The sequence below is a fragment of the Mus musculus genome, chromosome 7, assembly GCF_000001635.26.
Source record: "Mus musculus strain C57BL/6J chromosome 7, GRCm38.p6 C57BL/6J".
Classification (NCBI taxonomy): domain Eukaryota; kingdom Metazoa; phylum Chordata; class Mammalia; order Rodentia; family Muridae; genus Mus; species Mus musculus.
Genome location: NC_000073.6, coordinates 127,977,000 through 128,047,675, shown reverse-complemented (window position 1 = coordinate 128,047,675; position 70,676 = coordinate 127,977,000). Strand labels below are relative to the sequence as shown.

General features: G+C 45.0%; 3 protein-coding genes and 3 pseudogenes across 8 annotated transcripts in view; 4 read left to right on the top strand and 2 right to left on the bottom strand.

Annotated features, from left to right (window-relative positions):
- Positions 1-5,085: 5,085 nt before the first annotated feature.
- Gm9299 (predicted gene 9299) lies at positions 5,086-6,622 on the top strand (annotated as a pseudogene).
- Positions 6,623-30,402: 23,780 nt separating this feature from the next.
- Gm5738 (predicted gene 5738) lies at positions 30,403-32,021 on the top strand (annotated as a pseudogene).
- On the top strand, positions 34,435-34,793 carry Gm19366 (predicted gene, 19366; annotated as a pseudogene).
- Trim72 (tripartite motif-containing 72) lies at positions 36,283-44,214 on the bottom strand. Of its 3 annotated transcripts, XM_006508002.4 has the most exons (7): positions 43,607-44,214; positions 42,803-43,199; positions 39,975-40,070; positions 39,659-39,889; positions 39,202-39,224; positions 38,486-38,604; positions 36,283-37,789 (listed from the first exon to the last, which is right to left on the bottom strand). In XM_006508002.4, the coding sequence occupies exons 2-7, from the start codon at positions 43,190-43,192 to the stop codon at positions 37,215-37,217; spliced, it is 1,434 nt and encodes a 477-aa protein (XP_006508065.1). In that variant the 5' UTR covers positions 43,193-43,199; positions 43,607-44,214; the 3' UTR covers positions 36,283-37,214. The 3 variants fall into 3 exon arrangements, with proteins under 3 accessions (XP_006508065.1, NP_001073401.1, XP_006508066.1); NM_001079932.3 differs by lacking the exon at positions 43,607-44,214 and having other exon boundaries at positions 42,803-43,298; XM_006508003.4 differs by lacking the exon at positions 39,202-39,224 and having other exon boundaries at positions 36,625-37,789; positions 43,607-44,207.
- Positions 44,215-53,808: 9,594 nt separating this feature from the next.
- Pycard (PYD and CARD domain containing) lies at positions 53,809-56,303 on the top strand. The gene is made up of 3 exons (NM_023258.4): positions 53,809-54,293; positions 54,505-54,561; positions 54,711-56,303. Exons 1-3 carry the CDS (start codon positions 54,023-54,025, stop codon positions 54,962-54,964), a joined length of 582 nt encoding a protein of 193 aa, NP_075747.3. The 5' UTR covers positions 53,809-54,022; the 3' UTR covers positions 54,965-56,303.
- A 9,340-nt stretch (positions 56,304-65,643) lies between these two features.
- Fus (fused in sarcoma) overlaps positions 65,644-70,676 on the bottom strand; it is a 15,244-nt gene continuing 10,211 nt past the window's right edge. For all 4 annotated transcript variants that reach the window (XM_006507760.2, XM_017322218.2, NM_139149.2 and 1 more), the window contains 7 exons: positions 70,355-70,458; positions 69,406-69,535; positions 67,683-67,784; positions 67,430-67,553; positions 66,385-66,485; positions 66,121-66,265; positions 65,644-65,885 (listed from right to left, as the gene is read on the bottom strand). In XM_006507760.2, coding sequence (XP_006507823.1) covers positions 65,846-65,885; positions 66,121-66,265; positions 66,385-66,485; positions 67,430-67,553; positions 67,683-67,784; positions 69,406-69,535; positions 70,355-70,458 — 746 coding nt within the window. In that variant the 3' untranslated portion in view covers positions 65,644-65,845. The remainder of the gene's footprint in view (positions 65,886-66,120; positions 66,266-66,384; positions 66,486-67,429; positions 67,554-67,682; positions 67,785-69,405; positions 69,536-70,354; positions 70,459-70,676) is intronic.

The window sequence follows — 70,676 nt, the reverse complement described above, 5'->3', positions numbered from 1 at the left end:
AACTGAATCCCACTCCTCTGGAAGAGTAGCCAGTGCTCTTAACTGCTAAGATACGTCTTCGGCCCTGTCAGTACAGGCCTTGGTAACATTGCTCTCTGGACCTCCTAGTTCTTATGTCAAAAACAGGGAAATTTTGTTATTAATATAATGTGGTGATTGTGATAATTCAGGGAGATGGCGTGTTAGGGAGCACACCACGAATGCTACATGTGAAGTCCCTGTCTTAAGAAACAAGACAAGAAGGTACACACAAATCTATTATAAGAAGTTGAAAGTGTCAGTACAGTGGTGCACACATTTTTTTGGTTTTTCGAGACAGGGTTTCTCTGTGTAGCCCTGGCTGTCCTGGAACTCACTCTGTAGACAAGGCTGGCCTCGAACTCAGAAATCCTCCTGCCTCTGCCTCCCGAGTGCTGTGATTAAAGGCATGTGCCACCATGCCCGGCTGACTCAGAATTTTAAAAGGAAGCCTAAATGCCCAGATCTCATTGCAAAAACTACCAACAATATGAAAGATCAAGCCAGTATCTTTGCTCCAAAACCCACCAGAACTGTAAAAGTGTTTGCCATTGAGTTTCCTAGATGAACCTCAGAATACAGAATTTAAGAGAACAAGCATAGACTTCATCAACGAATTCAAGGAGTTTAAAGGAGACACAAAGGAACAGCTCAATGAAAGTAAGAGGAGAGGACTTGAGGGAAATGAGCCTGAGTGGTACCCAGGATAGTGCAATCAGAAGGACAACAGAAAGCACACAGCCCAGGACTTGAGAGTGGAACTCAGTAAGGAGGTAGAAGAACTGAAGAGGAACTTGAGCTGAAATGAAGATGATATTGAAAAATCCAGTGGCCCAACTGGAAAACCCGAAGGGGAGCCTTATAAGTCGGATGAGCCAAGCAGAGGACAGAACATCAAGACTCAAAGCCAGTAAGCAAGATGTGACGAAAAATTAAACACAGGAAAGGAACACACAGGAATGTGGGACACCGTGAAAACCAAACCGTCCAACTACAGGTATCTATGAGGGAGAAGAATCCCAAGTCACTTGTACAGACAACACAAAATCATAGGAAAAAAAAAAAAAAAAAAAAAAAAAAAAAAAACCTTCCCCAAGCTATATAAGAAACACACAGATACTTGCTCAACTGTGTTCATCACTGCTCCATTCATGGTAACTAGGAAACAGAAATAACCTAAATGTTAATTAAGCAATGAACAGATCATTAAAATGGAGTACATATATGTTATGTGCCAAAGCCAGGATACCCACCTGAGGTGCCTATCTAACATATCGAAGCAGACCTGGCCGACAGAGTCTCCCAGCATCCCTCAGTCTCTACCTGTTACAGGGTATGGCTGGCACACCCGCCCTTAACCTTTAACTTTCTAGCTCAGGGTCTAGGCTGCCCCTTCCCCAGAGTCTCTTCCCTATATAATCCATACATTTTGGTTATGCATCTCTCTTTGCTCCTTTTGTACCTTGGCCTCTTTGATGCTGTACTCAGTTCCCCTCTCTCCCTTCCCTTCCTCCTCTCCCCTCATGGTTCAGGGTCATGGTTACTCTGGACTCTCCCAGATGTCCCTGCCTCTGGCTATACTCTCCCACATATCTATAATAAACTTTCTCCACCACCATACCTAGGAGCAGTCATGTCCTTCCTTTCCTTTTTATTTCTTTTTTCATTTAATATACACTATGGAAAACTATTCAGCTATAAAGAAAAATGAAATTATGAACCTTGAAGATACATGGATGGCACTAGAAAAGATCCTATTTAATGAGGTAACCCAGACCCAGAGTGATAAATGTCATGTGTTCTCTCTTATCAGAGGCTCCTGGCTCCAAATCCCCAAATGCACATACGTATCTCAGAATAAGAAGATAAAAAGGGACTATTTCAGGAACATGTCATAAGGGGGCAAGACAGAAGGGAATAGCAAGGTACAAGGAATCCAGTCAGGAAAACGGAATGGAGGGCTCTTTAGGGAGGGGAGATGAAGGTAAATATAAAAGGAAGAGGTAAAAGGAGAAAATAACAATAAGGAACCTGAAAATTATTAGTTATGAAAATGTCATAGTATGAAAAGAGCAATAGTATAATTCATACTATTAACTTATAATATATGTAATTCTGTGTATAAATATACATCTGTACTTAAAACAAGCTTTTCCCAATTGGGCAGACAATGTTCCCCTCAAGAGCCAAAGACTACCTAACAAAAATTCCAATGCCAGAAATGAGAAGCCTTCTTTTGAGTTCTTGGTCAGGGCTGTCCAAGCCTATTGCTGTTGCCTTTCATTGCCCCTCCAGAGGTAGAAGGTAAGCCCCTATTACTGAAGACATCATGTATTTTAGAAACATGGCTGAGGTCTCTGAGCTGGAACTTATTTGAACACCCCTCCCTGAGGAATAGCTTTCATGGTACTTGAGGGCACCACATAAACTTACAAAGGAGGGAGGCAGCCAATAGTCCTACCCAGCCTATGAACTACAACAATGACCAACATGGCAAGATAACACTAAGGTGCAGTCTAGTAGTGGCACACATACCTTGGAGTTAGCCAACCACTCTGCAGCTGGACTTAAGACCCTCTCAATGAAAGGGAGACCATACCTGGTACTGGAAACCTAGCCAGCTACTCAGTGCGAGTGACGTCATGGGCCTTGGAGAACCTGCAATATCTTTACTAAACCAGCATAATCACCAACTACAATCTAAACATTTGTCCTTATACTCACAGATAATTGTAGTCTTATCGCCTCATCAAGGAAACTTGTACTTACAACATATGGAGAGCACTACAGAGAACCACAACCAATCAAAATGCAGAGTTATGGACCCCAGTCCAATAGAGGGAGGTGTTGATTTCCTAATAGGTCCTTAATTGTGACAATAAAGGAGGTAGAAGCCAACTGCTGGGCAAAGGGGAAAAGGTTGGACTTCCAGGTCCCGGGAGGAAGAGAAGGGATGCAGAGGGAGAGGATCCAGACCAGGCACTGGAGTGTGGTGGAAGCTACAGTCATGTAGGTCTTGGGGCACCTAGAGTTTGTAGTCTCTGCCACGAGAGGGGGCCAAGGAGGATAGAGGGAGCTAGTTGATAAAATTGTTGAGAAATTCTTTACCCAGCCATTGAGTTATCTGGCTAGTTTTAAAATAATAAAACTGTCTAGTGTTTTCCATCCACGAGGCTAAGGTGGGCAGGAGGAGAAAGAGGGTAGCTGGGGCAGTTGTTGGAGGCTTGGTGAAGCTAGCCATGAGGGACTGGGGGAGCAATTGAAGCTCCCAGGGGAAAAAACTGCCAGCTGGCTGTTGGCAGAGTGGCAGCAGCTGATCTCAAAGCTCAGCTGGGAGCACCAGCAGAGCTCCTAAAAAGGCAGGTGTGTGTGTGTGTGTGTGTGTGTGTGTGTGTGTGTGTGTGTGTGTGTGTGTGCGTGCTTTAAATTACACACAACACAGTCCCAAAGATACATCTACAAAACAACTCCCACATCTCTCTTTGATGAAGAGGAGACAGAAAGATTGTAAGAGCCAGAGGATCTGAGAGTTTGCTGTGAGATTATATCTCTAATGAAAGTCAGAAGCTACACCCATAACGGTCTCACTAAATGACTACCTACTCATGGGCTGAACAAGGACAACAGTGTGCAAGACATGAGGCCTCAACACTACACAAAGATCTACAGGCAACTAAGGAATGCTAAAATCAGAGACATAGTCTTCCCCAAATGGTTATCCAATACCAAATGGCCAGCTCTGAAAACATACACACAAGCAACGGCATACAAACTGAGCAGGTTATACTACAGAATATATACATATACATGTAACAACAATTAGTAATTATTTTAAAGGCCATGAAATTGACAGAGAAACAGGAAAGTTATATGGGAGGGTTTGGAGGCTAGGGAAGGGAGAAATGATATTATTATCTCAAAAATAGAAGAAAAAGTGATACACAGTTATTACGTACAGAGGCTGGAAGATACTGGGAAAATTGACATTCGTTTATATAGAGGACTGATAGGTAATTTATTTTATAGTTTTCAACAGTGATCACAGATTATTTAACTAATAAAAATGAGTTGTAAGGAGAAAGAAAGAAAGAAAGAAAGAAAGAAAGAAGAGAGGGAGGGAGGAAGGAGAGAGAGAAAGAAAGAAAGAAAGAAAGAAAGAAAGAAAGAAAGAAAGAAAGAAAGAAAGAAAGAAAGAAGAGAGGGAGGGAGGGAGGGAGGAAGGAGAGAGAGAGAGAGAGAGAGAGAGAGAGAGAGAGAGAGAGAGAGAGAGAGAGAGAGAAAGAAAGAAAGAAAGAAAGAAAGAAAGAAAGAGGGAGCTGGAGAGATGGCTCAGCGGTTAAGAGCACTGACTGCTCTTCCGAAGGTCCTGAGTTCAATTCCCAGCAACCACATGGTGGCTCACAACCATCTGTAACGAGATCTGGTGCCCTCTTCTGGTGTGTCTGAAGACAGCTACAGTATACTTACATATAATAAATAAATCTTTTAAAAAAAGAAAGAAAGAAAGAAAGAAAGAAGGAAAGAAAACATACAATATCATATCAGCTCTTCTACATCAACTTGCCAATGGGATACATGAAAGTTGCCCATTGTTTGTTCTAGACTGTTCCACTTGCTTCCTCAGTTTTCTAAGCAGGGAGGCAAATGTCAGGAAGGCCCAGAAACAGTCCTGCTGTAGGCTTCAAGGGAGCCTCAAGGCTTCCTAAAATCATAATACAAACACACTCGGCTAGAGGTTAGTCTGGAAAGGGAACAACCATTTTTCCATTTCTAAAATACTTCCGGCAGAAGTCCTTCTTGTCCTGGTCGTTGTTCCCGTCTGAGTACCAGCTCCCTATTACCCTGAGGGCGGGCGAGTGCAGCCGAGAAAAGAAGGAGGCGGAAAAGAAATTGTCCCAGATCCCTGCAGTCTTTCCGTAGGTTGCGGTACAACGCCAGGCAAGAGAAGAGGAAGGAAATTAACCAGATCGGTGAAGGTCGAGTTGAGGGTCTGCTGTAGCAGGTGGCACTGCTTGAACCAAGGGAGGAACTTTCCCCCGGATCAGTAGAGATCAGAAAGACTGTTGGGCGTGGCATAACCCACAGGAAAGGAAGAAGGGGCAAGCTGCTGTTTTAAGGAGGTTTACCTCTGTAAGCAATTACTGTGGCCTTGAAGTGACTTGAAGAAGATCACTCTCCACAGGACTGCACTCAGGCCCGAAGGCCTCTTCCCTTATCTTGAGTGACTACTCTATTTCTTGGTCCCTGCCATTGCCAGGGACGATTGCATGGGCTACGCCAGGAAAGTAGGCTGGGTGACTGCAGGTCTGGTGATTGGGGCTGGAGCCTGCTATTGCATTTACAGATTGACCTGAGGAAGAAAGCAGAACAAGGAGAAAATGGCTGAGGGTGGCTCTGGTGATGTGGATGATGCTGGGGACTGTTCTGGGGCCAGGTATAATGACTGGTCTGATGATGATGATGACAGTAACGAGAGCAAGAGTATAGTTTGGTACCCACCTTGGGCCCGGATTGGCACTGAAGCAGGGACCAGAGCCAGAACCAGGGCAAGAGCCAGGGCTACCAGGGCTCGAAGAGCTGTACAGAAAAGGGCTTCTCCTAATTCAGACGATACTGTTTTGTCACCTCAAGAGTTACAGAAAGTACTTTGTTTGGTTGAGATGTCTGAAAAGCCTTATATTCTTGAAGCAGCTTTAATTGCTCTGGGTAATAATGCTGCTTATGCATTTAATAGAGATATTATTCGAGATTTGGGTGGTCTCCCAATTGTTGCAAAGATTCTCAATACACGAGATCCCATTGTTAAGGAAAAGGCTTTAATTGTCCTAAATAACTTGAGCGTGAATGCCGAAAATCAGCGCAGGCTTAAGGTATACATGAATCAAGTGTGTGATGACACAGTCACTTCCCGATTGAATTCCTCTGTGCAGCTGGCTGGACTCAGATTGCTTACCAATATGACTGTTACTAACGAGTATCAGCATATCCTTGCTAATTCCATTTCAGACTTCTTTCGTTTATTTTCAGCGGGGAATGAAGAAACCAAACTTCAGGTTCTGAAGCTCCTTTTGAATCTGGCTGAAAATCCAGCCATGACTAGAGAACTGCTCAGGGCTCAGGTGCCATCTTCACTGGGCTCCCTCTTTAATAAGAAGGAGTACAAAGAGGTTATTCTTAAACTTCTGATCATTTTTGAGAATATCAATGACAATTTCAAATGGGAAGAGAACGAGCCTGCTCAGAATCACTTTAGTGAGGGCTCCCTTTTTTTCTTCTTAAAAGAATTTCAAGTGTGTGCTGATAAAGTTCTAGGAATCGAGAGCCGTCATGATTTCCAGGTGCGAGTCAAGGTTGGAAAGTTTGTGGCCAAACTGACTGAAAGGATGTTCCCAAAGAGTCAGGAATAACTTGGTGGCTTTGTAGTGTAGCAGCAGCAGCACACCTTGTAAACTATTCTTTTTCTCCACGTTGTTTATATGGCAAAGGAACCCTTTCAGCTGCCAATTTTGAATGATGAATATCATACTGTATCACCGATGTTGATATTTAACCAAGTTTGTCTTCAGGTATAAGTTTAATGAATGTACATCACTACTTGTCCTGAAACATGTCGCATTTTATTTTGCTGCCCACATTGAAACATTTTTCTGTTCCCTCCCTATAAGTGACAGCAAATCAATTCATCCTAAGTAGGCCCCTGTATTGGCTAGTTTTGTGTCAACTTGACACAGCTGGAGTTATCACAGAGAAAGGAGCTTCAGTTGAGGAAATGCCTCCATGAGATCCAACTGTAAGGCATTTTCTCAATTAGTGATCAAGGGGGCAAGGCCCCTTGTGGGTGGGACCATCCCTGGCTGGTAGTCTTGGGTTTTATAAGAGAGCAGGCTGAGCAAGCCAGGGGATGCAAGCCAGTAAAGAACATCCCTCCATGGCCTCTGCATCAGCTCCTGCTTTCTGACCTGCTTGAGTTCCAGTCCTGCATCCTTTGGTGATCAACAGCAGTATGGAAATGTAAGCCGAATAAACCCTTTCCTCCCCAACTTGCTTCTTGGTCATGATGTTTGTGCAGGAATAGAAACCCTGACTAAGACAAATTGGTACCAGCAGAGTGGGGTATTCCTGTGACAATCTGACCATGTTTTGGGGAGGACTGTGGAAGGACTTTGGAACTTTGGGCTTGAAGATCCATCCATTGTTAAGAGCTCTGTCAGATGTCGTGTAGGAGCTTGGAAGATAATGTTGAGAACACCACAGAAGATGGAGCTCTGGTTTGTGAAATTTCAGAGGGAAAATTAAAGACTCTTTTCAGGGCCATTGCTGTTTTGATTGTGAAGATTCTGTAGTTCTGGTTAGCTGGGGCTGAAGAATCAGCTGTGATTAACAAGATACCAGAACTACTAAAGCAAAAAGTTTGCATTACTGGGACTATTGATGCTGGTTAGCTGGAGCTAAGAAATTAGCGGTGATTAAGAAGAGACCAGCATCATTGAGGTGACATCTTCTGGGAAGTGTTTTCTGAGAGCACAGTTGCTGCGTTCCAGATATAGCCAAAGTTGTACCTTGTGCTCTGGCTGGACTTGGTAACGTGTAAGGGTCACCCAGGTGGTACTGGTTTTGAAGGCATGAAGGAATTGAGCAGAGCAGCTGAGGCTTGGCACTGTGAGAGGCCATGGAAGGCCATTGGTGAAAGTGCAGCCTCAGTTGCAATTGATGGCCCAGGACTGAAGGGGTCATGCAGTGTTTTGGAGATGCCAGTACCATGAGATGACCACCAAGAGCAGCAGCAGCAGTGGAGTAGAGGCATCTGGAGCCTAGAGGATGACGCGTGTGCTACAAAGGGCATGGCTGGAGAAGTGACCCAAGCCCTTGGAGGAGCCCAGAAGATCGTGAGTTGGATCCCAGACATTGGACGGTTGGAGATTGATTTTTGCTTTTGATTGTGACTGTGCCCTGATATTTTCCCTCTTGAAGGAAGAAACTGTTTTAGTGATGCCCACAGTTAAGAGACTTTTAATTTAAAAAGACTTTGGATTTTTAAAAGAGATGGATATTTTAAAGAGATTGAAATTTTAAGAATATGTAAAGACTGTGGGACATTTAAAGTTATTTAGACCTTGGGGATGAATAAGAATGTAAGGGTTGAGGCTTACTAGTGATGTGTTTGTGTGTCAAGTTGACAAGGGGTCAGTTGTATTGGCTAGTTTTGTGTCAACTTGACACAGCTGGAGTTATCACAGAGAAAGGAGCTTCAGTTGAGGAAATGCCTCCATGAGATCCAACTGTAAGGCATTTTCTCAATTAGTGATCAAGGGGGCAAGGCCCCTTGTGGGTGGGACCATCTCTGGGCTGGTTGTCTTGGGTTCTATAAGAAAGCAGGCTAAGCAAGCCAGTAAAGAACATCCCTCCATGGCCTCTGCATCAGCTCCTGCTTTCTGACCTGCTTGAGTTCCAGTCCTGCATCCTTTGGTGATCAACAGCAGTATGGAAATGTAAGCCGAATAAACCCTTTCCTCCCCAACTTGCTTCTTGGTCATGATGTTTGTGCAGGAATAGAAACCCTGACTAAGACAGCCCCTTTCTGTCATTATCATTGATTTTATTTGTGCATCTTCAATAAAGTTTTATGTTAATGCTGGAAAGAAACAACAGAAGAAGAAAGGAACTAGTCTGTCTTTTGGTTTATAATCTAGTTGTAGAGACAAGAAACATACAAATAAAAAAAAACCACCCAAAACACCCCCACAAAACTCAAGATTATTTAGAGCATACATTCTGATAGATGTGTGCCTTCAGGACAAAGAGGGGGCAAAGGATTTGGTGGCTGACTCCATAAGTCAGGTTAAAGCTTCAGGGAGGACAGAGCCATCGAAAGGGAACCCTGAATGGGGTAGAGAAGTTAGTTGCATTCCATGAGACCAGAGTCAAGGGGAAATGATGTGAGAAAGACATTAAGTTAGGGGACTTTATGGTAGTCAAAACAGCAGCCTTCGAGTGTGGGGACTAGCACTAAATAAATGTTTATTAAATCTAGAAAACCATGGGAAACGCATTGCAGGAGGCTTCTTGAATGTATTTTTAACTAGAAAAGAACTGGGCTCAGTATAAATGTCCTCCCCACACAATGTGTTATCAAGGAGAGTGTAGCAAAATGGATACTTTCCAACTCTGGTGGTGGGCATTTGGCAATACAGATCGGTAAGCCTTAAAAGAGGTAAACCTTTTATCCTAAGGGGAGAACTGCATAATTGGCCAGAGAGCATTATGTGCAAGGCCGCTCTTGTCAGCACTGTCTTACAGTAGTAACATGGGGAACACCTTCAGTGTCCGACATTCTGAATTGACTAAATAAAGAATGTCGACGCTGTGTGAGAAATGTGCTGATGGAGCTCAGTATTGCTAGAAAAAAAGATAATCATCGCACATTGTTAAGTGAGCAAGGTAAGTTAGATATTTAGAATATGATTACATATTGTGTGTGTGAGTGTGTGTGGTTAAATCATGTTTAAAATGACACTAAAATCTATGGAATTATATATACCCAATAAGTACTAAGAGTTATATTTGGATGAAAGATAATGAGTGGTACTTACTTTTTGTACTTATATTCATCTATGTTTCCTTGTTTATCAAAGAATGTTGGTTCTCTCAGGAAAGGTTTGGAAAAGGGCAAGTACTGGAGGGCAGCAGCTGATTCATTTGAATGTGTACTGAGTAGAAAACCTTTAGGCCCAAACTCAGGTGGTTTGAAGTTTCCTCTTCAGAATGATAGAGGATGGTGCTGATAAGGCTGTTTGGGAGGTTTATATGAGAGAATTTAGGCAAAGTCTCTACATTATTCTGGCATATAGCAGCAGTTACTTAAGAAATGTGAGTACCTTTAAGTACCCAGAATGTAGTTTCGATGGGTTTTGGTTGACTTTTGTTTTGCTGGGGCATTCTGCTATGTTTCAGTGTCATTTAATAAATAATAATAATAACAACAATAATAAAGGTTAACATTTATTAAGTGAAAAAAAAATACTTCCTGCTGCCTCTCAGCCTTGAGAGCAGAAGCACCCCAGCTCTGACTTGAAAAACGAGGGAGAAACTTAGGACTCCATTATCTGGAAGAAAGTTCCGTAGCTGAGGGTTAAGAACTACAAGCTTGCTATGTGCTCATTTGCTTTTTGATAAGAGCAGTAGTGAACACACATATCAAGGGACAACAGTGTCACCCCAGCCCCATCAAACAAGTTGCTCGAGAAGTATGGGACACGTGGGACCTGCAGAACCTGACCCTTCCATCCCTAGGAGGTCAAACCAGATCTAGGGACCTTCTTTATCCTATTTTTCCTCTTGATTTTTTTGACTATCTGTATAGTATTATAACATTAATAAAGAAAATAAGAGAAACAATACATAGCCCATCAGCAAAATATTTCAGCTGTTTGTTTGTTCGTTTGTTTGTTGAGATGGGACCTTACTGTGTAATGCTGGCTGTCTTGGAACTTACTGCACAGACCAGACTGACCTCAAACTCACAAAAACCCACCTCTGCCTCCTGAGTACTGGGATCAGAGGTGTGTCATGCAAGGTTTGGCTAGTTCAGCTTTCTACATCAACTCCAGGCCACTCTCAGGCACGGACATGATAAAACCAATCTGATGCCATGGGGGAAGATATAACCCTTGTACCATAGTTTTGACAAATATTTTAGCACAAATACATCTCATCATCATTTTTTAACTTACTTTATTAGACTCTGCTTCATGAGGTAGTAGATTGGATTTGGGGTTTTGATATAATTTTTTTTTTTTTTGAGTCAAGGTCTCATGAAGCCCGGATTGGGCAGCCAAGGTACCATCCAGGTAGCCAAGGTTCCATCCAGGTAGCCAAGGTTCCATCCAGGTAGCCAAGGTTCCATCCAGGTAGCCAAGGTTCCATCCAGGTAGCCAAGGTTCCATCCAGGTAGCCAAGGTACCATCCAGGTAGCCTAGGATGGCTTTGAACTTCTGATCCTCTTTCCTCAGCCTCCCGAGAGCTGAGAGTATAGACTTGTGCACTACACAGAATTTTGTCGCTTTTATAACAAAAGCTTTTGCAAGGATCAACTTAAATGATGTGTAGGAAAAGGTTAATACAACACCTGACATATAGCATGTACCAAACAAATACAGGGCAACCTTCATTACCTGAGAGTGGTTTAGTCGGGGTTTCTATGGCTGTGAAGAGACACCATGACCGTGGCAACTCTTATAAAGGAAAATATTCCATTGGGGCTGGCTAACAGGTGGAGAGGTTTAGTTCACTGTCATCATGGCAGGAAGCATGGCAGCATGCAGGCAAGCATGGTGCTGGAGAAGGAGCTCAGAGTTCTATGTTGGAACGGGCAGGCAGCAGGGAGAGTGAGTGAGCCACTGGGCCTGGCTTGAGCATTTGAAATCCTTAAGCCCACCCCTAGTGACACTTTTCCTCCACAAGGCCACACCTAATCCTTTCAGATAGAGCCACTCCCTATGAGCCCATGGGGGTCCATTTTCCCTCAAACCAAGGATGGATCAGCTTTGTCCACTCCCCATCTCATCTCATCTCATCTCATCTCATCTCATCGGCCAGAATTTAGTCACATGATCATATATAAATGTCAGGGAGGCTGGAAAATTCAGTCTTCATTCTAAGTAGCCATGTGCCTAGCTAAAATTCTTGAAAAAAAAAGAAAAGGAAAAAATTCCTGGAACTCAACTAGCTCCAGCCACATCCATCCCTTGCTACTCCAGATAAGACACAGCCAAAGTCAGGAGGAGCCTTAGACACTGCTGGCCCAAGCCTGCATCACAGCATCATAGTTTTATTCAATCCAAGGCTCTAAAAACCAGGTACATGGGCCTTGGAGGTTGGGGGGAAAGCTGCAGATGTGGAAGTTCCTTCAGAAAAAGTGTTATGGCTTCAGTAAAGGGAAATCAATGAAGACAGGCTGTGAAGCATGCCCATAATCTCTGCCCCATACCAGCCTGAGCTGCACGGTGTGGGATCCCAAAGAAGCCAAGACCAGGCTCACTCAGCACCTGTGGCTCCTTGTTAAAGTATTTTTTATTCTCCTCTAGTCTGTAGTAAGTGTTGTCTCCAAGGTTCCCACCTTAGTCTGCTAACCTAGGCCTAATCCTGGAAGCTTCTAGCCTCCATACAACCCAATCTAGTCCAATCTAATCTAATCTAGGCCTAGAATGTTTTCAGCCTGAGACTTACTGCTGAATAAGCTCACACCTTCCTAGTTTTTTCTGACCTCTGCCTGGTTCAACTTAGATGTTCTGGCTCAAAACTCCTCCCTAACCTGACTGATTTAGTCAGTCTCTCTCTCTCTCTCTCTCTCTCTCTCTCTCTCTCTCTCTCTCTCCCCACTCTGCCTCTCCTGGATTGCTCTGCTTGGTCTCATACTAACTTTACCAATATGTTCTAACCTTCTGGCTCCTTCTCGTTCTCTGGCTTGTTCTTGTCATCACCTGTGTCTAGCTTGTTCTCTGAAACCTGTCTCTCCCAGTAAAACTGCCTTCTTCCTCTCTCTGCACAGCCCCTCAGGTAGCTTCCTCTCTCTCTCTCTCTCTCTCTCTCTCTCTCTCTCTCTCTCTCATGAGAGTTGGGCAATCCTATTCTGTCAGATTTTCTCTGATTTGTCACTTGTCTGGCACTCAATTTAACATCACTTTCAAACATGGCTGCTTCCTGCTACCAACTAACTTTATCTTTATTGTTTGGGATTAAAGATGTGTGCTAAGGGCTCAGCCACATCACAACTAGAAATAGGTTTGTTTGTTTGTTTGTTTTTCAGTAACTGCCACAATCTCAGGGTTCACAGTGTGATCTAATATCCTGTAACAACGCCTCTCAGCACTTCGCCCCTCACCCCTACCTAGATCTCTCCAGTGCAGAGGCTAGAACCTTGCTTCTCTTCCCCCAGCTTCTGGTTCCTGCTTCCATCTGCCATTTTAGCTGCGTGCTCTCTTGGTTCCGACCTGCTTTCTGTTCTCTCTCTCTCTCTCTCTCTCTCTCTCTCTCTCCAATTCCTCACATAGCCTGGTTTGCTAGCCATGTTCTGGCTATGCTCTCCCTCATATCTATAATAAAAGCCTTCCCCTCATCTGCCAGCACAGCTAGGAGTCGTCCTGTCCTCATTTTCATTCGCACACCAAGAGTTTGTTGAAAAGAGAGGGGCAGAAGAGGAAGAGAGAGAAAGGGAAGGTTCCCAGAAAGAATCTGACTAGAATTTCAATGATTATAGAGAGATTTATATATTACAGCTCCACAGCTCAATTATAATTTACCCTGGTCTATCCTTAGTCCCCCAAATAGCCATTCATTCCCCACCTCTGTGTCTGACCTTACACCCTGTGACTAACAGATAAAATGTTTTAGAATCAAGTAACTTAAAAAACAAAAATCCTACTTTCCACCAATCAAAAAGCTAAAAATGCCATCAGAAAGCATCTGAGGCCAATAGCAGGTTTCCCTGCCATTCTTTAACCCTCAGACTTAGTGTTTCCACCAATACAGTTTTAAAGTATCTTGATTTCTGTTTGATTTTTTTTTTGTTTTGTTTTGTTTCTATAAAAACTTCATAAAAGTATTTCCATGTTGGAACACAGAATTTGGAATAACCTAAATATGTGTTCCCAGGCCACGATAACTCATATTTGGCTTCAGAATAAACTATCTCTTATCCCTCTTCTAGAGGTGAGAATTGTGGTTTAGTTTGGTTTGGGGTGGGGTTTTTTGTTGTTGGTTTTTTTTTTTTTTTCCTGACAAGAGAGAGAATAAATTGGGTGTTGTAGCGTAATCCTGCAATCCTTAAACTTGGTAGATAGAAACAGGAAGTTCAGAAGTTCAAGGACAGCCTCAGCTACATAGCAAGTTCATAGCCAGCCAAGATTACATAAGACAGTATTAAAAATAAAAAACTAGGCCAGGCAGTGGTGGCGCACACCTTTAATCCTACCACTTGGGAGGCAGAGGCAGGCGGATTTCTGAGTTCAAAGCCAGCCTGGCCTACAAAGTGAGTTCCAGGACAGCCAGAGCTATACAGAGAAACCCTGTCTCAAAAAACCAAAAAATAAAAATAAATAAATAAATATAGACCATCACCAGGTAAGGGTCATGAGTCTGCACAATTTTCTAAATGATTTCCCTTTTTTTTCCCTCTATCTCTCTTCTAATCATGTTTTCTGTAAAACCTTGGGCGCCCTCACTCTCTCTCTTTAAAGCTTCCTTCCCACCATCAGCCTCCTTAGCCATCCTTGGCTGACCTCCATGCCAACTTAAATGACATTGTTTTTTTCTTTCTCTCTTCCTTCCTCCTCTAGGAAGCTGCTGGTATCAACAGTTTGCCTGCCTTAGGAGGAGAAAGAGGAGGAGGAAGAAGAGGAGAAAGGAAACAAAAAGATAGAAGGGAAAGAGGAGAGGGGAGGGGAGGAGTGCGGAGGGTGGGAAACAAGGAAATGAAAGGCAAGAAGAGTGAAGGAGAGAGCAGGGCAGGGGAAGAAATATGTTGTGTGACTGGGACAGGTGGCATAGGTGGTGACAGGTAACAGGAAGTGTGTCCTGCACTAGGTCTGCTCTGCTTGGTAGCAGCTGGGGTGATGAGACACATCACATTTTTTCTTTGTGTTTGACCTTTTGCTTCTGCATCGCTCAGGACGGACTCCAAGTCCGTGTTCACACCAGGCAAGGTTTCGTTCCTGTTAGAAACAAGGAAAGGGAGCTTAGCCTAAGTCCTACCATTTTGTTTCCAGACTCCATTTAATCACAGGGAGAAACTAAATTCATGGTTCCAGGCTCTGGGGGACCTGGGGACTTCCCTGTAGCTGAACAGCTTCTGCTGGAAACAGTTGTCGGAGTCCAGCCGTCTCAAGGACAACTTCCTTATCTTGCTTGGATGGCCAAACAAGTTCATGTTCCCAGGCCTAGAAATGAACACTATTCCACTTTTCCAAGCGTTTTCTTAGTTGTCTGTTAACCAGGAAAGAATATAGAAATTGCTGTTATCTAGACCAAGGTGCATGAGTTATAAAACTATACAACCAGCCCCTGCTATGCCCTACTTGGCTGCATGCAGCTTGCCTGCTCCTTTGTTAACTTATCATTCTAAGCCTCCAGGCCAAAGTCCAGAAGGAGACCTGACTGCAAAAGCTAAATTAAGGACCTTGAAACCAAGTGCTGTGGATATAACCCAGTCTCCAACAGATATTCCCTTGCTTAACCCATAATGTCAAAATACAATTGGATTGCAATTCCCCCACCACCCTCTTCCAGGGCCAAGGTTCAATCCAGAACTGGCCACCTCCCTGAGTGCTCAGAAAATAAAGCTTTCATTTTTAACTTCTGTCTCTGAAGTGAGGTTTTTTAACTCTCTTTTTTAGCTTCTGTCTCTGAGGTGAGTTTTCTCGGCTTCCACCTGGAACCCAACACACAGCCCAGCTCCACAACACGACTTTGATTTTCTGCTGGCCACTGTGATTCCTTCATCAGCTTCAATTTCTCCCACCCCAGCGACTCTTGGTTTCCATTTGAAAGCCTCTGTGGTTTGGAAACTCTAGCGTTAATTCTGAGATTCACAAAGAGAAAAACCAGTTCCACAGTTCTGAGACAAACTTGAAGCCAGTTTTAACTAAGCACTGACCAGAAGAATGGATCCTGTTCAGGTCTAGCCCTGGTTCCCAGTGAGTGGCAATAAGTAAGACACATGTCCTATGGGCTTTTCCAGGACAAAAACTATTCAGCCCAAATCAAGGGTATTGCCCATGTGGCTTTGTTATTTTCCAAGAACTACAACTCCCAGCATTCCAAGAAGGTACCTGGTCTTCGGGCCGGTGGAACTGATAGGTTGAGTTTGGCTCTTACACTAGCTCTAGGGCGGGACCTGTCAAGCGCTGATAGGCCAATTCGTATGCTCTATCACCGTGACTTAAGCAATTGGCTCAAGCAGGGGCATGAAAGCACATTATGTTCAGGGACAAGGACTTTTTTTCTTGGGCAAATACAAAGCAAAGCCTTAGCTCTCTGGAGCAAGAGGGTCGGAAGTTCAAGTCCACCCTTGCCCACAATTGGTTTAGAGGCTAAGCTGAATGACATGAAATCCTGTCTCAAAAAAAAAAAAAAAAAAAAAAAAAAAACAAGCAAAAAGCGAAGAAAGCAAAGAGCTTAAGAGAGGAAGACTCCCAAGTGTGAGGCCCTGGTTCTATTCCGAACACTGCCAAAAAGAAACAAAAGAAGGTTGGAGTGGGTACCTTGAAAAGGGAGGTGACTTCACAAAATGATTCCAGGGATATTAGTTAAGAAAGCAACTTCTGTGGCTGAAGGGATGAGATGGCTTGGCACTTAAGAACAGTTCCCTGACCTTCCATGGGATCAGGGATCAGTTCCCAGGACTCACACGGCTGCTCATCACCATCTGGAATGCCAGTGTCAGGGGATCTGATGCTTCCTCTGACCTCTATGGCGCTGCAAACATGACAAACAGCTCAACAGTTAGGAGCACATACAGCCCTTCCAAAGGACCTGAGTTTGGTTCCCAGCACCAACATAGGGTGAGTCCAGCTCCAGGGGATCCAACTCCTCTGGCCTGTGGATACCTGCACACACACACAGAGGCATGCCCACATTAAAATAATACAAGTAAATCTTTAAAAATAAAGAAGAAAATTTGGCCGGGCATGGTGGCACACACCTTTAATCCCAGCATTCAAAAGCAGAGTCAGGCAGGTCTCTGTGAGTTTGAGGCCAGCCTGAGCTGAGTTCTAGGCCAGCCAAAGCCACATAGTGAATTCCTGTCTCAAAACAAATAGCAAAGAAATAAAAGAGAGAAAAAGAAAGGAAAAAGGGGAGGAGAGATGGTTTAGAGGTTAAGAGCATCTGTTGCGTGTCCAGGGCACCTAAGGTCTGTCCCCAGCACCCGTGTTAAGTGACTCGCCCAGGAGACCCCTCTTCAGACCTCTTTTGGCATCTGCATACACACACCTTTTTTTTTTTTAATTAAGCAACACATTTTATCTGCCCTTAATTTGCCACACTATCTTGGAAACTAACCCCTGTGGAAAATGGTACAATTTCTACACCTATCAATAAGTGCCTGGCCAAATCAGTGCTAAATTTTTCTGAAGAGACCCTTGGGAGATTGACTCACTCCATCGAATGCCCACACACCCAAGAATATATGGCTAGATCAAACTGGACTCAATGTTTTGATTTTTTTTTTTCGGTTGGTTCATTGGTTGTTTTTTTGGTTTGGTTTGGTGGGTTTTGGTTTGTCTTTTGTTTGGTTGGTTTGGTTTTGGTTATTTATATTTTTTGAGAGAGGTTTCTCTGTGTAGCCCTGGCTGTCTTGGAACTCACTCTGTAAACCAGGCTGGCTTCAAATTCAGAGTACCTCTCCCTCTGGAGTGCTGGGATTACAGGGACATGCCACGACCACCCAGAGGTTTGGTTTTGTTTTGTTTTATTGAAAACACAAAGTTGTGTGGTAGGGACTGTCACATAGATCTGAGAAGAGCTGGGTAATGAATATGATCAAAATACATTATATGAAATTCTCAAAAAAAAATTCTCAAACAATTTTTTTAATTAAAGAAGATCAGGCATGGTAACACATGCTTACAATCCTAGCTCAAGAGGCTACGGCAGGAGTTCGCCATCGTCTTGAACTACAGAGTGAGCAGAGGATAGTCCAGGCTACACAGCAAGACCATGTCTTTAATAAAGGCTGCCTGAATCCTGAGGGCAGAGACAAAAGCACCGCACAGGCTTTTGGCAGCAAGCTCTAGTCCCTCCCAATAGCACAGAACCCTGGCGCTCAACCCTCACACCCTCGGCCAGGTCCTCACCTCAGATTCCTACCCATTGCTTTCTAGACCCTAGATCTGGTCCCATCTTGTTTCTGTAAAACTCATGTTGAGCCATCCTCTTGTATCCTAGACTTAGCCTCTCTGTAATGGTTTGTATATGCTCAGCCCAGGGAGTTAAAAGGTGTGGTCCTGTTAGAGCAGCTGTGGCCTTGTTGGAGGAAGTGTGTCACTGTGGGTGTGGGCTTTCAGACCTCATCTGAGCTGCCTGGAAGCCAATATTCTCCTAGCAGCCTTCAGATGAAGATGTAGAATGCTCAGCTCCTCCTGCGCCATGCCTGCCTGGATGCTGCCATGCTCCCACCTTGATGATAATGGACTGAACCTCTGAACCAGCCCCAATTAAATGTCCTTATAAACTTGGTCATTGTGTCTGTTCACAGCAGGGAAACCCTAACTAAGACACTGTCCTTGCTCTACTGTGTGTCCTCCCAATTCAGACATTCTGTCCTCACATCTAAATAATCTTTCCTGGGAAACCCATCCCATCCCTCTGGACCCAGTGCAAGACCTGATGGTCCAAGAAGCCACTACTTACCTACTCTTCTCCAAGCCGCACTGTTTCTTCCAGAACCCCTAGCTCAGGCAGGGCCAATCAAGCCCTCACAGCAGAAATGACTCAACTACCTTAATGAATAAACCAGTGGGGCCTAGCACTCCTGCCTGCATTGCTCTGGAATCTTTGTCCTGGATCTGTTTGGGGAGGGACCAACGAAGGCAACTAGATCTCGGAAAATAATCTAGGCCTGTTCTTTCTCAATACAGACAGAGAAATGGCTGTCCAGAAAGGGAAAATGATGTGGGCTCTCCGTCATCATGGACAATGGCTCAAATGGTCTCCTCCACTTAGAAGAAATTTTGTCAAAGTACTTCAAACTGTACTGGCTACTTATTACATCAAGTTAGCATAGTTGAAGTCACTTTGTAAGAGGGAGCTTCAGTTGAGTAAATTGCTCCCACCAGGTTGGCCTGTGAGCCAACCTGATATGCATTTTCTTAATGGATGATCTGTTGAGGTTTGGTCTTTTGCTACGTATCCTAATGCTAAATGCTGGCCCCTAAGGCCTAGCTGCCCCTAAGGAGGAGAAAATCTGCACAGAGACCCAAGAGATGCTATGTGACCTTGCCCCCCAAGTTATGACTGATTGGCGAATAAAGATGCCTACAGCCTATAGCTGGGCAGAATTGAGATAGGCGGGGTTTGGGGCTCCCGGGCTTGGTGTCTGAGGAGAACCATGAGGAGAGAGAAAAGGTGGAGAGAAGTAGGGAGCCATGGGTTAGTGAGGCATAAAGCATGGCCAACTGAAGTTAAGAGCCACCCAGATGGAGCCTGGCTAATTGCATGCTCTCCAATTGCTGCTCACAGTTAATCAAGATCATCAAATGCATTTGTCTCTGTGGTCTTCACTTTTCAACGCCTACTTCTAATGATGGTTCTTAAATGTTTCAACCTCCCTTCTAGCCCACCACCCACCAGAGCTAGAGGGAAAGAAAGGCTACAGGGGAAATAGACCTGTTTAGAAATGGTTCTTTGGAGCAAATCCTATCTGTGTCGAAGGGAAATCAGCAGTTCAGTTCACAGGATTCTGCAGCAGCAGCTCCATCCACTCACAAACACTTCACTAATGTACTAGGCAGCCCAGTATGGTGGAGTTGGGATAGCAAACATGGATCAGCAGCGGTGGCACAACCTAGCAGAGACAGCCAGGCCTCAGCTGAATCGGCACGGGTCAGCAGGAAAGATTAGGAACATCAAGGATCCCAGAAGTTCTTTGCCCTGCCTCTCTCAATGAAGCGAAGACTTGAGACCAAGAAGCTTGAAAAGCTAGCTATGCCAGCAGGCCCAGCCAAGCCTCCTTCACTGTCGGTAGAGTCCTCCAAACATCACACATCCTCCACAGGCCTTGCCTTGCCTCAGCACGTGAGTACCAAAACTCCACATGTGTCTATATCTGCCGACATCACTCTGCCAATCAGCTGAGTCAGAGAAGCAGCAAGAAGCTGCCCCCACATCACCAGAATTTTTTGATGCATTTCTCTCTATGGAGTCCAGACAAATGCAGTTCAAGTACAAAATGTAAGCCAAATCAATACATGCATGCTGCTAGCAAAGAATCCTTCATCATGAGTCCTTTCTTTCATGTGCTTGCTTTAGCAAAACAGCCTTTCACCTGTATCTTAGTCAGGGTTTATATTCCTGGACAAAACATCATGACCAAGGAGCAAGTTGGGGAGGAAAGGGTTTATTCAGCTTACACCTCCAAACCACTGTTCATTACTAAAGGAAATCAGGACTGAAACTCAAGCAGATCAGGAAACAGGAGCTGATGCAGAGGCCATGGAGGGATGTTTCTTACTGGCTTGCTTCCCCTGGCTTGCTCAGCTTATGTTCTTATAGAACCCGAGACTACTAGCCCAGGGATGGCATCACCCACAAGAGGCCCTCCCTACTTGATCACTGTCTTAGTCAGCATTTCTATTCCTGCACAAACATCATGACCAAGAAGCAGTTGGGGAGGAAAGGGTTTATTCGGCTTACACTTCCATACTGCTGTTCATCACCAAAGAAGTCAGGACTGGAACTCAAGCAGGTCAGGAAGCAGGAGCTGATGCAGAGGCCATGGAGGGATGTTCCTTACTGGCTTGCTTCCCATGGCTTCCTCAGCCTGCTCTCTTATAGAACCAAGACTACCAGCCCAGAGATTGTCCCACCCACAAGGGGCCTGAAACCCTTGATCACTAATTGAGACAATACCCCACAGCTGGATCTCATGGAGGCATTTCCCCAACTGAAGCTCCTTTCTCTGTGATAACTCCAGCTGTGTCAAGTTGACACAAAACTAGCCAGTACAATCACTAATTGAGCAAATGCCTTACAGCTGGATCTCCTGGAGGCATTTCCCCAATTGAAGCTCCTTTTTCTGTAGTAACTCCAGCCTATGTCAAGTTGACACACAAAACCAGCCAGTTCAACCTGTCTCTGCTTCAGCTAAACACTCCTTCACATTGTCTGCTTTAGCAAAACACCATCCGACACAACTGACTTTCCAAAGAAACCAGAAGTTGCCACTTCATGTCTCCTTAGGTTTGTAAAATAGTTTACACCATGTACTTTCGGTAGTCTCCAAGCTCACAGGAGAGGCTTCCACGACTGTCGGTGTTGTCAAATCAGAAAACCTACTCCAGATGCTTTAAAGACTCATCCCTGTACTTCTGTTGCTCTACAACTATTTCTGGTACCAAAATCTGTATTAGCCAGGGTTCTCTAGAGGAACAGAACTTAGAGAGAGAGAGGCAGAGACAGACAGACAGAGAAAGGGGAGAGTTATATAATATATACATATGCATATGCATATATACATATACACATATATACATATACACATATACACATATACACATATACACATATACATATATACATATATGGGCCAACTAATCCAACAATGGCTGCCTATAAACAGAAGGTCAAAGAATCCAGTAGTTGTTCAGCCTGTGAGGCTGGATGTCTCAGCTGGCCTTACATATACACTGGAATCCCAAAGAAGGAGGCTCTCTCTAATGCCAGTGAAGGGATGGGCTGACTTGTGATATTAGAGCAAGCAGACAGAGAGCAAGCTTCCTCCTTCCATGTCCTTACGTAGGCTTCCTGCAGAAGGCGTGGCCCAGATTAGAGGTGGGTTTTCCAAACTCAAAAGATCTGGAATAAAGGAGTGTCTTCCTACCTTATACATCCAGATTAAAAATGAAACTTCCCACTTCAAATTAAGAAAAAGTCTCTCACAGGCATGCCCCTCTATTTTTGGGTTTTAGTTAATTCCAGATGTAATCAAGTTGACAACCAAGAATAGCCATCACAGTTTGAGGCTAGCCTGAGCTACATGAAATCCTGAGTCCAGAAAAAAGGAACAAAGAAAGGATTCATTTTTAAGATGGCTCCTACTATTTGTTTTACAACATTTTGTGGTGGTTTACAGGGGAAACTGAAGTGTTTATACAATGAGAGCTATTCCTATCTTCTTATCTATTCCCGGGTGGTAGGTAATGTGCCTGGTATGTACAAGGCCCTGGGTTCATCCCCAGCACCATCACACACACACACACACACACACACACACACACACACAAAAGAGCCTATCCGCCATTGGGGTCTTAAGCAATTGAACACGTGGAGCATGTGGGTGTCTCCTGACTCATAAGTTTCCTCTTAAGAAACTCACCTCCACCCCAGCCTTGCAAAATCCTGCATTCAAGTCCAGGCATGATAGTGCATGCCTTTAGTTTCTTGAGAGGAAGAGGTAGTTTAGTTGAATATCTATGAGCCCAAGGTCAGCCTGGTCTCCACAGTGAGACACTGTCTTTAAAAAAATGATAATAGTAAAATAATAATTAATAAAACGAGGCATGCTAACACATGCCTATTGTCCTACCACTTAGCAGGTAGAGGCCAAAAGAATCCAGAGTTCTCAGCCACCTTCAACTACATAGCAAGTTTGAGGCCAGACTAGGCTATATAAAGTTTGAGGCCAGCCCTGTCTCAAAAGAAAAAGGAGGGGGTGGAGTGGGCTAGAGAGATGACTCAATGATTAAGAGTGCTGGCTACTCTTGCAGAGGGCCGGATTCTTTTCCCACACCGATATGGTGGGTGACTCACAAGCATCCATAACTCCAGACCCAGGGGAGCACAGTGCCTTCTTCTGCCCTCTGTCACATGGTACCATACGTACATGCAGGCAAATCCTGGTCCACACAAAAGAAAACAAGCCAATCTCTACAGTGGGGAGGGGAGAAGGAACTTTCAGAAACAATGAATCTTCCAAGTGAGTTGAGTGACATTGATAGAGGTAGCCCGCACTCAGGACTCAGGAGTCCCGCCCAAGGAGCAGGAATCCATAATGCAAAGAACAGTGTGGGCCATGCTGCTCCCAGAAACCATATGTTTTTACATGAAAATCCCAATACCAACTGTTGGATATCTCCATCGCAGTAGGCCAGGGCACTCCCAGAGGATGCTGTTGCTAAAGATGCCACACACTTTGTATCCAGGACACAGAGGATTCAGCCTAGACCTGAGCTGGAGCTTCTTCTGAGGTGGCTTTAACAGTCCCACAGGCAGACTGCTGGGAGAGAAAAGCCATCAGTGGTCACCACTGTGATTAGATCTGAAGCCACGCGACTACATGCCTGGTACCGTGAAACTGCTCAGAAGATTACGGATGAGGAAGTCACACCCAAACCGAGGACCTACAACACGCTCTGCTTAATGAACACTTGTTGAACTTCTTGCTAAATGTTTATGTTTGCACCCATATATTATTGATAAGAGAAGCTCCTTTTTTGCAGAGGGAGATCGTTAATGCTGAGACTCATACGAGATCTCAGTGCTGGGGACGAGTGACTCTTGAGTCCACATCCCTAAGTGGACATCATCTATAACACTCTCAAAGGCTTAGAAAGCACTCAAGTGAGGGAGCAAAAAAGATCACAAGAGCTGGAGGCCCGGGAAGACAGCTGTAAATCTCTGACATCTGGACGTGAGGGTGTGATGGCTATTCTTGTCTGTCAACTTGACTACATCTAGAATGAACTATAATCCAGAAATGGAAGGTACACCTGTGAGGGATTGTTTTTGCTTGCGTAAATCCATTTCTAGTCCAAACCATCGAGGTAGAAAGGCACGCACCTATGATCTAAATCTTGAGGTAGGAAGATGCACCTTTAATCCATACCACACCTTCTTCTGGAAGCCTACGTAAGGACCTAGAAGAAGGAAGCTTTTGCCTTTTGCTTATTTTCCACCACCTAGAAAGCAAGTCCATTCCTTCACTAACACAGAAGCCTACTTCTTTGGGATTCCAGCATATACTGAAGACCAAGTGAGACTCAGAATGTGGACGGAGCACTACTGGATTATTGGACTTTCCATTCACAGCCAAGACTAGCTGGACTGCAGCCTGTAAGTCATTCCAACAAGGGGTGTGTGTGTCTGACTCCCCCCAAAATAGCTGTAGCCATTTTGTTCCATGCCTGCCAGATATTTCACATTGTTGCTGTAACATGCCTGCCAGATGTCACTGACACAGAGAAGTGACTCGGATCAAGGACATGCTGACCACATTCCCTGTTCTGTATGAGGTTTGCTAATCTTAAGAAAGTCCACAAAGCTTTACGGAGGACCCATCGAATCAAAGGTCAATATGAACTGTTATGTCTAAAATATCTTGATTCAGAACTGATCACTGGGCAGCCCTTCCTGCTCTATGGTTTTTGTGGCTGACACTGAAAAATGCTACTAATAAGCCAAAAACTTGTAATACTATGAACAACTTTGCGGAGATAGTTCTGTCCCTCCACCTTCTCACAGCATGGGAGTTACTTTTCTGTTGCTGTAGTAAAATATCATGGTCAAAAACCTTACAGGAGAAAACACTTAAGCGGGATAGGAATCATGAAGGCCCAGAAGTCATGGAAACAGCAGGGCAAGCATGGTGACAGGAGCATGTGCGACCACATTTTCATCTGCACAGGTGTCAGGACAGGAAGCGAAGGAGGGCTTTAAAATTTCAAACCTTGCCCCTCCTTTGACATACTTTCTTCAACATGGCGCCACATAGGTTCCAGAACCGCCCAAAACAGCGCCATCTACTGGGGAGTAGGTGTATTTTCATGAACACATGAAGTCTATTGCTTAGTCAAACTGCAAGTGGGCTCTGGGGATTAAACTCAAGTCACCAAGCTTGTATGGCAAAGAGCCTTTACCCACTGAGCCGCCTCGATGACTCCTCTAAAAAGAGTTATTTTCATTAAGAACAGTTTTTCTTTTATTTTTAAGATTATAGTTACATAATTCCTCCTTTCCCTTTCCTTCCTCCAAATTCTTCTGTATATGCGTGTGTGTGTGTGTGTGTGTGTGTGTGTGTGTGTGTCCTGTTCAGTCTGTATAATGTTACTTGTATGTACATATTTTCAAGGCTGACCATTTGGTATTGGATGACGTATTGGATTGCTCCTCCCTGGAGAAGACTATTTCTCCCACTTTCAGCATGCCTTATGTGGTGGTTTGAATATGCTTGGCCCAAGGAGTGGCACTATTAGGAGGTGTGGCCTTGTTGGAGTAAGTACAGCCTGTAATATTCAAAATAAATTCAAGACTGCCCAGTACCTTCCCCCTTCAAAAGGACTTTCCAAACTATACTAGCAGGCCAAGTACAGACCCAGATAAAAAGTCGGCTGACTAAACAAATATAGAAACATAGTTTTAATGGTCAAAATGACTAAGCTTACAGCTGCCAGAACAAGATTAACAATTCCCCTGCCCTGCCTCACACTAAAAACCACAAGGACAGACAAAATGAGAGTCACCCTATACAAACCAACCAATGCCTAAGGTTATTTGCTACACCAATTAAAATAAGCCAAACTACCCTGGTGCCTAAATCTTCCCCTTACAAAGGTATAAAAAGTGTGTTCCCTCTTTGTTCTGGGTCTCTCCTCCAGTCTGCGTGCTGAGAGAGGGTTCCCCAACATGTTGGATAAGTAAAATCCTCATGTGTTTTGCAACGATGGCAGTCTCTGTGGTCTTTGTGAGTAAGGGTCTCTTGACAACCTATAACAAGCCTTGTTGGAGAAAGTGTGTCACTGTGAGGGTGGACTTTGAGACCCTCCTCCTAGCCGCCTGGGTGACAGTCTCTCCTGGCTGCAATTGAATCAAGATACAGAACTCTCAGCTCCTCCAGTCCCATGGATGCTGCCATGCATCCTGCCACGATGACAATGGACTGAAACTCAGAACCTGTAAGTCAGACCAATTAAATATTGTCCTTTACAGGAGTTGCCTTGGTCATGGTGCCTCTTCACAGCAATGGGAACCCTAACTAAGATGCTTTGTGTGCAGTTGAGGCCTTGCGTGCTTTCTCCCGTCCACTTCTGCACATCTATTGCTGTCCTTGTTCAGCTCATAATTTAGCCAGCCAGGTTAGTGAGAATATGGGTGCAGCTTCTGACATTTCTAGGAGACCTAATCTCACAGCAAACTCCCTGATCTTCTGGTTCTTACAATTTTTCTGCCTCCTCTTCCTAAAAATTCCCTGAACCTTAAGTATGGGAGTTGTTTTATAGATGTATCTGTCTGGACTCCAAGGTATGTATGCTACTACTAGACTGCACCTTAGTGTTATCTTGCATGCTGGTCATTGTTGTAGTTCATAGACATTATAACTGTATAGGGCTGTTGGCTTCCTCCCTCCTTTGAGATGGGGTATTCAGATCAGAAACGGGCATGGTGGCGCATGCCTTTAATCCCAGCACTTGGGAGGCAGAGGCAGGCGGATTTCTGAGTTCGAGGCCAGCCTGGTCTACAAAGTGAGTTCCAGGACAGCCAGGGGAACACAGAAAAACCCTGCCTCAAAAAACCAAACCAAAAAAAACAAAAACAAAAACAGATCAGTTCCAACTCAGAGACTTCTGGGTGGTAGCTGAACTGGTCAGCCTACCAGCTCTCCTGCACCCACACCACCAGGGCAAGCTCTCCAGCACTGCCCCAGCTAGCTCACCTAATGCCACATTCAGCAAGGAACAGGGCCACCTCTCCCACTCTCATGCTCTGAGACCAGCTCACCCTTAACCACACCAGCAGAGCCAGCTCTATTTTGCTGCCCAAGTGAGGTGCGGGGGGGGGGGGGGGGGGGAGCCTCTCCTGAGTGCTTCAGCAGGTGAGGGGCTGGGCCAGTTCTCCCCTTCCCACACCCTTGGAGCTGGCTCACCAGCAACTCCTCCACCCCAACCAGGGCACAATAGGTTATCTGAGAGGAGTCCCAGTGATGAACAGTATTGGTAGCATAGCAGGAGCCAGGGGCCTTGAAGCAGACCAATGACTCATTGCCGTGAGCATTTGCAGGTGAAGATGTATGGACAAGAGTTTACTATGAGACATGCCGTCACACACTACAGCTTCCACAATGAGGTTTGTTTTTCTTTGGGGGGATGGGGTTGCAAGAGCAGAGGGCAGGCACAAAGGGATGGGGAGTTGAGTGGATTGGGGTGTATGATGTGAAACTGGTAAAGAATTTAAAAGCTAAATACATCTGGGTGTGGTGGCACATGCCTTTAATCCCAGCACTTGGGAGGCAGAGGCAGGCGGATTTCTGAGTTCGAGGACAGCCTGGTCTACAAAGTGAGTTCCAGGACAGCCAGGGCTATACAGAGAAACCCTGTCTCAAAAAACAAACAAACAAACAACAACAAAAAAAGCTAAATACAAAAAATAAAAAGAAAAAGAAACAAGCAGCCTTACTTGCCTTGGGTTTCCCTGTAATCAGCTTCAAAGGCTAAGCGAATGCATTGCTTAATCTTAAGTTATGTCCTCTTCCACGACCCTAACCCAAAACCGTGCATGTCCATCACTTATTCAAAACACAAAAATATAGAGAGGTTGAGAGCAATCTTACGAAATGGAAATCCACCACACTGTTGAACACAACGTTTATGAGTATTATCAAACACAAACATGAGTATTGCTCAATAAACAATGATTGTTTATCTGGATCATTTGGGGCCAGCTGATATCTGTGACTTAATGTCTTGTAACACTGTTAAAGATGTCTGTAAAGTGTCCCTCATTCCCTCCCCTTAAGATGCTTTCGGTACTGTTCAATAAAGACAGAGCAAAGCCAGTTGTAAGGGTCAGACACACAGCCACATGGAGACTCCAATGCAAACACGGACAGATTTATAAGACAGTCCTTAGTCAGGCACAAATTCAGACTCATACAACAGACAGAGGACTAAAGACACAGAATGAAACAACGAATTCAAATCTGGGATCCCTCTTAGTTAACTGAAACCAAGGGGAAGTGCTTTGATTTCTTTCTGTGACACCAGCACGTTATTGGTGGTTTGCAGTTTATTATTAATGCAGACAAACTGACTGCATTTTAGAGCCCCTCGGAGGGGGGGTCTTTAATGTGTTAAATACACACAGAAGTATGTTGTACCCCATTGATACGTACAACTATTATATATTAATTAAAAATGTTATACCCCATTGATACATACAACTATTATATATTAATTAAAAATGACAAATAGTTGGGTGGTAGTGGTGCATGCCTTTAATCCCAACACTCCAGAGGCAGAGACAGGCGGATCTCTGAGTTCGAGGACTGCCTGGTCTACAGAGGGAGTTTCAGGACAGTCAGAGTTACACAGAGAAACCCTGTCTTAAATAAATAAATAAATAAATAAATAAACAAACAAACAAACAAACAAATGCAAGCTTGGGGAGAGGCAGCCTCCTGATCCCCTCCTTCAGTCCACGATGGAGAAATAGCCCAATCTTATTATGCCGGTCTGCTTCCAGGAAACACAGTTCAAAAGGACAATGTCTTAGTCATGCCCAGAGAACAGTGTTTCACAATAGCTCAGCATCCTGAGCCCTTAAGAGGGTTGTAGATACAGCCTTCAGGATTTCCTAGTGACAAGGGCAGGGCCAGTGTCCTCACTCAAGTCATTGTCCTTCTGCCACCACAACAGGCTCCCCAAGCTCAAAACAAGTGAACTCTCCTGTAACAGGGCCCAGACCTTACCTAGCACAACCAACTCCATGATGGCAGGACCAACTCCATGATGGCAGGACCATTCGGGCCGTAAAACTCGGCATATAGACAGTCCCACCTGCCAAAACTAAAACAAAGGCCTAATTCATCAAAGACCATAGTTCTGGAAAGTCCTAAATGACTAACCTTGCTTTTCAGCTTCAATAGTTCTGGCTAACTGTACTTGTTAACTGAGTATGTCAACCCATACCCTGGTTTTCATGCTTAAAAACTCACCCTAAGAAAGGCTCAGGGTGATCACTGGGATCCATAATACCAAGTGTAGTCACTGACTGGCTAATAAACACCCTCTTTGACTTAAACTCATGTCTGAGCAGTCTTCTCTGGTGGACACCCAACAACACCCTTATGGAGACCAGAGGTCTCTTTTCTGGATTGGAGAAGTTAGAGTCTGGATGAAGCCTGAGGAGAGCCTGATGTCCATCACCGGGATTTAGAGATCTTTATGAACTAGACAGCCTGTGTTTGCTTCCAAACTGGAGCATTCTGAAAGGTGGAATAGAGATGACTAGGAGCAGCTGAGATGTCCAGACAAGAAAAGAGATAAGACAGTGTCCTTTAAACTAGGAATACATGAGACCCACCCCTGTAACGAATCCTGGAGAAAGCAGCAGGATTGAGGTAGTAGGAGATGCCTCTGCCCAAGAGAACTGCCTGCCATGGCAAAGAGACCAGATAGTGAGTGTACTTCCTGTAGCAGGAAGGACAGTCTGGGGCATGGTTGGGACAGTATACAAGTGTCACAATAAGTCAGGGCTGGAGGGAGAGATAACTCTGTGTTTCAGAGCACACACTGATCTTGCAAAGGACCTGAGTTCGGTTCCCAGCGCCCACATTAAGCAAAGCAGCTCAAAAGCACCTGTAATTCTAGCTAAGGAGGATCCAAATCCTCTGTCCACACACATGCACATAACCCCACATAGACACACATGCATGCACATCGTTAAAAATAATAAAGATAAGTGTCTTAGTTAGCATTTCTATTGCTGTGACAGAACACAAAGACCAAAAAGCAAGTTGGAAAGGAAAGGGTTTATTTGGCTTACACTTCCATATTGCTGTTCATTATTGAAGGAAGTCAGGATGGGAACTCAAAACCGAGCAGGATCCTGGAGGCAGGAGCAGTGGAAAGATGCTGTTACTGCCTCCCTCACATGGGTTGCCTAGCCTGGTTGGTAAGTTGGTGGTTGGTTGGTGGTTAGTTGGTTGGTTAGTTGGTTGGTTGGTTGGTTGGTGGTTGGTTGGTTAGTTGGTGGTTGGTTGGTTGGTGGGTGGTTGGTGGTTAGTTGGTTGGTTGGTTGGTGGTTGGTTGGTTGGTTGGTTGGTTGGTGGTTGGTTGGTTTTTGGTTTTTGTCTTTTTTTAATTTATTTGCCAGAAGCCATCTAGGAAAGGATATGGCAAGCAAGCGAGTTTTCTGGAGATGGCCCACCAAACTGCATGGCTGCAATAGGTTGCTCTGAGATGCAGGGTCCCCAGAAGCCATCAGCTTTTGGCACCTGAATATCAAGACAGTTAAATTGCCAGACATCATCAGTTTTTGGCCCCAGTCGCAGACACCATGACCCTCACTCCCTTCTTCGAGAACCTGACTGTGGGGGCAGGACCCAGCATTTATTGACGCTTGCCCTCCCTCCTCTCCTCCTAGTCCCCCCATCTCACCCCACCAACACCCCCCCATCCCTCTCTCCCTTTCTCCTCAGAGAAGGGGAGGCGTCCCATGGATATCAACCTGCCTTGGCATATCAGGTTGCTGTAAGACCAGGCTCATCTCCTATTGAACCTAGCATGGCAGCCCAGATCCAGTGGCAGGCAACAGAATCAGAGGCAGCCCCAACTGCAGTTGCTAAGGGACCCACATGAAGACCAAGCTTCCGCCAGGTCTGAAGCTGAGTTGGAGGGGTTACTAGGGGCAGCTGGAGTCGCAGCCGCCGCTGCCGAAGCAGTTGATCGTTGGCAATGTCAGGCTTTGATAACTTAAACAGCAGTTTCTACCAGATGAGTTACAGCATCGACGAGCAATCTCAGCAGTCCTATGACTATGGAGGAGGTGGAGGACCCCACGGCAAGCAGTATGCTGGCTGTGACTGCTCGCAGCAAGGCCGATTTGTCCCTCCAGACATGATGCAGCCACAGCAGACATACACTGGGCAGATTTACCAGCCAACTGAGGCCTATCCTCCAACAACACCTCAACCAGCCATTCTATGGAGACAGCTTTGAGGAGGAGCCCCCTCTGTTAGAAGAGTTGGGCATCAATTTTGACATTTGGCAAAAAAAACGCTAACGGTGCTACACCCTCTGAGGGCAGCTGACGGCAGCATCATGAATGAGACGGACTTGGCAGGGTCAGTGGTGTTCTGCCTTGCCTTTGGGGCCACGCTGTTATTATTGGCTGGAAAATCCAGTTTGGCTACGTATATGGGATCAGTGCAATTGGATACTTAGGAATGTTTTATTTGTTAAATTTAGTGAGTATGACAGGTGTGTCATTTGGTTGTGTGGCAAGTGTCCTGGGGTATTATCTTCTTCCCATGATCCTGTTGTCCAACTTTGCAGTGGTATTTTCTTTACAAGGTATGGTAGGAATTCTTCTCATTGCCACAATTATTGGATGGTGTAGTTTTTCCGCTTCCAAAATTTTTATTTCTGCATTAGCTATGGATGGACAACAACTTTTAGTGGCATGTCCCTGTGCTGTGTTGTATGCAGTCTTTGCCCTGATTTCTGTCTTTTGAACTGATTTTGTCTGGGACATGAATATCAGTGGGCCGAATTCATAAAAAGGACCTTGGACTCTTGAAATTGGACCAGCAAACAACTGCAGTGCAGCTCATTGCGCTTCCCAGAGGCCGGGAAGTGACAGAAATAGACATTTGTTCATTTGTACAGGACAGTTGAACACCGTGGAGTCACCTGAGTCGGCTTAGCAGCTCTGAGTGTTTGTGCTCACACAGCTAAGAAGGGTGATTTCTTTCCTTAACAACTCTTTTTCCTTACAAATTATAATAGGATGTTTTTGATAGATTTTTACCAAGTGGAAAACCAACCACAAAGCTGATAATCTTTCTCAAAAACAACCCAGTTATAGTAAAGAAGAAACAAGTTTTACTGCAGAAATATTTTTCAAAGGAATTAAGGAAAGAAAATAGTTGCTGTGTCCTCAAGTTAAGTGCACTGAAGTAAAGCTGAACAAAACCGAATTCCAACCTAGAGCTTTTTTTAGTTTGCACATCAAATATTTGACATTCCTATAAGTTGTCTCATGAAACCTATGCTGAGATTCAGAGATACAAGCAGTTCACAATCTACCTTACTATAGAGATGAAATATGAGCAACTGTTTAGACATTAGTGTCAACTAAATCTGGACTGACCACGTGAATGCTTAGTTCTGTCTCCACATGTCCCACGAAAAAGAAATCACTAAGTTTTTTTGGGAAAACAATATTTAAAATTTCACAATTTCAGTATTGCATTATCACTGTATAGTGAATTTGATGGTTATTAATTTTTTCCCAATTAAAAAAAAAAAAGACTTCCCCGAGCTCCACCTAATGTTTGACTGTTGGTCTCTGCATCTGTTTCCATCACCTACCAGATGAAGCCTCTCGGATGACAGTCCTGCTAGGCTCCTGTCTGAAAGTACAGCAGAGCATCACTAATAGTGTCAGAGGTGGGCTCTCTCATATGACATGGATCTCATATTGGGCCTGTCATTGGTTGGCCATTCCCTCAATTTCTGCTCTATCTTTACCCTTGCACATCTTGTAAGCAGAACAAAATGTAGGTCGAAGATTTTGTAGGCGGGTTGGTGTTCCCATCCCTCCATTAGAAGTGGTACATTTACACAATGGAATACTACTCTGCTATTAAAAACTAGGACATCGTGAAATTTGCAGGCAAATGGATAGAACTAGAAAATATCCTGAGTGAGATAACACAGACCCAGAAAAACACAAAACACACATGGTATGTACTCACTTTTTTTTGTTGTTTTGTTTGTTTGTTTGTTTTTGTTTTTTGAGACAGGTATGGGGGCTGCATTTGGGATGAACTAGAAATCTAGGACCCTAACTCTAACCCTAAACCTAACCCTAACTCTATTCAAGAGTCCCTGGGTTTGATCTCCAGTGTCAATACAGAGAGAGACAGAGACAGAAACACAGAGAGAGACAGAGACACAGAAAGTCAGAGACAGAGAGACAGAGACAGAGAGAAGAGAGTCAAGGACAAAGACTCAAAGAGAGTCAAAGAGAGAAGATAGACAGCATCCCTTCTCCACTTGAGGTCACTATAAATCAAATGAGATGCTGAACTATGCTAGGTTTTCTTTTATTTATTTATTTATTTATTTATTTATGTTGCAAGAACATGCCCATTCCACAGCACGTTTGTAGGTCAGAGTACAACTTGCTGAAGTTGGCTCTTTCCATCCACCTTACAGTGTCAGGGATCAAACTCAGGGAGAAGAGGAGGAGGAGAAAGCCAAGACCATGGCTGTAGTTTGATCTTTAGCATCAGATTCTTTTGCCTCCACCTCCCAAATGCTAAGATGGCAGATGTGTGCCACCTGATTTGTACTGTGCTGGGAACCCCATCATGGCCTCCAGCATCCTAAGCCAGCCCTCTACCATTGAAGCTACATCTGCAGCCCAAGTCATCCTGCCATTGTTCTTGTGGGCAGAGACAGGGTCTCAGGTAGCTCAGGCTGGCCTCAAGCTCCCTCTACCCTGAACATCTGGTCCTCCGGACTCATCCCTCATCGCTCAAGTGCTGGGATGACAGGTGTGTACCACCATACCTATGTGGTGCTGAGGATCAAGCCCAGGGTTTGGTGCAAACTCAACTGAGCTAATTGCCAGTCCTGGGCTGGTATTGAATGCCATTCCCCAACTGGTGATATGATTTTAGCAGGAAAGTAGAACAACAGAGATACAGAAAAACAAATACAAGGTTCTCTTGCAGATGTGTATTCTAACTTCATTTTTATATACATGAGCGCTCACATGTACACGCATGCATGCATGCACACACACACACACACACACACACACACACACACACACACATATACAGGAGCTGCTCAGTGTGGGTCCACACTGCAAGAGCAGTATGTGCTGAGCTAGCTCTCCAGCCCCTGACATGAACTAGAAGAACCTGAGTTCACAGGAGCATGGATATATTAGCTAATTTTGTGCCGCTGTGACTAAAACACCTGACAGAAGCAACTTAAAGGAAGGGTTAGTTTTATTTCACCCCCTTCTTCTTTCCACCCCACACCCTGTGTTCCCTGTTGTCACTTTCTACCTTCATGTTGCATATATTCTATCATTCTTGGACTCCCCTAAATATTTTTCCCCTCTCATGTTTGACTTTCTAGTTTTATGACCCTTACACACACACACACACAGTTAAAAGTAAAATATTTCTTAAGATAACATCATTTCATTTACACCTAGAAGGTTCTAGGACCCCACCTAAGATGCCACAGAGTCTAGTAGAGCTTTAATTGTTGTGAGGCCCAGTGAAGTGGAAATAAACTAGATATAAAGTACAAAAGTATTGGGCTGGAGAGATGGCTCGGTGCTTAAGAGCAATGGCTGCCCTTCCAGAGGTTCTGAGTTCAAGTCCCAGCATCTATATGGTGGCTCATAAATGTAATTCCATGCGATTCAATGCCCTCCCCTGGTGTGCAGATATACATGCAAGCAAAACACCCATATATATATAATACATTAGATAAAAAATAGAAGCAAACATGTGGACACGTAGCAAGCTCCTAACAGGCACTTTTGTTTTCCCCTTTAAGTGTGGTAGGTGCAGAGTCAGAAGGCAGGAAATGTCTCAGCAGCGGGTTACTCTGGGTTCCCTGCTCTCCCACTCTCTGCTGTCTAACAAGTTACCCGAATCTTGGCAACATATAAAGAAATGGGTTGTTTCTCTTCTCCATTCCTCCGCCATCGTGCGCGCTATTCTTGATTCGGCTTCTCGCCATGTCTTCTCACAAGACTTTCCGAATCAAGCGATTCCTGGCCAAGAAACAAAAGCAAAATCGCCCTATTCCTCAGTGGACCTGGATGAAAACTGGTAACAAAGTCAGGTTCAACTCTAAGAGAAGACACTGGAGGAGAACGAAGCTGGGTCTGTAAGGATTCACACAATGGCAAGACTGAGGATTTATACTGAATTGTCATCAATCAGTCCTACCAGATGGATTTCAACATTTAAACCTGGAGACTTTTCGTGTCTTAAATTAGGATGTTTGTCCAGTAATAAAATATAGAACCTTTCAAAAAAAAAAAAAAAAGAAATGGGTTTACATAGCTCACAGTTCTGGAGGCCCAAGAGCATGATGCCAGCATCAGTCAGCTTCCAAGTGATCAGGAGGGAACGGGGGTGGGAGGGAAGGGGGGATGGGAGGGAAGGGGGACGGGAGGGAAGGAGCAAACCAGTCCACAGCTCTTTTGCCTGGTCTGAGGTAAATCAAGAAGAAGCAAACACCGTCTATGCAGGTTTCATGGGCCTTGCGGAAGCCCACCCTGGTCAAGTTTGCTCCTCCAAGATGAGAATTTATAGTCTGAGGCGCTCAGTATCGCCACCCGAGACGGAGTTGCAGCCTGGCATTCTGTGCAGAAACTCTTTACAGATGCAGGTGGCATAAATAGTGTCATCTTAGAGCAACATCCTGCAAAGCATTGCCTCTCATTAAAGAATGTAACACAGCCAATACGTCAGGCCTTTGTCTCATCTCAAAGCAGATGTCTGCAGAACAGCAGGTTGTGTGGTAAAAGAAACAAGGGAACTGAGGAGAGGCTCAGAGGTAAAGGGGTTACGGTGCAAGCATGAGGGACACGATTCAGATCTACAGAACCCACAGAGATGCCAGCTGGCCACAGCAGCCTGCGCTAATTCAGCAGGCTGGAGGAGAGACAGCTCCGGAAGTAAGCTGGCCGGCTAGACTAGCCCAGTTGGGAAGCTCTGGCTTTGAGTTCAGCAAGAGACCATGTCTCAATACATAAAGTGGAGAAGAATCAAAGACCTTCAACATAAACTTCTATCCTCTGCAAATGCACTGGAGTGCGCACACACGTGTACACACACACACACACACAATTAAAAACAATAATTTTTGTTCAGTCTAAAAAAGTAGCCCAGTTGTGGTGGCACACTCCTTTAATTCCAGCACTCTGGACACAGAGACAGGCAGATTTCTGAGTTCAAGACCAGCCTGGGTTACAGAGCAAAGTTCCAAGGAAGACAGGAAGAGGCCAGTTTAGAAGCCCCACAGAAAGTCTTATTTGCTGGCAGCAGCAGGGCCCAAAGAAAGACAGTGTGAAACTCTTTCTCTTGGAGGATTCCATGGAGGATTTCTTGGAAGAAATCATGGAGGATTTCTTCAATGTCCAAACAAAACCACATTCTAGAGGCCATGGGAGAGACTAAGAGTTCTACTATTCCCTCTCCTCTCTCGGTCAGGCAGATTTTAAGTGTTAGTTGAGCCAGGCAATATAATCAGACTTAATGCCTCTTGTCTACACTGATAGTCTACAGTCAGGGTGTACTTAGTGTGATGCCAAGGTGACCGGCAGCTTCTGGGTCACTTAGAAACTTGTCACAACCAACCGACTTTGCTGAGCATGGCGGCATACACCTGTAACCACAACACTCCAGAGGCGGAAGAGGGGAATCGGGAATTTGAAGCTAACTTGGGGCACATAGTGAATTCTATGCCAGCTTGAGCTACACACCAAGACCTTGTCTCCAAAGACAGACAGAGACAGAAATAGAGATAGAGAGGGAATCTGTTTATTTTTTAACATGTATCAGTGTTCTGCCGGCACATATATCTGTGTGCCACAAATGCTCACAGAGGCTGGAAGAGACCATCAAACTCATTGGGACTGGAGGATCCTCAATGCTCTGCAAGAGCAGCCCATAACACCGAGCCATCTCTACAGCTCTCTACAGCTTCAAGAAGCCCTCTCTGCTGCAAACTTGATATGAAACACCGGGGCCAAGAAGCGGGAGTGGGGGGCAGGGGGGGGCGGGGGTATAGGGGACTTCCAGGATAGCATTTGAAATGTAAATGAAGTAAATACCAAAAAAAAAAAAAAAAAAAAAAAAAAGCCCTCTCTGACCCCTTCCCCTGTTGTTTTTGATAGAGTCCTGCTGGCTTTCAACTTTCATCCTCTTGCCTCAGCCTCCTGGATGCTGGGATTATAGCCATGCACCCAGCACCCTCTCAGGACTGCTGGGGGCTTTGAAAAGACAGTTAGATACGAGCATTAATTGAAAACCCATCGGGTATGAGGAATCTGCAACCTTGAAAAGGAGGGGGCCTTCAGGAGTGGATCGCAGGGCTGAAGAGACCATTGTTCCACAGACTTCCCAAGATCCTCCACTAAATCCTTTCCAAATCCTATCCTCTCCCCAGCCTCCCTAAACCTCAGCTTCCTCCTGGAACTCTTGGCCCAAACTCAGGTTTCCTCACTGACCTGAGTAATCTTCCCTCTATCCCTCACGTCGGTCCCCCTGTGCACCCCAACCTGTGTACTCCCCTGAACTCTATAAGACAAACACCCACTTCCTGGCCACCCTCAGCCAGAGGGTGAGGCCCTAGAAATCCACCCCCACCCAACCCATCCAGACCTAACAAAGGTGGCCTGAGTGATCCCACCGCCTTCAGGACCAGGCCTCCCTCCCAGTCGGCAGGAGCTCAGGCCTGTTCCTGCTCCGGCCCCACAAGCAGCAGGGGCTGGGCATTCTTGCCCTTGTCGTGCCAGCACACGTCAAAGATGGGGTACACCGGCCCGGGCAGACGCTCGTGGAAAGAAAAGATTGGCGTAAGTACGTCGGGGTTGCTCGCATCATAGAAAGCCAGGACGCCATCTGCGAAGCTTAGGTAGAGGCCAATGCGCGCCGGAGGCCTCTCTGGGGTGCGCAGTGCCCGCGGCTCCTTGGCCTCCACGTGCGCCTCCAGGATCTTGCCATCGCGCAGACCCAGCAGCCACAGCCCCTGTGAGGGCACCGCGTGCAGCCGGCCACGGCGGGAAGCGTCAGCCGCCATCACTCCCAGGGCCCAGCGTGGTTTGTCGCCCACCTCCACCTCCCAATAGTGCTCGCCCTGTGACAGCAGCTGCTGCGCCACCACCGCTACTGCCTTGTCGAACTGACGCGTGTCTTCTCCCGCTGGCGGCGCCTTCTGGTCTGAGCACTCCACTCGGCGACCAGAGGAGGACACCACCAGGCTCGGGTGCGCAGAGCTGGGGTCAAAAGTCAGTTCCTCCAGCGCTGCCAAAACAGACAGTGGTCAGGCTAGCTCTGTGGAGCCTTCCCTCTCTCAAAGGACCTTAGACTCCTCTCCCCCTCTCCTCGGCTACACAGTGAAGTAAGAGGTGGGCAGGACTGGGAGATACCAAGTAAGTCCCACAAAAGGCCCAAGATCCAGAACAAGAGCCAAGAAGCCCAGTTCTGTCTGTCTTGATGTAGTCTCTGGGCCTTAAAAGTTTTCTCTTGAATAAATTAGAGTTGTTGTTATTTACCCTCCTGGACCAGAGGCAGTAAAGGCTGAACAGCTCTGTGTGTGTGTGGGTGGGCACCCAGAAATGTTAGCTCTTAGAAGAGACTGAGCCCTTGGCCCCCAGCCACAGGCTCCCAGAGGCCGTGTCAGCCAGCAGAGGCCATTATCTCTACGGTCAGAGACAAGAACTGACCAAGGATCACACAGGCCGTGGCCCAGACCCAGCCTCAGCAGGGCTCCTGGGGTCAGCTGGGTGCTTTCCATGGCCTTCACCCACTGTCAACCCCAGGCCCTCAAAGGTCCTTCTCTAAGCACAGGTTAGAGGGCTATAAGGAAGGACCCCAGAAGCAAAGAGTATCTTCTTCCGTGGCTTTCTGAGGTGGGGCTGGGAGGCCTTTCCCTGTGTCTTGGGCCTCCCACCAACCCCAAAGTTATACAAACGAAGAGCCACCCACCCATCTCAGTACCTGGCATCAGAGCCCGGAACATCTTCTTCCACACCTGGAATTTGAAGTCATCTGAGATGACAGGCAGCTGGATATCTAGCCTTGCCGGTGGTGGTGACTCTGACAGGATCTTCTGCAGCCTGGGGGTGGAGAGGTGATGAAGGGAGGAAGAGTTACTCCCCAGACTAGAGGGCTCAGGTTGTTGGAGAGGGCTTTCAGGGCTTCCTCACCTCACACCCTTGCCTTAAACTCCCTTGGAAACATGAGTGCATGCAATACCACTGGACATAAATGCACCCTTTAAAATGCTTGAGCCAGGCATGGTGGAGCATGCCAATAACCCTAGCATGTGCGAGGCGAGGCAGGAAGAATGCTCATTCCAGGCCTGGCCACACTGTGAGCTTGAGGCCAGTCTGCCCTTTGCCGTGTTATATCGCCAGCTCCCGTCCATACTTCCAGCTTCAGCATCAATGTCTGTCCTCCTGGGAAGTCTCCTTCAGCAATCCCTCCACCTCCCAGCAGTCTTGAAATGATACCTGTGACCTATTCCACATCTGAGGCACCATCGCACCAGTATGTGAGGTCCTGGGATAAGGACTTAGGCTGTCTTGTGTCTGTGTTCAGCGCAAAGTGCACAGAAGTGGTTGTGAGACATGATTGGAAAGCATGGTGCGCAGCTGGTATCCCTGGAAGACTAGGGCAAGCAAGTTCAGTGAGAGAAAGGGACAGTTGCTCACCTGCTGGTTACCAGGCAGAATTTCTGGAGAAAGAGAAAATGAGAATGGAGATAAAGTAGAAAGAAAGGAAGGACTCTGGGGCGTTCTAATGAGTGTGGGGTCAGAAAGATGAGAAAAGCCTAAAGAAACCCAGGACTCAACGCCACCTTTGGAGATTAACTATCATGTGAACAGAGACAGGTACCCTTCCTTATCCCGGAGATATAAATCCACCTGTTAGAAAACTGTCCCAGCAAACACACAAGCCTAGAACATCATGACGTGAGTGGTGCCACGGAGACACTCACGCACCATCTAATCTGAACCACAGTCAGAGTACCAACACTGATATGAAGTCCTAGCTTGCCCCTTCCCTGTTGCAGGCTTCAGGGTCCCCTGAACAATGTGACAATGGGATGAGGCACTGGAGCCTGAGCCACGGCCAGAAAGCAGGGAAGGGAGGCCCTTCAGTGCTCACCATGAGGAATTCTGTCTGTGGCTTGTCAGCCACCTCCTCCAGCACCTTCTCCATCTGCCTCAGTTGCTCTAGGTAAGAGTTCAGGCTTGACAGCTCCCGACGCAAGGCAACCCCAGCATCACCCCGAACCCTTTCTGCTTCACGGTCCAGAGAACTTTCTAGGGCAGCCAGGAACATCCGCATCTTCCCCAGCTGCTCCCCGACAGCTCCCCGGAACTGGCGCACTGTCTCCTGAGGTGGGGATGAGAAGACTCTTGCCTAGGGACCCTCAGCCTGGACCTACAGTCCCAGGGTTCTGCCACCACAGCCCCCTCACCTCCACCTCCACCAGCTGATGCTCCAGCACCGCTACAGTCTTCTCCTTGCGCATGCATGCCTCCTGCAGCTGCATCTTCTGCTGTGGAAGCTGTGTCTATGGGACAAATTAAAAGAGATGATAGGAATGCCCCCCTCCTGCCATCTGTACTTTTCCCCTTGATGTTAGCTCCTTCTCCAGCCCTCTGTCTGGTCCCCTATCCACTTACATACCTCTGGGCCTAACCATACTTCATCCTAGTACCTGTCTTCATACACACCAGAAGAGGGCATCAGATCCCATTACAGATGCTTGTGCACTCAGGACCTCTGGAAGAGCAGTCAATGCTCTTAACTGCTGAACCATCTCTCCAGCCTGATGTTCTATTTCCTAACTTCCCACTGGCCTTAATTCCCCAGCCTTACCTGCAAGCGGTTAACCCCAGGACATTTCCTTGCAAGGATCACAAACACAAGATCACCACCAGACTGCAAAGTCTACATATGCACACAGCAGGCTTCCAGAAATGAGTGAAGGGTGAACAAAAAAGAAAGGAAGCTAGCCATGATAGTGTGTGTCTGCAACCCCAGCCCTCAGGAGGCTGAGGCAGGAGGATCACAAATTTGAGACCAGCCTGAGCTACATAATAATACCTAGTACCTTGTCTCAGAGGAGAAGAAGGAAGAGAAAGGAAGGAAAATGAGGGGAGGAAGAAGCAGAGAAGGAACAGGGAGGAGTGGGAAGGCAGAAGAGTGAAAGGAAGGTGAGGAGGAGAAAGAGGAAGATGGACGAAGGGGAGAAGAGAGAATGTAATCTTCCCTTCCTGGGTTTCGTCCCTTACTTAAAAATTCAGTCATGGGCTGGAGAGATGACTCAGTGGTTAAGAGCACTGACTGTTCTTCCAGAGGTCCTGAGTTCTAATCCCTGCAACTACACGGTGGCTCACAACCATCTGTAATGAGATCTGATGCCCTCTTCTGGTGTGTCTGAAGACAGCTACAATGTACTTAGATATATAATAAATAAATAAATCTTTAAAAATTCAGTCAGAGTCAGCCTGGTGCCCTAGCCAGCCCCTTTTCTGCGCCTATGGGCTCTGAGATCAGGAAATCTAAGGCTAACCCTTCTGAGAGCTGGCATGGGATGAGCTAACAGCTCCTGCCTGCCATGGTCACTCCTGCCTTCTTACCACCACTGTTCTCCTCAGTCTCCTTTTCCTGCTATGCAGAATGGGAGCAGTAACAATCCCATTTCAATCAGATGGCACCTACTGGTTTGCTGAGGAATACTGACCCAGGGGAAACCACAGGGCTGAACCGAGGACGCCTGGCTAGCTACCAGGTCAGTCTCTGCCTCACAGGTCCTCGCTCGAGGCATCACACCATCTGTTGACAGTGAGGCCAGCCTGGTTGTTCCGGGTGCCTATGGTCAGAGGCTCAGACTGCAGTCAGAGGTTCAGGGTCAGTCATGGTCGCAGGGCTGAGCCCTGACAAACAAGCACCATCAGAAGGTATCGGGGAGCCTGGCTGGCCCAAGAAGTTCAGCTCCAGGCATCATGTCAGGCTCCAGAGCTCTCCCTGTTCCCTTCCTCCCTCGGGCTCTTTCCTAGGGTCTCCTTTCTCAGACCTCCTAAGACTTAAGAGTAAGCTGATGCAGATCCCAGAGACTGGAGCTCCACGTCTGCCCCTCATGTTCCCAGAAGCCTGATACACTTCTATCTCATAAGTTCTAGTCTCCCTTCACAGATAAAGATGAACAAGGTTAGATAGAGTTCAGGGATTAGCAAAGGGGAACTGGGCTGGGTGGTCTCCTAACAACAGGCTCACAGCCAGGACTGGGCTGAACTGAGTAAGGCAGACACAGGAAGGAGGGCCATGAGGCAAGGCCCTGGAAAGGTTGTTCAGGAATTGCTACCAAAAGAGAGTGAAGACTGGGTGCTGAGAAAGCAATGCCTGGGAGGCAGCAGAAGACAATGGCAACAGCTTCACTGGGCTGGAGGAGGACCCCAGTTCCCCCACCACCACCTCTGCACCTGGTGCTAGGGTTTGGGTGTTTTGTTTTTTTTTTCCATAGCCTAATAAATACTTACTAACAGACCTTCCTGGGCTAGGTGGGCACCTATCCACTAGTATCTGCACACACGTGATTTGTGATATACAAGATGATACGTAGGAGCCTGTGTACTTGGTGTGTACCCATTCGGTGATAATTGGATATTTTTTTCCTGGTGCAACTTCAGGATAACACAGTTGTGTAAAGGCTGTATTCTAGTTTAGACTATAGTAACAGCCTAGGCTGGAATGTTGGTGATACCTATCCATGGTGAGCTTTGGCCTGGAGTGCCTCACCCTTCCCACTCCCCTTGCAAACTTCAGGCTTGCACAAGTTTAATAGTTTCAGGAATGGGTAGGCCTCTGCCGTGCATGGGTGCACAGCTGGACAGCGGGCCTCTGGGACTTTAACTTTCTGTCTGCTAGTCTTACCAGATCCTCCACCATGCAAACATACCAGTCTAGCAGGTCCACCCAGTTCACCCAAGAGTGTGTGAGCCGAAGGTAGTTTCACAGTCCCAATATGTCAGACACAACAGTTTGGACAAACCCCGGCTCTGGCATTTCCAGGCTTGCTGGAGGACCGCTGCCAAGCAAGGTAGGTAGCTATTCTGCAGACAGCTCCTAGCCGGTTCCTGCCGGCTTTGCTCTACAGGCGCAGCAGGCGGCCTTTGGATACCCCTCACCCCCTTTCTGGCTGCCTAGCCACGCCCACCCTCCTAAGCCACCTGGAGCCAATTCTCAGAAGCTCATAATGAAAGTTCAGCAGTCCCACCCTGCCTTCACCGGGTCCCGCACCTTGAGGCGTGCTTGGGCTTCAGCGGCAGGCAGGAGACGATGACCACGGTGAGAACCGAGCGAGGCACACACACCACACACAAGTGTGCGGTCCTGCTCGCAGTAGATGCTCAGTGGATCCAGGTGTTCCTCGCAGTGGCCTTGGGGCACTTGCGCCAAACCCTCCACAAGGCGTGACAACTGGAGGTTAGTGCTTAGAGCCTGCGGCCGTGTAGGTGCCTGACAACAGGGACAGGCAACTGTGCCGTCCGCAGCAGGCTCCCCTGCCACCCGGATCAGGCAGGCACGGCAGAAACTGTGGCCACACTCAGCCGTCACTGGCGCATCGAACAGCTGCAAGCACAGTGGGCAGGACAGTTCCTGACGCAGAAGGCCGGGTGCAGCCGACATGGTGAGCCTGGGAAGAGGAGTCCCATTACAAGAATTCCAGCTCAATCCTACACTGGGTCTGTGGCCCCGCAGTCAGAGCCCCATCCTGTAACTACCTCACATCCCACACTGGAAGAGAATCTGGTTTTGACCATCTGGTAAAGAGGATGTGGTGTCGTCCCAGAGTGGGCACGTATATCGCCATTCTCAGCCCAGATAAAAACAAATGTGACCCAACTAGGCATTTATCAGCCCCGGTTACCCACTCCACAAACTCCTTGCTACTGATTTAGCCCAGGCTTCAGTCTGTGACCTAGGTCTGGACCTTCACTCTTCTGGAATTTACTAGAATCCCCTCTCCAATTGACCTCCCACTGACCTCTCTCAAATACCCAGCCCTCTCCTCCCCCATATCTCAAGGCCCACAGGACTCACAAGTCTGGTGGGAGAACTTAGGCCAAAAAAGACTCCCAGGAGGACCAGTCAGGTTCAGGTCTAACAGCAGGGTGATCGGAGTTGTGTCCAAGACAAGCAAGAAGCAAGCAGCAGGCTCAATGCAAGGGCAGGGATTCAGGGCCAGATGGCAGTGGGTGGATGCAACAGGTGATAGGCATATAGTGGACACCCTCCCAGATAGTTCAGTGGCCCAAGAACTATATTTAGCTGTCCTACCCACTCCCTCCCACAGCTTTCGGGAAACTGTTCTAAATGTGGAGTGTGAGCAGTCAGTAGGAGACATCCTGGCCTGGCCTAGTCCTTTCCTCAGGCCAGGCTAGAGCTTAGAATCAGTGGGCAAGCATGGCTGCCCCTCTCCCTACAGCACTTCCACTCTGGCTTCCTTCCTCCTTGACATTGTTGGTTAACCTATTCATTTCCCAACCACTTACGCTAATGGTGCTAACTCCACCTGTGGGAAGGCAGGTGAGGGTATTTCCCCCTATTTTCTAGCATAGGCCCTGAAACAATGCACCCCGTCCCCCCAAATGCTTGGAGAATGAATGGTAAGTAGTTAAATGAATGAACTGAAACCAGAGTCTACAGCTCAGAACTGGAGCTTGCCCCGCTGGAAGCACCAGGCTTTCTTAATAGCTTATCTTTCGATGGTTAATATAAATTTTAATCAGAATAAAAATCAAAGTCTTCCTTATGACCTACAATTTATTCCCATCTGGCCCCATTCACTGCCCTGACCTGTACCTCACCCTTCCCCCCGCCCTGGCCCCTCGAGGACTTTGTCCTTGCCACCCCTCTATCTAGAACATTCTTGCAGTCCCAGATATTGCAAAGCTCTTTTCCTTTTCTCCTCAGACCTCTTCTCAACGCCAGGCTTCCAGTGTTGGTTCTTCAAACTCCTACATCTTCTCCTTAAATCCTGAATGTCCCGGTGCTGCTCTCAGTAACAAGACAGATACACAAGATGCCCTCACTTCTTCACGTCTTAAGTACCAAGCTAGAGTAGAGAGATGGCTCAATGGTTAAGAGCGCTGTCTGCTCCTCCAGAGGACCTGAGGTTTGTTCCCACATAGTCGCTCACAACCATCGATAACTCCAGTTCCAGGCAACCTGATATCCTCTTCTGGCCTCTGTGGATACTAGGCATACATGTGGTACATAAACCATATACCCATACACATTAAATATCTTTAAACCATTTTTAAAAAACAATTAAAGCAAGAGGCTGGAGTGGAGTGGCTTATGCTTAAGAAGCTGAGGCAAGAGGATCAACTTTGATCTTGGCTGCATAAGAACCTGAGAAGTAGGGAGATTGTGTGTGTGTGTGTGTGTGTATATATATATGAGAGAGTGCTGTTGGAAGAGGATGCACACTTTTAATCCCAGCACTTAGGAGGCAAAATCAGGCAGGTCTCTGAGTTCAAGGCCAGCCTGGTCTATAGTCTATAGAGTGAATTTCAGGACAGTCAGAGCTCTACAGAAAAACCTCTGTCCTGAAAAACAAAACAAAGCAAATGCGTGTGTGTGTGTGTGTGTGTGTGTGTGTGTGTGTGTGTAAAGCCAGCTCTGGGAGTCACCTGTAATCCTGCAGGCAGGAAGGCTACAAGCTCCTGGACATCAGGATGCTGTGTATAAGTAAACAATTGAAGGAAAGCAAGGTTATTTGGGTATTTGGGGAGTTTTGTTTTTTAGTTTTCAGTTTTGGTTCCTTTTAGTTGTTGTTGTGTTTTGTTTAGCTCTTTGAGAAAATTAGTCACACAGCCTAAGCTAGCCTCTGACTCACTATATACAAGAAACTTGCTTTGAACTCCTGATCCTCCTGCCTCCACTACCTAAGTGCTAGGATCACATGTATGCAATACCATGCCCAGACTTAAAGCAAGTATGTTCTCTTATGGATACACAGGAAGGAAATTGCTCATCCCTGTGACATACAATAGTGCTCTGCTGGAGAGATGGCTCAAAAGTTAGGAGTACTTGTTGCTCTTGAAGTGGAGCCAAGTTTGGTTCCCAGCACCCACATGGTGGCTCCATCATCCCTGACTGAAATTTCATGTAGTCCAACACACTTTTCTGACCTCGTAAGGCAGGCATACACATGAGATACATTCATACTCAAGCGAGAAATCCATACATATAAACTAAACAAATCTAAAAAATAGAGAAAGAATAGCCCTCTGGGTCCTCAATTCCAGCATGACACACAAAAAAGAAAGAACAACAATCTTGCCAAGAAAGCAGGGAGGAACAGCATGGAGCCAGAGAGATGGGTCAGCAGTTAGAGCATGAGTTCTTCAAAAGGGCCCAAACTCAGTTCCTGACACCCACATCTAATAGCTCACAATTACCTTCAACTCCATCTCCTGCTCTCTTCTGGCCTCTGTGGGTAGCTGCATGCACGTGCATGTATGTGCACACACACACATGCACACGCACACACATAGAGAGCGACAGAGACAGAGAAAATCTTTTAAGAAGGGAAGGTACTACATCCAATATGCTCCCAATATGCTGTATAAATTGTGTCCTATTCGTGCACAAAGAACTTTGTAATTTAGAATATACTGGGAACTACATCTTATACATTTCCTAAGTGAGGGTTTCCAATGTGTATGTGCTACCCATGCTCTATGTAAAGCTGCAATACTGTGTAAGATACATAATCCACTGCAAGGTATTCATGAAGCCCCATGACCATAGTCTATGCAAAGAACTGATTTCTAGGGCAGGGAGAGGAGGAGGGTCAAATAAATAAAAGCTGTAAAAATATTCAAGCCAAAGGGAAGAAAATATCACTCTTCAAATTTTTGTATATATATCCACATACAATTTATGTGATAAATGAAGAAACCTAGTTTCCCACAAGTTATGTACTTTCAGCAGAAATATCTGATATGTATAGTTTTAAACTTTTTTAGATATATAGATATATATGTAGATATATATATATATATATAGAGAGAGAGAGAGAGAGTATTGCATCATGTGCATGCTTGCTACCCACAGAGGTCAGAAGGCATCAGATCTCCTGGAACAGAAGTTACATATGGCTGGGTGCTGGGAAATGAACTAGGGTCCTTTACAAGAGCAGCCAGTGTCCTAGCCCCACAGCTCCTCTATAATTGCAACTAGATGGTATTTCTCATCTGTTCTTTTCTTATTTTGCTTTGTCCTTATTTTTGAGTCAAGATCTCAGCATGTAGCAATGGCTGACATGGAATACTGAATCCCCATCTCAGCCCCTTGACCTGGATAATGACGTGGCACTTCCTGCTTTATTTTTAAACTGGTTCTCAAATTTGGTATGCAGCCAAGGCTGGCCTTGAACTCATGATTCCCCTTGCCTTTGATTTCCTAGTGCTGAGATTACAGACATATACAAAGCCCAATCTATGTGGCATTTCACTGAAACCAAAATGAGCCCTGTAAGTTCCTATGACCCTTCTTCCAATGGACTGAGCCAGTAGTAATTGATGTAATCACACAGATCACAGTTGCTCCTTAGGGAATGCAAGTTCAAGTCTGTTAACCTCAAGGTAAGAGATATACATAATGTAACTTGTTTTCCTTTTTGTGGTACCACATAGCCTTAAACATGCTAGAATTTCAGTATACAGCCAAGGCTAGCCTGGAACTTAGGATCCCCTGTCTCTACATTGCACATACTAGGATTATTACCATGACTGCTTTGTCCTTTGTAAGATATCAGTATATGCTGTCAAGCATGGCTTTGTAAGATATCAGTATATGTTTGTAAGATATCAGTATATGCTGTCAAGCATGGCTTTGTAAGATATCAGTATATGCTGTCAAGCATGGCTTTGTAAGATATCAGTATATGCTGTCAAGCATGGCTTTGTAAGATATCAGTATATGCTGTCAAGCATGGCTTTGTAAGATATCAGTATATGCTGTCAAGCATGGCTTTGAACTCATCATCCTACCTCAGCCCCATGCCAATAGCTGTGACTACAGATGAGCCCCAACTGACAGTCTCATGTCTCCCCCAACTCCCCCATGTCTGCCTCTTCATTCTGCATAACAATTATCACCATCTAACATATAACACATTTGACTTGATTGCTTTATTGTTTTCTGCTAGAATATAAATGTTGTTTCATGCTTAGAATAAAGTGCATGGCACACTATGATGATCAATTATTTCCAAAAAGGAACAGACACAGAAACTCTTTCTCATTTGTCCTCTCGGATTCAATCAGTTTTGCTCAGCCTTGAGCTGGCTTTACTCATTCCTCCCCTCAACCATTCTTACCCAGACCAGAGTTTCTGTCTTAAATTCTGTCTTCTTTGGAGGCTCTGGGCCTTGGTCTTTGAGTGTTGGTATTTCAAGCATGCTGTAACCCTACTCCTCTGAAGCTAGTGTTCTGTCCCAGGAGACTCAAAAATCCAGGGAACTTTTATTTCTCCTACTCTTCATTCTCTCTAAGACCCCACCCACTTCGATGATACTGAACTGCTCAGAGTTGGCCTGATGTTTGTAACAGGAAGGGTGTGGAGCAATTGTATATTTTAGAGCTGGTTGCTGAAGCCACAAGCAGTTTCATTTAAGTTCAAAAACTAATATTCAAAAATTTTACCTCATCTAGAATTTCCATCATTGTCAAGTTGAGGCTACAGATTCTAGATTTGATCCGTGCATAGTATTCATAGACAAAAGTGACAACGACAGACGAGTTCTCTTATTTGACCCATGAAAAGGGCATTGTTTTAAACAGGTACAAGTACAGTACAAGACAGAACAAGAAGGGAGGAGAAGGAGGGAACCAGTGTTGCTGCTCCTGAAGCCAAACTCCTCCAAGGGCCCTGGGGCTCAGAGGACAGCTCTCAATTTGTATCCAGGGAAAGCCTCCCAACAGCCAGAGCGAGAAGTCCCATAAATGGCTCATATCTGTGACCCTAGCTCCTCTCAGGAAGCTGAGGTGGGAAAACAGCCACAAGTTTGAAGCTAGCCTGGACTAAAAAGTGAGATGCTATCTGGGAGTAATGTCACACACCCTTAATCCCAGCACTTGGGAGGCAGAGGTAGGTGGATCTTTGTGAATTTGTTGTTTTTTTGTTTTTCGAGACAGGGTTTCTCTGAATAGCCCTGGCTGTCCTGGAACTCACTCTGTAGACCTGGCTGGCCTTGAACTCAGAAATTGCCTGCCTCTTGTCTCCCAAGTGCTGGGATTTAAGGTGTGTGTCACTACCACCTGGCTGATCTTTGTGAATGTGAAGCTAACTTGGTCTACATGAGTTTCAGGGCAGCCAGGATGCATAGGGCTACATGTACATGCTACCATGAGGAGTAAAGAGTGTAACATGCCAAATAAACAAGGACACCATTCAAGAGCTTAGGAAGTGCTATCTGCCACTATTACATTCAAATCCTGACTGTAGTATCTCACTGTATGATCTTGCACAAGTCAGTTAGCCTGTTTTTCTCACGTTCTCTCCCAGGAAACTGAAGAGTCCTGGGAACTTTTATTTCTCCTACTCTTCATTATCTCTTAAAATGGGGGTTACATGTTGTAATAAATATTTGATTATTATAAAGATTCAAAAGGTTAGTTCTTTGGACTTGGGGATAGGCTCTCCTGTTTACCTAAGACAGATATACCTAGGTCCAGGATAGCCTAGTGTTCTATATGTAGTCCGAGCTGACCTCCATTGGCCCACTGAGGATTACAGGTGTGAGCCACATCTGACAAGCACTCAGAACATGTTCGGCAAATGCTAGGTATTGATATTATTGCAATTATTACCACTAATTTCTCCAGTGAGCCCTCCCTGCAACTTTGAGAGATCACTAACATCCCAACCCACAGGCTGGAAAACTAAGGCTGAAATTCTATATGCCAGCTTTGTTCCAAGCACTTCAAAGCCTCTAACTTTTTGGGGTCATGTAACCAACCCCCACTGTCCCTGCCTGTGCCTTAGGGAACAAAGGAGGCACAGAGGAAGTTGAGTAACTTGCCCAGTGTTCTGGAAATATTAGAAATACGTGTTCTTGCCAGGCATAGTGGCACATTCTTTTAATCTCAGCACTTAAGGCAGAGGCAAGACAATCTCTAAGTTTGAGGCCAGTATGGTCCAGGATCTCCATGTCTTGGTCTGAACATATGAGTTATGTGTAACTGGTCAGATGTCAAACCTGACCCAAATGGATCCCCTCTCACCACCAGAAAAGTGAGTGTGAGGATCCCATTGTTCTTCAGAGGTTTCTCTCTCTCTCTCTCTCTTTCTTCGTGCCATTTTCTGCAGCCTCCAAATTTCAATTAAAAGCATGCCTTTTTAACAGTATCAATCATTCAATAAGTAAGACAAATACAAATAGCTGGGTGTAGAGGCACACACCATTTATCCCAGCATTTGGAAGAAGAGGCAGACAGAGCTCTGTGAGTTTGAGGTCAGCCTAGGCTTCATGACAATTTCCAGGCCAGCTAGGGCTACATGTGAAGTCCCTGTCTTAAGAAACAAGACAAGAAGGGCTGGTGAGATGGCTCAGTGGGTAAGAGCACCTGACTGCTCTTCTGAAGGTCCAGAGTTCAAATCCCGGCAACCACGTGGTGGCTTACAACCATCCGTAACAAGATCTGACTCCCTCTTCTGGTATGTCTGAAGACAGCTACAGTGTACTTACATATAATAATAAATAAATCTTTAAAAAAAAAAAAAAAAGAAACAAGACAAGAAGATAACACACAAATCTATTATAAGAAGTTGAAAGTGTCAGGTATAGTGGTGCACACATATTTTTGGTTTTTGAGACAGGGTTTCTCTATGTAGCCCTGGCTGGCCTGGAACTCACTTTGTAGACCAGGCTGGCCTGGAACTCAGAAATCCGACTGCCTCTGCCTCCCGAGTGCTGGGATTAAAGACGTGCGCCACCACACCTGGCAGTGGTGCACACATTTAACTCCAGCATTCAGAAGGCAGAAGCAGGCTGATCTCTTGAGTTCATGACCAGCCTGGTTTCAAAGCAAGATCCAAGGACAGCCAGGGATACATAGCAAAATCCTGCCTCAAAAAACCAATAGTTGAAAGTTATCAAATTTATGCACAAATGCAAAACACTCAGGGTCATTTGCAGAGGAGAAACAAACACACAGCTACAGTCAGAATTGCTAACCCCATAAAAATAACCACCCTACACTCTTTATTTTTAATTATTTATTTAAAAGTATGTGAATATGTGTGTGTGCCCTTGGAGGCCACGTGTTGGGTCACCTGGAGCTGTAGTTATATAAGGCTGTGAGCCACCAGAATATGATGCTCTTAACTGCTGTGCCATCTCTCCAGCCCTCAGCCTACACTCTATACTGAGGCAAACTCCCTGCCAGATTAGCTCTAAGAAATCCCCGAGCACAGTCATAGGGTCCTGAGCAAAATGTTCAGCACCTGTTACAATTAAGGCTTTTAGGCAACAACAGGTTAGGGCTTTTTTTTTTGTGGAGGTGGGGAGGTGAGACAAGGTTTCTTTATGTAGCCTTCTTGTAGCCACCAGCTTTTCTACCTGGCCTCTTTGTTCCCAGAATAAGGACTCTGAAACTTAATTATGAATAAATGCCTAGGTCATAAGCTTTGGCTTGTTCCCACTAGCTTGTATCTCAATTACCCCATTTAAGCCAGTCTAAATCTGCCATAAGGCTAGTTACCTTGTGAGGACAGAGTTTAGCCAGAGCCAGCTGACTCCATGACAGGCTGCAAACTGGAAGTTTGGGAGACGAGGCCTAAGTTTCTGTTTCCCAGAACTGGAAAAGTCTGAAACAAGTCAATTCCAGGAAAATAAAAAACAAACCATACCTCATGGTTAGCCAATCAGGAAGCTGCCCCATTATCGAGCCTGCTCTAACCCCATGGGCAGTCAGTCAGAAGCTGTAGAAGCTGCCCCACCACCCAGCTTGAACCAAGTATAGCTAATCAGCAAAAGTGCCCCAAATCCCCCAGAGCCTTAGAGAATCACAAAGGCAACCAACCAAGGGAAAGAAAGGTAAAAGGCACCCACTCCTGCCCTAACAGGCTTTAAAACTGCAAAGCCTACCCTACGCCTCCATCTTCCATGCTGTCGTATGGCAGAGCCTGCAAGCTGGATCTCAGCGGAACAAAAGCTCTTTGCTATTGCATACTATCTGAATCTGGGGTATCATTCTTTGCAAATCAGACTCTTGCACCTCGCCTCAGTTTTGTGCATGGGGCAAAACCTCCTGCCTCTGTCTCTCGTATATTTCTACGATTCTAGGATTAGGACTTTTGTCATTCTATGAAGGCCCCTCAAGGCTAAGTCAGTGACAAGCCCTATGCTGGGTATTGGCCAGAGATGGTCCAGATCTGGTTTCTGCTCTTAAGTTCTCAGACTCTAGAAAAAGTAGACACATCATATTATAAAAACTGTGGCAGAGACATGGAAGAACATCATGGGGAGAAAACAGAGGGTAAAATAGCAGGGAAAGTCATGTTGGGAACAGAAATGAAACAAATAAATGCACGAGGCCCTAGGTTTGACCAGTTATTTTTAAAAAGACAGAAGCTAAGCTGATAAGTTATCAGACCAAGGTGCTCTTGAGTCCATCGTCCCTTTTGTACATGGCTATCTTTCCCATTAAAAGGACTGTCAAAAAGCATGTAAGTGACACTTATGGAGGATCCCAGCCTAAAGAAGAGTTGAAAATTACTTAGTAATGACATTTGACTCTGAGGAATCTGGGGACTCATAGGAGTAGGAAAGGGACAACATCCTTTGTGTAGGCTGTAAGATGCATATATGGCCATAATGATCTGAAAATTATGGAGGGATCAATGAGGAACCATAAGCCATGAGTCAAGGTACACTGGCTATCTCACCACAATTGCTGCTGGTATACCATGCCACAAGGATGGACACTCTGTCACCCTGCAAACTTAATCCATAGTTGTAAAGTGTCAAGAGTTAAAACTCTGCTGGTCCTAGTGGCACACACCTTGATCCAAGCACTTGCGATGCAGACACGTGGATCTCGAGTTCCAGGACAGCCAGGGCTACAGAATGGCATCCTGTATAGAGGAGGGAGGCTCCTTAAGCCAGATGTGGTAGAATACACCTGCTATTCCAATTCCAACCAGTCAGGGGGCTGAGCAAAAAGGATCAGGAGTTCAAGACTAGCCTAGCTTACACAACAAGGTTATCTAAAGTAAATAAATAGGCAAAGCATTAAGTGGTGACTAGGTAGCGGGCCCTTGGCACATGCTGGGCATTATAACAACCTCCCTAGCCTCCCCTCCCCCACAAAAGCACAAGAGCTACAAAAAAGTAGCTTTGTTCACTAGCAGCAATATGATCTAGATGGGTAGATGGAGGACTCTTAAGACTGGACTCTCGGAGGAAGTAACATTTAACCTGAGGGTTGAGGAGCCAAGCATTTGTCTGAGAGAGAAGCAATTTCAAGGTTTAGGGAACAGCATGTGCAAAGAATTGAAAAAGCAACTCCAGAGGAACTGAGCTTGAAGATAAGGGTAAACTGGCAGTGTGGTATAAAACAAGACTGACTAGATCAAAACTGGGATGGACCAGTAGACCCCCAGCCATGTTTAAAGCCAGTTAGGAATTCTGGGTACAGAGCAGGCTCCAAGGTCATCCTAACCAGCCCAGGAGTAAGGGGGTAGCTAGCTGTCTACTCAGGTCTCTACACTCCAGTTGTCATCACACTACAAAATATTTAATAGCTGGGGCATTTGGTAAGGTTTCAAGAAGCCTTAGCCCTTCCAACCCAACCCATCATGAGCCCAGGTCCCCCACCTTCTAGCAGATGTGAGGCTGAGAGATGGGAGTGACAAAAACTTTTAGCTGAAAGAAACTAAGGTGAAGACATAGTCACTCTCTTTCGCACTTCATTTTGTCCAAATCTGTGGAATTCAAGGGGCTTAGTGTTCTAGCTGTTAAAATTCTAATATTCAATGGCATGTGAGTGGATCCTAAGATCTGGGGAAACAAAATTTGGGGCGTCTAGATTTCCAAGATTCTAAACCTCTATGCTCCAAGAAACTCAACAGAAACAGGTTGCTTTTCAGCAACAGCTGGTTTGCAAGTAAGCTCTATTGAGTCTCTCAGCATCTCCGGACCTGCCAGAGTAACAACTTAGCTCCACCCTCTGTCCCCACCCCACTTCCTCCACCAACCCACCTCCACCTAGTTTCTTCAGCCTAGCCAAAAAGCCAAGTCTGAAAGTCTTAGGGGCGGAAACCAAAACTAGTTTGCTGGGGAAAGAACAGGAGCTGTAAGAAAAGAGGGTGGGGGAGTCCCAGCATGCCCATCGGCCTAAGCAGCTGACTTCCTGGTCTTGGCGGGCTGGCAGCAGGCAGGCTGCAGCAGGCGAGCAGCAGCAAGAGTAAAAGGTGACCGCGGCTGCCCACCCCAGAGCCATGGGGCGGGCACGAGATGCCATCCTGGACGCTCTTGAAAACTTGTCAGGGGATGAACTCAAAAAGTTCAAGATGAAGCTGCTGACAGTGCAACTGCGAGAAGGCTATGGGCGCATCCCACGCGGGGCCCTGCTGCAGATGGACGCCATAGATCTCACTGACAAACTTGTCAGCTACTATCTGGAGTCGTATGGCTTGGAGCTCACAATGACTGTGCTTAGAGACATGGGCTTACAGGAGCTGGCTGAGCAGCTGCAAACGACTAAAGAAGGTGAGTGTGTCCCCTTGTTCGTCTACCCTCAACTTCCTGCACACCAGCAGAGGCTTGCCTCTTTGGCGCTTAACTGTTCCTCCTGCCATAGCCAAAAAAAAAAAAAAAAAAAAAATCTTCCCTTTGTAGCCTTGAACTTAGCACCGTGGGTGGAGTGGGAGTGAACCCCTGAAAGTCTGTTGATAAAGATCCACCTGGCATTTCTTTGCAGAGTCTGGAGCTGTGGCAGCTGCAGCCAGTGTCCCTGCTCAGAGTACAGCCAGAACAGGTGAGGCCTCCCCACCCTACCACACCCTTGCACAGCCTATCTTTGCCTATGTAGTCATGGTGGGTGGCTTTCCTTGATTCTCCAACCCCTAAAACTGCGTTAGTAAATTTTGAAGCAGTTTTAAACACTGCTTTCACTTCCACCCTCAGGACACTTTGTGGACCAGCACAGGCAAGCACTCATTGCCAGGGTCACAGAAGTGGACGGAGTGCTGGATGCTTTGCATGGCAGTGTGCTGACTGAAGGACAGTACCAGGCAGTTCGTGCAGAGACCACCAGCCAAGACAAGATGAGGAAGCTCTTCAGCTTTGTTCCATCCTGGAACCTGACCTGCAAGGACTCCCTCCTCCAGGCCTTGAAGGAAATACATCCCTACTTGGTGATGGACCTGGAGCAGAGCTGAGGTATCTTTTCCAGCTACATTATCTAGCTCCTGACTTTGTATACACAATTTTTGAAAAAACAATTTGTATTTGTGTTTACTCTCTGGGATGTTTTTGCTGAGCTAAGCTACATTTCCAAAGGCCATATGTGGCCCAGTGGTAGAACATATACCAAACATGCACAAATCAGTCTCCAACACCTAAATTCCACAGACCCAAGTTATGGCTTCTCCATTCTAGTGCAAAGGCTTCTCAAATGATTCCTGGCTCCCCATTTGGGAGCTTTTCCCATATTATCCCAAAAGGCTACCTTTGAGAACACATGTAACATTATCCAGGTCAAGCTAAAAAGCGAGAGGGGGGGATGGGAACCAGGTAATGGTTAATCCCAGCAACCAGGAGGCAGAGGAGGCTGTTCCAGAACAGCCAAGGGTACAGAGAGAAACCCTATCTCAAAAAAACAAAAACAAAAAAAAAACAGGCAATGGGGCTTAGAAAGGCACCTAGAAACAAACCAGTCCGTAGAAGACTTTGGGCTCTGGGAACTCCTGTCTAGACAAGGCTGGCCTAACTCAAGAGATCTGCCCAGCTCTGCCTCCTGAGTTATGAGATTAAATGCATGTATCACCATGCCCAGCCCAAGCCTTTTTTTTTTTTTAATTATGTGTGGATTTTGGGGGTGGGGCTGTTCATATGTGTGCACCATTTCATGCAATGCCAACCAAAGCCAGAAGAGGGCATCAGATCCCCTGGAACAGGAGTTACTGGCTGAGCCTCCACACAATGCTGGGAATTTAACATGGGTTTCCCCTGGAAAAAGCAGTCGTTACGACTGCAGAATCATCTCTCCAACCCCAAGGGCTTATCCTTTAAAGAAATGAAGATCGTATTGTGTGAATATAAACACGGGTGCATGTCTGCACAGAAGCTTGAAGACAAACTCCAGAGTTCTGTTTCTTACCTTGAGGTAGGGAGGAGTTCCTGTTCTTTTTGCTGCATACTAACTCTGGGCTGTGAGCTTCAGGGCCATTCTGTTTCTCTCATCTGTACTTTCAGGTCTCTCAGCAGTGCTGAGATTAACAGGTATTGCCATCATTCAGTGGACAGAAGACAAAACCAGGGTGAACGAAGCTCTCTACAACCGAGTTTCATCCCCAGTCCAGTAGCTACTCTTCCAAGTGTTATTTATGGTCCTACCTATGGAATTTTTTGAATCTCACTTGACCCCTAGATCCCTGTCTTAAATAGGCCTGGGATCAAAGGCCTAACAAGTTCACGTGAAATCTTATTAGTGATTGGAGAGGACAAAAAAGGTTGCCTTTTATTGGTATGCACAGTCTATTAGAAGGGTCCTTTGTGAAAATACACTGTGGCAATGGTTTATTTCGTCTTAGAGATACTGAAAAGTAATATTCTCTGAGCCAGTGTTTGTGCATGCTTTGAGCATGCTGAGACAAGTAGACTTCAAGGTTTCCATGAGTTGTAATCCAAGTGTTTGGTGCCAAGTGTGAACAGACAGTGGGGTACATATGGAAAACTGTATGAGAGATGATGGGGTTGGATGGGGCTTAAGGACTAAGTTTGCAGTTCAGGTGTCCTAAGTATCTGTTATTATGACCAGCTTTGGTCTCAGGTCTAGCAGGGAGGTCCAGTCAGAGGCCTGTTGCAGTAAAGGCTTTAGACTAGACCAAGTCCACTGGTGGAGGGAATGAAGTTGATAGGTGTTTGGTATTCTAGGCCCCCTTGGTAACCTGCTCATACCTCTACCTCTCCTGTGAAAATAGTGCAATCATGGAAAAAGTAGAACACAGAATCTTAAATGCCCTGTGCATGGTGGTACCTGCCTTTAATCTCAGATTAAAAGCTCCCAGAACTCTGAGTTGTAAACTCCAGTAATTCAAACATGGTAGAAACCAAGGTCCAACACTCAAGGTTGCACTTTTGACCTCTACATACAAGCCCTGGTATGCATGCCTCCCCCCAACACACACACACAAAGGGACTCCCCTCTATTCCTTTGTATTTTTTCCTGGGAGAACTCAGTTCTAAGAAGTCTTAGATTTCTGGTATTAGAGTGATTTAAGAGTAGAAAATCAAAAGGATGAAAATTCAAACCCCAGCTTCTTATTAGTGATGATGAAAACTGTATGTCAGAATCCCTCCACAAAGTGAGAATAACAAGACCTAGCTCATCACTTAACAGCACTGGGACAGACATGCACATTAACATCAATTCTTTCCAGTAGGGCATCCAATTCCATCTGGGCACCCGGGCTGCCACCCCTGAACCAGCTACACAAAAGACTATCTAAAAGCACCTTCCAATCCTGGTTGTAACTAAAGTTAACCCACCAAACAGCCCTACGCATCTCCAGTGGCCAAAGCTAGACAAACTAAGAATTCTGCAATTTTGATTGCTTTAAAAAACACAAAAATATTTTAATCCCAGGGATGTTAGACTGCTTTGAACTATTTGAAGCACCTGACATGATTTGCCTTGAGCTCTAGCAGAAGCATGGTTTTGCCAGCTATAATTTCTACAACTGTGTGACATTTGGAATTCTGGGAACTTTTCAGAGGGTACATAAATGCTAGGGCCCCTGAGAGGCATGGTTGGTGGTTATTCAAGGGGGGACTGTTTGCAGTTTGTTAATAATCATGGTCAAAGAAAATAGCTCAACTCAGGGATTTTGCTAATACCTTCTCCCCTCTTTATCTATTGGTAGAGGGTAAAACCAGGGGTGATAGGATTGGGATAAAGGGTGAGAAAAATAACCCACAAAGTATAGAAAACCAACTACAGGAAACACTACAAGCAAGAATGACTACTGTTCAGATCAAGCAGTCCTGCCCAGAGCCACAACAGCTGTTTTAGGCACTAACAAACTGACAGAAGCTAGACTTGTCACCAGCAGTCTCAAGCCCCACTGGAGTCACTCAGAAACTTCCAACATCATAACTCATGCCAATTTCTTAATGACGCACAAATCTCCTGACAAAATTAAAAGTTACAAAAGAAAAAAACAAACATTTTTGCCTTTTTTCTTGGGGGTAGGGTGGTGGGCATCTTGAGATGGTCTCATAGACCAGGCTGGCCTCAAACTCAAAGACCTACCTATCTCTGCCTGAGTGCTAAGTTTAAAGTCATGTGCCGCCATCCTGCCAGGCATGTTTTTGAGAAGAGGACTCTTACTATTTGTGATTTTCTGATGTCTCCCACTCAAGTCCTAAGTCTGTAGGTAGGTGCCATGCAAGATAAATTTGCCTTCTCAAATCTTCTATTCAAGCTTAAATTTTGAACAATAAAAGTCAGCACAAGCTAGGCTTATGCTAGTTATAAAAACCCATATTTGGATGGGCCTATTTGTATTATATACCCCTATGCCATAATCCCAGCAATCAGGAGGCAGAAGCCTGGTCTGCAGTGTTTCAGGACAGCCTGAGCTTCAGAGAGGCAGTCTTAACCATGGGGTTGGAAAGACAGCTCAGCAAATATGAGCACTTGCTGTTTTAAAAGATCCAGATTCTGCTCCCAGCACCCGTATTGGCTCACCACCACCCACAGGCACACAAATGATGCACACACATATATCCATGAAGGCAAACACCCATAGTTCACAAAATATGTAAATCTAAAAAAAGCAAAAAAAAAAAAAAAAAAAAAAAAAACAGCTGAGTTGACAAAGAGACCACACAGTGAGAGGAAGCAGGGATGGGGACAGTTTGGTCCCCAGAACCCTTATCAAACAGCTCAAAAACCACCTGTAACTCAAGCTCCAGGGCCATACATACATGCACACATCCCCACACACTATATACACATAATTTAAAAATATTAAGGATAAATCATAGGAAAAAAGGTCAGGCAGAGAATGTATGCCTGGTTCATCTCTGAAAAACCCAATGCCTCAATTGATATCCACTATCTGTGATAAACACCATGATTAAGTGGCTTTATCTGGCTTAACGATGCTACTGTCCACCTCATATGAGGATAGGAATCTGGACGTAGAACTCAAGCAGTACTCAAGGTCACCCTCAGCTACAGCCTGGGCCAACCTGGGATAAAGGAAACCCCCATTCCCATCTGCTTTTTTTCCAAAAAGCAACTTCTAGTCAGTAGGTATACGCCTATAGTCCTAGTAATCAACTGGCAGATCAACACAAGGCCATTCTGTACTAAACATGAATAAGACTCCATTTCAGGGGCTGGCGAGATGGAAGAGCACTGACTGCTCTTCCGAAGGGCCTGAGTTCAAATCCCAGCAACCACATGGTGGCTCACAATCATCAGTAATGAGATCTGATGCCCTCTTCCGGTTGTGTCTGAAGACTGCTACAGGGTACTTATATAAAACTTCTTCAAAGCTTATGATCACGGCCCCACCTATCCCAAGCTAGCCTGTTAATTCATTTTTTGAAAACTGTTAAAAGAATCTGAATAGATGGCTTATCAACTAAACATATTTGCCTTTCTAGAATTTTGTTCCCAGCTACAAACAAGTGATATTCACTCATATACAAACTACAAATAATTTGGCCAGGTTTGGTAGTAACCCACCTTAAATATCAGCACTTAAGAGACAGAAGCATGGGCTGGAGAGATGGCTCAGAGGTTAAGAGCACTGACTGCCCTTCCAGAGGTCCTGAGTTCAATTCCCAGCAACCACAAAAGAGCTCACAACCAACTGTAATGGGATCTGATGCCCTCTTCTGGTGTGTCTTCAGACAACTACAATGTTAATCTTATAAACTTATGAAAAATGCACCTTGTTTACAAGAGAGAGAGAGAGAAAAAAAAAGACAGAAGCCTGAGTTTGAGGTCAGTCTGGTCTACATAGGAAGTTCTAGGCCAGCCAAGGCTAGTTTCCAAAAAAGTAAAATCCCAGTAACACAATTTAAAAGTTGCTTTTTTTAAGGATGTCCAGCTTGACTTCTCACTATAGCACTCAAGCAAAACAGCCCTCCTCCTCCTCCCCAGCCACAGAGTACACAGAGACTAAAACTACAGCCAAGAGTTACGACTACACTACATATTAGTGGAAGTGCAAAATCTACCAGATGCCTCTCATCCCAGATTCAATGGGTTCTAACAACTCTAGATTCAATTATTTCCCAAAGCCTTACATTGCTAGCCATCATAAACAAAAAACAGGCACAGGTCAAATCTGCTAACTGCTATTGGGGATTATTCTATTATCTTTAGGCCAACACCACAAAGGCCTCAACTTTGTCTTCCTGCTTTGGCTTCTGAATACCAAGAGATGATGGGCATCTGCCAGCACACCTTGTCTCCAAAAGCTCAATACATGTCAGTATCATAGCATTATCACTTCTGGGCAAATATCAAAGAAAATGGAATATACAAAATAATGTCAAATACCGCCGGGCAGTGGTGATGCACGCCTTTAATCCCAGCCCTTGGGAGGCAGAGGCAGGTGGATTTCTGGCTCAGTGGTTAAGAGCACTGACTGCCCTTCCAGAGGTCCTGAGTTCAAATCCCAGCAACCACATGGTGGCTCACAACCATCTGTAATGGGATCCGATGCCCTCTTCTGGTGTGTCTGAGACAGCTACAGTGTATTCATATACATAAAGTTAATAAATAAATCTTTGAGAGAGGGAGAGAGAGAGAGAGAGAGAGAGAGAGAGAGAGAGAAAGAGAAAGTGCCTTTAATCCCAGCACTTGGGAGGCAGAGGCAGGCAGAATTCTGAGTTCGAGGCCAGCCTGGTCTAACAGAGTGAGTTCCAGGACAGCCAGCGCTACACAGAGAAACCCTGTCTCGAAACACAAACCAAAAAATAATAATGTCAAATACCTGATTGTTGCAGTACTCACAAAGCTTTGTGAACTAAAACACCAACAATTCTAAGTTTGAGCCTTATAAAGTATGTGCTGTGATTACAGACATGAACCACTATCCCCAGCAGGTAATTTGTATGTGGTATACAAATATTGATGTATGCACAGCGCTGTACAGAGGCCAGACAAGTTCTAATCACTGGTTCTCCAGGTCATTCCCAGAACTAGTAAGTTCAGGAACAGCCTGGGCTAAGACCCTTGTCTGGGGGGGGGGGGGGGGGAGGCGGGGGGAGCAGATTCGGTGCTGGAGAGATTACTCAACAGTTAAGAGCACTTGCTGCTCTTCCAGATGATCTGAATTCAGTTCTCAGAACCCACATAGTGACTCACAACCATCTGTAACTCGAATCTAGGAAGATCGTGCCCTCTTCAGACCACCATATATAGACAAGGATGCACATGATACACATAAATACATACGGGCAAAAGTATACACACAAAATTATACTCGTACACATTAAGGGAAATATATATGTGAAAATAAATCATGGGGGTGGAACACACCTTTAGTTCCAGCACTTTGGAGGCAGACTGAGTTCAAGACCAGAATAGTGAGTTCTAGGACAGCCAGGGCTACATACAGAGACCCTGTCTCAAAAAAAAAAAAAAAACATTTTTAAAATATTGTTTAAATAAAATATCACATTTAAATGGGTGACTAGAAGACAGAAAAATATGTGCACAGCTGTAATCTCAGCACTTAAGAGGCAGAAGCAGGCAGATCTCTAAATTTGAGGTCAGACGGTTGTATATAGTGAGTTCCAGGGCAGCCAGAGCTACAGTGAGACCCTGTTATTTCAACCCAATTGAGCTACAAGGACCTGGACCTGTTCTAAAGATAAGCATGTCACTGTAAATATCAAGAGTACTACCAACCCTCAGTTCCTAACCTTGGAACCCTTGGCAATTCTACCCACTATGAAAATATATGCTGAAACATAGAACTTGTATATAAAGGGAGGGGGAAGACACTGAGAACTGAAGGCAAACAGATGGACCAAACACCTTGTCCCACCCACAAACTCCCCAAGTTGTCCCTAATTTGTAACATCACCTGGTACTCCAACATAAACTTGCCAACTTTGAGCATAGGAGTTTTAAGACCAAATCCAGGCAAAGTATTGAGGCTGTGCTTAGTTATATGAAGGAGCTCATGGGCAGTCATATGTAAGCAAATTAACATAGTCTGTGGTTAATGCTCATATGCCACTTCACATAGGGGAAAATGAGCACAGCTGTTATCAAAAGAAAGCTAAGGATTTTTGCTATCAAACATGATGCCATTTCAACTCCTAGAACCCACAAGATCAACTGAAATAACATACACTTCCTCTCATTTCCACACATAACCAATTGCAGATGTGCACCAGCATACTCAAAGCAGACAGAACACAGTACCTCACTATATAGGCCTATCTGGCCTACAACCAGGCTGGTTTTGAACTCAGTGATCCATCCACCTGATTCTGCCCCAGTCCTAGGGCTGGATGTATAAATCACATCCCATTTATTAAAAAAATAAAATAAAATGGCATGTATGTGCATAAATGTGTAAACACACAGCACATAGATAGGTCGGAGTTCAATTACAAGCACCTACAATAAAAAGATAAGCCGTTTCCAGTAATTCAGTAACATTTGTATAAAATAAATTTGTATAAAATGTATAAAAGTTGCCAGCCATTCAAAAAAGCTGAGGGAGGCAAAAAAAAATCATGAATGCAGGGCCAACCTGTGGTACAGTGACTTCGATACCAGCCTGTACAACAGAGTCCCTGTTCAAAATAAATCAATGTGCAGACATTGGGAACTCTTGTCTAGCAGTGATTCTCTAGGTTCAATCCACAGGACTGAAAATAAAAATTCAAAGAACTAAATCTATAATCAGTTAAGAGACACATGAAAGGCTATTACTTGCCTGGTAAGTAATAAGAATGAAGCTAAAAGCAGACGTCAGAAAGCTAACAAAAAACAAAGCACTGGATGTCACAACTTTATCATCCATTTATTTCATCTATCCACATTACTATAACTAAACCTAACCAATACCAAACACTGGGCACTAGCTATCTGGTAATAAAAAACTTCAACTTTGGGACAGGAAAGGATGTCTCCAAGGTCAACAAACTCATAATAAGCAAATTCTATGACAGCCAGGGCTATAGTTTCAAAAAGAAGAGAAAAAAAAAATACCAAGAAAGCACATACTAGATCCTATAGGACCTGAATTTAATTCCCAGCACCCACAACATTCGATTAACTGCCTGTAATAACTACCTCCAAGTGATTCCCACAGTCCTCTAGTCTGCACATACCCACACCTAACATGCAAACAATACACACATAAATGAATTTTTAAAAAGTAAAAATTAGCGATACAATCTAAAATATTAGCACCCTAGTATGTGAAAGAGTGCTTCTCAAACCAAATTAACACATCAAATAGCATGTCAAGAGTTCATATCCGGGCCTAAGAGTTCCCACACATATACCAAGTGTAACATAGCACTGCCCAAAGAGCACTTGGAACATTCAACCTTTAGAGCATGCCTACTCCTTCAATGCAGGCAGGTGAGCCTCTAATAGAGCCATAATTTCCTGCCTCTAGTCACTAGCTCTGTAGATGAAATAATTCATCTCTAGGTGGTCAGTCTGGTATACAGAGCAAGAATACTAGGACAGCCTGGGCTACACAAAAAAACCCAGTCTAGGGGAACTACACTTCAGCACAAACTTTAACTTATGACTTAGGATAGTAGTTGAGGGGAGAGGGACACAACTCAGCAGCAAGAAACCACTTACTAGCTACAGGTCTCAATGTATGTAAGGTATGCTTCAGTTATCACCTTCTATACAAACGTAGAAATTCTCTACAAATCAGGCCAACATGGTGCCTGTCTATAATCCCAGCAGTGGGAAAACTGGTAAGTTTCTGATTTTTGGTTTTTTTTTTAGCTGTCCTGCAACTAGCCAGGCTGACAGTGAACTGAGTTCAGCCTGCCTCTCAAGTGCTGAGAATAAAGGTATTCGCCACCATCCACCTAGGATTCATACTTTTAAAAAAATTTTATGTGCTGTGTACACCTTCATACCAGAAGAGGGCACAAGATCTCATAGATGTGGTTGCTGCAAATTTAACTCAGGACTCCTGGAATAATAGCCAGTTACTCTAACTGCTCAGCCATCTCTCCCAAGTCCCTGGATTATTTTCAAGGACTCCTATAGCAGGCATGAAAAGGCAAGACTATCCAAAAAAAAAAAAAAAAACCTTCAGTGGAGCACTGGAGAGATGACATCAGTTAAGAGCACTGACTCCTCTTCCAGAGGTCCTGAATTCAATTCCCAGCAACCACATGGTGGCTCACAACCATCTATAAAAAAGGATCTGATGCCCTCTTCTGGTTTATCTGAAGACAGCTACAGTGTACTCATATAACTAAATCTTAAAAAAAAAAAACCTTCAGTGGAGGTACAAATCAATGGTCAGCTCTTGTCAACATTATGAAGACTGTAATCTTGTAAACCACAACACAAAACCCATCTTTGCCCAGGCAGTTTTAACTGTGACTGTTCTTTGTGAGTGTCACCTATAAAAAGCAAGTTCATGCTAGAGAACTATGCAATTGGTTGGATGTGATGATACACCTCGTCTTTAATCAGAGAAAAATGAGACTTTTTTTAAAGCATGTTACTTACATGCTGGGGGTTGGTGGTACACAACTTTAATCCCAATACTATGGATACAGAAGCAAACAGACCTCTGTTCAAGGCCAGCATGGTCTATAAAGAAAAACTCTACCTCAAAAAAAGCATAACACAAAAATAACAGCATGTTTCAGTTTACTGTTTGTGATACATTCTGAGACATGATGCTTGCCCATTTCGGGAAAATTGTCTTTTGGGGGGGGGGGGGTGTTGCATGATTGCAGTCCATGTTGGCCTTGAACTTCTTCTGATCCTCCTACCTCCAAAGTACCAGAAATATAGAAATCCATAACCATGCTCAACTGGTTTGGGTAATTAGTTAGCTTTGGGACAGGGTATTATATTACTATGTAGCTCAATCAAGCTGGAAGTTCTGCCTCCCCGGTGCTGGGATTACCAAGGTTTTCAGTTCTACATACTAATTTGAATATTCAACAAATGTTGCTAAGTATGGGTTGTTATTAAACATAACAAGTGAAAAGGCGTTACCACTGACTTCACCAGTTTCCCTTTATCGTTCAACTTCCCTTAAAAGAACTGTAGCCAGGAAGGGCACACACCTTTAATCCTAGCACCCAGGAGGCAGTTTCAAGGTCAGGGCTATATTAATTTTCTATAATTCTATAATCTCAGCTGAAACACAATGTTGAGTTCAAAGCATCAAATGTCAAATGACCTATAGACACAGCTGGATTTAGGCAAGATGTGATCCACTTAGACCTCTGTATGTATTGTCCTTTTCCTGAGAAAATAGCAATTATTTTACTTTCTTAGAAACCACACAAGACAAATTGTCTTTTCTCTCCTGCATCAAGATTACTTTATCTGAGCGGGGCGTGGTAGCGCACGCCTTTAATCCCAGCACTGCGGAGGCAGAGGCAGGCGGATTTCTGAGTTCAAGGCCAGCCTGGTCTACAAAGTGAGTTCTACAAAGTGAGTTCCAGGACAGCCAGGGCTATACAGAGAAACCCTGTCTCAGGAAAAAAAAAAAATGTATTTATCTTACTTCCTGCTAGGTAGGAAAAAAATTATTCCAATTCTTGCTGTGCAAGACAATTTCTGGGGGAATAATACTGCCCCACATTAATAACATGGACCCATTCTTCAGAAAGTAAACTGGGGGAAACAGAATTTAACTAAAATGATGTTTTTTAATGGGAACCAGAGATATGGTTACAATTAGGGTAGTCTGACACACACACACACACATACACACACAACCGCCCCACCCCCCCCAAAAAAAAATATCCATGAGCGATCCTGAATTGTAAGTTTACAAAATAACAAGGGTAACACTGGGTACAGGAAGAGTTCCAGAACTTCAGGAGCCAGGCTAATATGGCCTCTCCCTGCGATCCTGTCTGTGCTCGCCCCTGAAAGAAAAAGTTATGTTAGATTACGTGTTACTGAACTACCCTACCCATGCACACCCTTCAAGTCTCTGCTACCCAACAAATGACTTTAAAGCAAAACAGCCTCAAAGACTGGGTTCTGAACTTTTCTTCTTCCTTCCCAAAAATGTAACCAGCTAAGCTGACTTTCCCAGGGAAACCTGATTTCCTCATGATCTCTGACCAATTTTCTTGACTTTTGTTTTGACTTACTCACCTGGAGTCCATCTTGCCAGGGCCAAAACCGCCTCTGTCCCCACCACCCCGGCCCCCTCTGAAGCCCCCACGGTCCCCTCCTCGGCCCCGGTAGCCGCCCCGGTCATATCCTCCTCTGCCACGTCGATCATCTCCATAGTTTCCCCCTAGAAAAAAAGTCATGTTATCATCTTCAATTCTTCTACCTTCCCTCCCGTGACCTTTGCAAATCTCAAGTGTGGGGCTCTTTCTGGAGCTCTCAGTTCCAGCTCTGCTCCCTTCTTACCCATATGAGAGCCTCCTGGTCCCCCTCCTGGGCCATCTGGCTTAGGTGCCTTACACTGGTTGCATTCATTTCTCCAAGAGAAGTTCATGTTCTCACATGTACTAAAGAAATGAAAGGCAATTTGTAAGAGGTACAATTGAATTCACAAAACTTCAAAACCTATTTCTCACCAAGAACCAAAACAAAAGTTGTTATTAAACCTAAACAATTACCTTTCAACCTTTCCACACTTTAGGTTAGTCACAGATCAGCTGTCAATACAAAGTTTCAGTAATTCATGTTTGAAATTAAGTCTTACTCCACTGTTATCTACACATGATCACCCATCACCTTTCTGTCCAGCACATTACGCTGCCTGCACTATCTACCCACTTCAAATCTCAGTTATAGGTCTCTTAGTATCTACTATTTGTGGTTTGAATGGCAATTGGAGGTTTAGGCCCATGTTTGAATACTGGGTTCCCAGGTGATGAGGATTAGGAGGTGGGCTAGGGGGCTGACTTCAAAAACCCAGTTCTCTCTCCTCAGTTACTGCCTCAAGATGAGTTGTCGGCTATTATCCCATGCCATGCCTGCCTGCTCAGCTCCATTCTCCCAACCACTAAGGTCATGGACTCTAACCCCCTGAAACTGAGCCCCAAGTTAAACACTATCTCTAAGTTGCTTTGGTCATGATGTCTTATCGTGGCAATGGGAAATTAACTAAAAACCAGGTGATTGGGGCACAAGCCTTTAATCCCAGCACTTAGGAGGTAGAGATGGGTGTATATATTTTAAGTTTGAGGCCAGCTGGGTCTTTATGGTAAGCTCCCGGACAGCCAGGACCACAAAGAGAAACTGTCTTTAAAAAAAGACAAATAGGGTTCTGTACTCCCTAAAGTTCTAGACATGCACTTGGTAAGATAGTATGTCCAAAAACTAAAAACTGACCTTCCTAGGTAAACTATAAACTCAATCTCCCATTGACAACATGACCTTGCAAACTTCCAAACACTTAAAATATTAACACCACACAAGAACTTTTTAAAAAAAGCAAAATACTCACGGATTAGGACACTTCCAGTCTCCAGCTCGTTGCTGTCCTCCACCTCCACCACCTCCACTGGGGAATCCTCCCCGGCCACCACCACCACTGCCACCTCCTCCATAGCCTCCACGGCCCATGGGTCCTAGTACAGATGCAATCATTAATCATTTCCTTAGTTTGGTTAGCCTACCTCTTCCATAAAACTTATTTTTATCATCTTCTACATTGTGTTCCATAACCTCTTTAAACCAGAAAAATATAAAAGACTCACCTCCTCGCCCTCGGCCTCCGCGACCATTTCCACCACCCCGATTGAAGTCAGCTCGGCGGGTAGCAAATGAAACTTTAATAGGATTCCCAGAGAATTCTTTACCTTAAGAAGTAACAGTGGGTGATTTAACCAAAACTAAGTATGTTTGAAAACCTTTGTGGAAATTTACTATTTGTTTGTTTGGGACGGAGTTGTAGCCCTGGCTGTCATGAAACTCACTATTTGAGGTGACCTCAAACTCAGAGGTCCACCTCCCTCTGCCCCTCAAGGGCTGGAATTAAAGGCACACATCACCATGCCCAGCTTCACTCTTAACTTTTTTTATTAGATATTTTCTTTATTTACATTTCAAATGTTATCCCCTTTCCTAGTTTCCCCTCCGAAAATGCCCTAGCCCCTCTGCCTCCCCAAAAACCCACCCACTCCCGCTTCCTGGCCCAGGCATTCGCCTATACTGGGGCATAGAACCTTCACAGGATCAAGAGCCTCTCCTCCCATTGATGACTGACTAGGCCATCCTCAGCTACATATGCAGCTGGAGGCATGAGTCTCTCCGTGTGTTTTCTTTGATTGGTGGTTTAGTCTCAGGGAGCTCTGGGGGTACTGGTTAGCTCATGTTCCTCCTAGCCGCCTCTGCATCAAGGAATCTTCTCCCAGTTTCCAGGAAAATTCCCCATTCCTAGACTCCTTACACAGTGGTGTCCCACTCCCTCTCCCGCAACAGCAAATTTACTTGAATTGGATTGGGGAGGAAATTAGAGGAAGGGGGTGAGCCCATGTGTTTGGGGAGAGTAAATGAGAGAATTCTGATTTGCTGCGCTAATGCTGTATGAGGTTCAGGGCTGAGTGATTGCCATATTTTATAACATGTGCCATTCACAAGAACCCAAATGGGATACTCCTGTTTCTATTTCACAAACAAGGAGACAGGCTCAGAATTGGGCTGCGTGCCACTTGAGAAGGGTCCACATCTGTGGTGTGGTGGAGCTGACTCCAGAGCAGAGTCCTTTCATGAGGCCCCAAGATGGTGCTAATTAAGGGGCTAATTTAACTTTTAAAAGTAAGAATTTTACAAGTAGCTATAAAGGTTTTGGGGCTGGTCAGTGGTGGCACATGCCTTCAATCCTAGTACTCAAGAGGCAGATCTCTAGTTTGAGACCAGTCAAGGCTACACAGAGAAACCCTGTCTCAAAAGACGGGGTGGGGAGACAGGGCTGTAAAAGCAGTATAATATGAAAGGGTCTGATTTAGAACTCCAGCACCATACAAAAAAGCAAGATAACTTGGTATGAGTGCCACCAAGCCTGATGACCCATGTTCAATCCTATGAGCCCATATGGTAAAAGGAATTACCCCAGATGGTTTGCTACTTATGCCATGGCATGCACATGCGCACCCATGTACACAATAAATGCTGAGACCTGCAGATCCAAAACACTTAGATCCAAAAGATCTAAGACTGTCTTCTTGGAAAGATGTATAGAATACTAATGGGACACGAACAAAAATGAAACCACACCAAGATGGCTCAACAGGTAAAGGTGCTTGATGACAAGCCTGACCACTCAAGTTCCATCCCTATGAACCACTTAAAAGAACTGTTACCTGTAAGTCATTGTCTGAACATCAAACATCTTTCCATACACAATAAAAAAAAAAAAACAAACAAACAAAATGGAACCTGCTTCCCTAACCCACAGCCCACCCTAGTTTTAATACATACCATCAAACCAGTCGATAGCTGCTTTAGCAGAAGGTGGGTCATCAAATGAAACTGTTGCCTCACCCTTCAACTTGCCAGTTTCCCTGTCTGTGTACAAATTAATCATAGGCTGTCCAGTTTTCTTGTTTGTCTGAACAACAACAAAAAAAAAAAAAAAAACGATTTTTAGATGACACATGCAAGTCTTGGCCTAGTACCTGTATATAGCCTACATACAATTCACTGTACTCCCTTTAATATCTCCATAGGCTATGGATGTACTCAGTGGATACAGTACTTTCTCTGCCACAATTCATAGGGCTCAATCTCCAACAAGGCACCAAAACGTCACAGTACTTACAATTATACCTAAATAGCAATGTTATGTAGTTGTTTTGTTATACTGTTTTAATCTGGACAAGTTCAAATTAAATACAACTGATCTAAAGTTAGTTCTATCTACAAATGCAGAGCCTGTAGAAACCAAACCTCCATCTTTCCCCTAACACTTATTCCAAACTTTGGCTCCTCTCTTCCCAATTACTCTTCCTGTCATGTAACTTAAATCTAGCCATGGTTTACACTGTCTTTGAGCAAGCTCTTCATCAGATGTTATCTTTCTGTGGTTTCTTCTTAAAAAGCAACAACCATTGGTTTTGCTAGCTATAAGAGGAATACACTTAAAATCCCAACATTCCACTGAATTTTATTTTTTGAGACAGTCGCTACAAAATCCTAGCTGTTCTGAACCTCATATAGACCAGGCTAGCCATGAACCTAGATCAGAGATCACCTGTCTCTGCTGGGAATAAACAGATTAAATATATTTTTGAAAAAAGGATTATACTCCAATCTCAAAAAATGCCAAAGATTGTTTTTACTACTGAGATCACTAAGACTTGTTTCTAATGGCAAGAATCTAAGAGCCTGTAATACAGTTAAGAGGAAGTACCTACTGTTTATCAAGTACCTTAATAATTCCAATCTGCTTGAAGTAATCAGCCACAGATTCAATTGTAACATTCTCGCCTAGGCCTTGCACGAAGATGGTATTGTTGTCTGAATTATCCTGTTCTGCTTGTTCAACAACACATTAAAAGAAAGGTTTGAAGAAAAAACGGAAAGACAAGTTAGCCAGGTATACCAACCATATATGTGTACTTTTAAAGCTTTCAAGAAAAATGCTCAGGATTCTTACCAGTTACACAGTATCTTATTGGATAATCAAAAACAATCCATATTTAAGTATTATCTACTTCCTTCAAAAATTTTACATTTACTCATTACTGTCC

Bases quoted from the DNA above. Each gene is read 5' to 3' on its own strand.
- Trim72 (XM_006508002.4), bottom strand. From the start codon at position 43,192: ATGTCGGCTGCACCCGGCCTTCTGCGTCAGGAACTGTCCTGCCCACTG. The intron at 39,225-39,658 runs GTGAGCACTGAA...CTCTTTCTCCAG, and splicing joins CACAGACAGAATTCCTCATG to AAATTCTGCCTGGTAACCAG. The intron at 38,605-39,201 runs GTGAGCAACTGT...CTCCACCCCCAG, and splicing joins TTCTGCCTGGTAACCAGCAG to GCTGCAGAAGATCCTGTCAG.
- Pycard (NM_023258.4), top strand. From the start codon at position 54,023: ATGGGGCGGGCACGAGATGCCATCCTGGACGCTCTTGAAAACTTGTCA. The intron at 54,294-54,504 runs GTGAGTGTGTCC...ATTTCTTTGCAG, and splicing joins GCTGCAAACGACTAAAGAAG to AGTCTGGAGCTGTGGCAGCT. The intron at 54,562-54,710 runs GTGAGGCCTCCC...TTCCACCCTCAG, and splicing joins TCAGAGTACAGCCAGAACAG to GACACTTTGTGGACCAGCAC.